The following is a 72,089-nucleotide window of genomic DNA, read 5'->3' on the forward strand; positions in this document are numbered from 1 at the left end:
AAGAGTATTTTTCGAGCTATTGAGTTAAGAGAATGAAATTGCATTTGGCTGATGCACACTTTTATTATTATATGGGTCATACAGTAAAATTAGTAATAAAAGTGTTTTGAGTAATACTGTTACCAAAGAAATTTAACACTGCTTTAAGTATAAAAAATACTTTATATAATGCATCACCAAACATTTAACATGTTTTTATTGACAACACTACTCATAAAAGCGCTTTTATTATTACAACAGCAACGCTAAACAGGCACTTACACAATTCATTACATTAAACGAAGTTCAAACTATTCATGAACTGAAAGAAATATACTAATTAATCGACGAGATCAACACAAACCCTGAAACTTATTTAAGTACACCAAATTTATGCTTAACCAAACTTCGTGCAATTAAACACAAATTGCGCATGCTGATCATATGGGTATGGGATCGACGAACATTGACACAATGTGATCTTTCAGCCCTCTTTCCGGATGTGTGTACCCATCTTCAAACTTGTAAAAGACATCCATTACACGAGCTGTTGGGATTTATATGCCCTGGCATAGCAAATTCCTGTTTGGATTAATTGACATATGTTCTTGACGTTTCTGAAATATTTATGTTTTATACAATTGGTGAATTCAATGTATTATATTTCGATTCATTATAGAATTGATAGTGTCCATTTGATTACAAGAGATATTTATATATATGTATGTGATGGCAATCAATGCATGATATATAAATAGTAATCATAAATTGTTCATAGTCAGTAATTATGGATGGACTCATAATTAATTAAGACTTGAACTGGATCCGCGTTAGGTTGAGATATATTGCGAGAGCCGTCGTATGCAATTGCTCCCTATCACCGTCATAGCATTTGACTCTTAAGCATGAGAAAATTATAGACTCTTTTACTAATTAATAATTACTTTGATTTGTTCGGCGGATTCTTCGGGATCCTTAGACCGACACTTTGGATAGTTATGTGATTAATAGTTAGAGGGTTATATTTTCAATATTTGCATCATTGCTACTTGTATTTATTTTGTATTGATTATGGTTGATCACAAAGTAAATTCGAAGGCCTTCGTATGATTTTAGACAAAATGATTTATTATATATTTATTTATTTAAATTATTATTTTTGTCAAACAAATGTTTTATTGTGATCGAGCCAGAAATAATCAAAGGTACCAAAATAAATATATTAATTAAGTAGTCGGATTGATGACTTTATTTATCCGATAACTAATTATGCATAGAGGGGTCAAAGTGCAATATTGACTTAGAGGTTATTTATTATTTAATTGGAGTTCAATTAATTTCTTTTAGTGGAGTAGAAATTAATTTATGAATTAATTGAATTGGGTCCATGGACCGGGCTAATTATTAATTCATTGTAGCCAATAAAATAATAGGCCCAATGGATTCTCACTCATAGCCCAACTTGATATTGGAATCATATTAGATTTGAGACATATGAATTAGAGATGGAGAAGGATTTGTTGTTTCCTTTTCTTTATTTTTATGTTGCCTATAAATATACATGGTCTATGTATATTTTAGGGGGTGATTTTTGTTTTTTTGAAGAAGGAAAAAGGAATTTATTTTCTCTCTCTAGAAAATTAGGGTTTATGTTCTCATCTAATGGAGGCTCTCACAAGCCTAGTTTTCCAAGGTCATTCATGGAGGCTTATGAGTGATTCCTAAAGGCAAAACAATTACCAAGAAGATGGAGATCTAAGAAAAAGGCATCTTGCTAAGGGATCTACAATAAGTGAGAACATTCACTTTAGAGGAAAGTTTTAAAGGTTTACTCAGACCTTTGATGTAAGTATTCAATCTGTTAATTGAATGATACATCATATTTTTATTTTTGCGTAAAACTTGTCTCTATGTAATGAATCAAGATCTATGAATTTAAATCCCTCGAAAAGTTTTTAAAACTTGCACGTTTCCCAACAGTGGTATCAGAGCATGGTTTGATTCATTACTAGAGATCATGTTTTTATCAAAATTCATCATTCATGGATCCAATTTTGATATGCATATATATTTATTTATTGATGTATGTTGATGTATGATTTAATATGTTGATATATATTGATACATGATGATGTATGAATAATTGTGAATGAATGATGATGTATGGTTGGGCCATGGATGAAGCTTATAGGTTACATTAATGTAATTTTATCTTTGGATGAATGTAATTAAGGCTTTGATTTAGCCGTTTGAAAGTTCAATGATGTAATTTATTTTTCTCATTGTATTTCAAGTTGTAAATATTTTTAAAGCCATGGAATATTCATCAAAGGATGCTATGAAGCTTCAAGAAGGTCCAAAAGGGTTAAATTATGCTTCAGTAATTTTCTGGAATTTTTTCGAATTTTTTGGAATTTTTCTCGAATTTTTCGGCGTTTTTCCAGTGGCCGGAGCATCGCCGGCGGCGAGAAGAGGCGTCGGAGGAGGCTGGAATCAGATATGGTGCATAGAGGGTGAGCCTGGCGCGTGAGGAACACGCGCCAGGAGGTGACATATGCTGGCGCGTGCATTGCACGCGCCAGCCAAGGTTGTATGACCTCCACGCGCGTGCCAGCGCGTGAGGGCGTGTCCCACGCGCTCCAGGCGCGTGCCAGCGCGTGGGGGCGCGTGCCTTCACCTGCAGCATGCCCCAAGCGCGTGTGAGCGCGTGTGGGGCCCTCCAGGTGCGTTCCAAGAGTCGTTTTGCTTCTCCTAGCGCGTCCAGCTCTCTACAGGTGTTTACAAGCTGTTGGTGGACGCCCATACAACAAGAATAGTATTTAAATGTTAAAAGCTGAATCCATTGGTCATTTAAATTGCTTCTGTCTGTTATTTATTTATTTAACTGATGCATGGAATAATTAATTGTTTATTATTATTATTCATGCATTGGATCCATGATATTTAATTAAATGACTTGATTTATATTAATTAAATTATGAAAATTAATTGGATTTGATTACTAATTAATTTGAGAGCACTTATTAGGAAACGAAAATTATTTTTGTAAATTATTTTTAAAGTGTGCTTCAAATTAAATATTAGTGAATCGTTTAAAGTCCAAATATTTTCTAAATTTAATTGGATTAAAATCAAGACGTTTTGCATGCATTATATCATGTAAATGAATAAAATGAAAACCCTAATTATGGATGATTAAAAATTGAGTGGGAGCGGGGATTTTTATACATTGCCCCATGGCCTTCGTTATTAACACCATTGTAATTAGGTCTTCAAAAATAAGGCCCCACGCATGATTTGAAGAGTCTTAATATTACAAGAATGGTTATCTCATAAAAATAATAATATTAAATATTCATTGTAATTAGATCTTTAAAAATAAGGCCCTACGCATGATTTAAAGAGTCTAGATTATAATGACAAGATATTTAATGTTTTATTTTTCATTAGAGTATTAATAACGTTATACACTCAATCTAAAATCAATAGTGTTAGCTCCCCAACGGAGTGGTCTATACTAGGTGATTTTAGAAAGGCTAAACATAATCGGAAATCATTTCATATAGATAGACAAGGCATTGTCTTAAGAGATATGGAAATGATGAGATTTGCCTGCCAATAGCAATAATGAACTTCGCCAACCGAATAAATTATTGGCGTATTGGTTATTCGATTTTTCATGCAGTGGTTAAGGGACCCACATATTATTATTTTAATGGAAGTGCTCGCCTAATAGTAAATGAATCTCAATAATAGTAATAATGAACTCCTCCAACAGGATAAGTTATTGACATATTGATTGGTTGATTTATTATGCTACAGAGTTGAGGGACCCGCATTAATTAAAAGGGATTGTTCACCAATAATGATAATGATCTCTTGTTCGATTGAGATTTATTGTATTATGTGGTTAACAAGCTCATTTTAATTTTAAATATGCATGACATTATTAATAATTCACCTTGCATATTGTATGAATGCATTTATATTCAGATTAATTATGTCTAATCCAGTTTATCTGCTTGCTTACATATTCAATGTAACTGGATCTCATTAATATTGACTGAGAAAGGAACTTAGATATTTTATTCACAATGTAAGGGTACAAATGTATTTACTACTTCTAAACCTAATCCTTTTACTTTAAGATACCTAAGAGAACATTAATGCTTTGAATAAGTGAAATAAGGCAAATGAGATGACTTGGTGCAATATTCTAGAGATTACCTCGAATACGCTCCAAAGCTAACATTTACATTATTTTATTTTCTTCAAGCATCATGTTAAATGTCAATAAGATGTTTTGGTGAGATTAGATAGAGAGTATGCCAAAGTACTATGTCAGACTTGAATAGCATCAAGATAGCTTAAGGAACTCCAGTATGAAATCGAATTTTGGAAAATGATTGTTTATTATTTAAAAATTAGCTGGAGATCAATAGGGCTGACTTGGGTGGTAAGTTTCACGTTGACATAATTATTGCCTTGTTACCAAACTCGTTCGACTCTGTTAGAGTGAACTAAATAAGGAATCAGTTTGAGTTCACACTTGCTGGTATTCTTATAGAATTGGTAATAGATGAAGGGATAATCAAGAGTTTGGACGTTCCTATCAATCTAACTTAGTCTATACCATCTTTTTCTAGGCCCAAGTGGACGGGCAAAGCAAAGAAGAAGGATGATAATAGGACTAGGCTAGCACAAAACATAGGTATCCAAAAGGTTAAAGGGAATAAGGCAGTGTATGTTGAGGGCAAAGAAAACTGTTTCTTTTGTCGCGAACTAAGACACTAAAGGACAAACTGTCTAAGCAATGACGTGGCATAGGAAAATATATATTTAATCATTGAGCCATGTTATGTGGTTGCATCTATTAATTCCTGATGGATAGATTCTGGAGCCACTAAACATGTTTGCAATTCATCGTAAGGATTTCAGGAATCCAGAAGCCTTGATGATATGGATATATATTTATCTTTTGACCTGATGCCAAGGTTGTAGTTAGGTCAGTGGGAGTATTACATCTGAAATTAGAGAGTATGAGTATATTAGTATTAGAGAACTATCTTTATGTACAGAAGTTAGACGCAATCTAATTTTTGTTTCACTTGTGGTTTATAAAAACTGTGTTGTTATTTTAAAGATTTGCAGGATGTAGAAACTAATGTTGCATCTTCTAGATTGAATGTTAAGAGGAAAATTGTTATTCCTGACTCATTGTATTTTTAATGTCTATTTTTGGGTTGTTATCAATCAAAATGAGATTCAAAGATTGGTCAAAGAAGGTTAATTATCTAGTGAGGCAGGGGAGCCTAAACCAAACTTGTGAACCCTGTTTTGAAGGATAGATAACTCTTAGGGCTTAATCAGCTAGATGAAATAGACATAAAGGACAATTGGAGTTGGTACACACTGATACGTGTGGTCTTATGAACATCCAAGCAAGATTACTCACGTTTTGGATAAGTTTATCTGATGCAACACAAGTCTTAAACTCTTGGTATTTTCTGAGAAAGTTAAGACTGATGTGGAACACATATTAGGTAAACTTATCAAGACACTTCGATCTGATCGAGGATATGAGTATTTCTTGGGATAGTGCAAAGACTATATGGTCAATGAGGGGATTATGTACCAGTTTTCCGCAATTGACGCTAAATGTATTTAGGTGTCAAATAGGAATAACAGAATTCCACTTAACATGGTTAGATCTATGATCAGCTATGCTACATTATCTCTTTCATTTAAGAGTTTAGCGTTAATGACATCGATGCGCATTATGAACTGCATTCCATCTTAGTCTGTCTCAAGGATACCGTTGAGTTGTGTTTTTTTTACTAAATATTAGTTTGAATCATATGCACATATGGGGTAGTCTTGCACATGTGCTCTTGATATGGTCAAGTAAGTTGGAAGCAGATCATAGGCATGCTAGATTTGATAGCTACTCTAAATGTCACTAGGATGGATTATTTTATGATCTCAAAGATAAAAGTTGATTGTTTTCACTCACTGTTTATCTATAGGAGAATCATATTATGAATCACATACTTAGTAGCATAATGTTAGAGAATTTGGTATGAGTACCAGATGTACCACATGTGAACACACTTATTATAGAGATTGAGAATAATATATGAATTCCCTATTGATGCGTTAGCATCATCTACAACACAGATTCTTGCATCGGTACATTGATGTAGTGGGAGGATTATCATCCAATTCAATAGAATCATGTTTTTAGGTGAGACCATTATGGACATCCCTGTTAAACATGAGTTAGACCCAGTAAGCTACACGGAAGCGTGAACCGATATGGATACAGATCGTTTTGGCGAGTTACTATGAAATCAGAGTTGGAATCTATGTATTCTAATAAATTCTGGGATCTTGTAGAACTTTCTAGTAGGGTGATACCTATGGAAGGCAAGTTAATCTACAAAAAGATACCAGAAGATTTCTTAGTGAATAAATCATGAGTGTATAAGGGAATGTCATTATTTTTCTAATTCTATATATATTGATGACATCCTACTCATTTAGAATGATGTGGAAGTTTTGTTATCAATAAAGAGGTAGTTGTTCAATTACTTTTAAATGAAGGATTTTCAGGATGTAAGCTAGATTCCTAGGATCAAGCTTTTGCAAGATCAGGTTAAAAGGAAAATAGGCTTATCTTAATAATCCTACATTGATAAAGTTTTGACCAGGTTTGCTATGCATAACTCAAAGAATGAGTTCTTGCTTTATTGATATGGATGGCTCTCTCTAGTAAGTAGTTTTTCAAGACTATCAAAGGAGATTGAGCAAATGAGACTGGAACAATATGTTTCGGCATATGAGAGTCTCATATATGCCATGGTCCATACCAAACACGACATCCGCTACATAGTAGGGATAGTCAGTAGAGATCAGTCCAATACTGGACTTGACAACTGGTCTATTGTGAAAAATATCATTAAGTACCTAAGGAGAACCAATGATATCATATTCATTTATGGATGTGATGATATGGTCCTAGTCAGGTATGCTAGTTCTAATTTTCAATCAGAAGTAGATACTATGAGGTTCATGACTTAGTGTATGTTCACTTAATGGAAGGGAGATCAGTTGGTAGATTGTTAAGTAGATTTCAACTGCTGACTCAAACCTGTAGGTGGAATATATTGCAGCCTTAAAGGCGGCAAAGGAAGCCTATTAGTTTGATCTCACTGATTTAGAGGTTGTGGAGTATACTAGCCTGCCTATTGAGCTATGTTGTGACAATAGTGCAGAAGTAGTCCAAACTAATGACCTAAGGTTCCATAGAGGAACAAGATACACTGAGAGGAAGTATCATGTTCTACATGATATTGTCCGGCAAGAAAATGCACTTGTAGTTAGAACATTGCATTGGAACACAACTTTATTGATCCATTATCAAAGGTGTCATTGATCAATAATTTTGATCATCATCTGGATAACATTGGAGTTAGGTGTAATTTGAATTGGCTATGAGGGCAAGTGGGAGCTGTTGGGATTTATATGCCCTGGCATAGCAAATTCCTGTTTGGATTAATTGACATATGTTCCTGACGTTTCTGAAATATTTATGTTTTATACAATTGGTGAATTCAATGTATTATATTTCGATTCATTATAGAATTGATAGTGTCCATTTGATTACAAGAGATATTTATATATATGTATGTGATGGCAATCAATGCATGATATATAAATAGTAATCATAAATTGTTCATAGTCAATAATTATGGATGGACTCATAATTAATTAAGACTTGAACTGGATCCGCGTTAGGTTGAGATATATTGCGAGAGCCGTCGTATGCAATTGCTCCCTATCACCGTCATAGCATTTGACTCTTAAGCATGAGAAAATTATAGACTCTTTTACTAATTAATAATTACTTTGATTTGTTCGGCGGATTCTTCGGGATCCTTAGACCGACACTTTGGATAGTTATGTGATTAATAGTTAGAGGGTTATATTTTCAATATTTGCATCATTGCTACTTGTATTTATTTTGTATTGATTATGGTTGATCACAAAGTAAATTCGAAGGCCTTCGTATGATTTTAGACAAAATGATTTATTATATATTTATTTATTTAAATTATTATTTTTGTCAAACAAATGTTTTATTGTGATCGAGCCAGAAATAATCAAAGGTACCAAAATAAATATATTAATTAAGTAGTCGGATTGATGACTTTATTTATCCGATAACTAATTATGCATAGAGGGGTCAAAGTGCAATATTGACTTAGAGGTTATTTATTATTTAATTGGAGTTCAATTAATTTCTTTTAGTGGAGTAGAAATTAATTTATGAATTAATTGAATTGGGTCCATGGACCGGGCTAATTATTAATTCATTGTAGCCAATAAAATAATAGGCCCAATGGATTCTCACTCATAGCCCAACTTGATATTGGAATCATATTAGATTTGAGACATATGAATTAGAGATGGAGAAGGATTTGTTGTTTCCTTTTCTTTATTTTTATGTTGCCTATAAATATACATGGTCTATGTATATTTTAGGGGGTGATTTTTGTTTTTTTGAAGAAGGAAAAAGGAATTTATTTTCTCTCTCTAGAAAATTAGGGTTTATGTTCTCATCTAATGGAGGCTCTCACAAGCCTAGTTTTCCAAGGTCATTCATGGAGGCTTATGAGTGATTCCTAAAGGCAAAACAATTACCAAGAAGATGGAGATCTAAGAAAAAGGCATCTTGCTAAGGGATCTACAATAAGTGAGAACATTCACTTTAGAGGAAAGTTTTAAAGGTTTACTCAGACCTTTGATGTAAGTATTCAATCTGTTAATTGAATGATATATCATATTTTTATTTTTGCGTAAAACTTGTCTCTATGTAATGAATCAAGATCTATGAATTTAAATCCCTCGAAAAGTTTTTAAAACTTGCACGTTTCCCAACACGAGCAAGGTTGAGAATTCTGGTGAGGAGATGCATCGAGACGAGGTTTGGCTTTAGGCATTCCTCATTAATGTCCTTCCATGCATTTTCAATCTTCTTATAGAACTCATCAGTTGCCTCTTTCTTTGACATGCCGTGCTGCTTCGTGTAGCATTCAATCCCCGTAGCAGTGTTTCCCTTCTTCTTTTCTTCCTTCAAATCCCTTCTTCTTTTCTTCCTTCAAATGTTAAAAAGATTCATAAATGTACGTTAACTTGTTCAAACTAAATTTTCTTCAATTCTGATTCCAAGGCACAAATTCAATGTTTCCAAATGCAACATTTACGAAAATTTACTTGCATGAATTTGTGCTTCAGAAATATATATTTATGTGGCTTTACCTCATGGTCTACTATGTTATCCATTAGACGAGCAATTGTAGTAATAGCTACAATAATTTTGGGTTTATTTTGTAGCCATTCAAATGCCTCAGTCGTAGCAATTGCTCCCATGCCCATAAAGGATGACGTTGCGAGGAGGTAATAACCACTACTGATTAGGGCGTTGGATATGTACTCATCAAATGATGGCATGTATCTTTCATTGAACCACTTGGCCTCGGTATAGTAACTCCTCGCCAGTTCTTAAAACTGTTATAAGATACAACAAAAGAACATCTCACCTTATCATACCACATAAATATGAAAATGGATATGAATTGAATTGAAATTAACAGTCCCTTTTTAAAACCTAAAAGAGTGTCACTATATATCATGGTATATTTATGATATATAATACCCATTATTTGTTGGTATATCTCACCATATATATCACATGACTTAAATTTATTTAATTATGGATTTGTTTCTGGATAGGTAAGGAATTGTATTGATATCGATCAATTTTGAACTAAAAGAGCTTAGGTAAGTCATACTGCATCTTTTGAATGATGGACACTGTATAATGTTCCTTGCTTTGTCATTTCCTTGTCGAATTCTTTGCAGAGATCTAGGAGAGCTCTCTAGAATATCTTCATGTAATCAGGGAGCTCATCAATGGCGCTTGTTTCCCACCTAAAAGTTAAACACGCCATTTCCAAATTCATCCAATTAATTTTCCAACTTAATTAGTTGAACAACAAAAAGAACATTGACTTGGGATTCATCAACTCTTCTCTCTCTCTCTCTCTCAAAACAAAAATGTTATGAGGGCTAAGAAAGTATATATACCTCTGGACTGCACTTGTAAAAAGATTGAGTTCTTCAAGTATACCATATTCATCATTTGTATCATCCATAGTTGATGCCATTGCCACAATCTTTGTGAGCATGACCCTTGCAAGGGAGTAATGAGGTTCAGAAAATGTTGCCATAGCCCAAAAATAGCACTCAACCACTCTGCTCCTCGCATAAGAAAGTTTTGACTCAAAGTCCAATTGTTTCCACCACCTTCGTACATATGTTGATACAAAAAATAAATTAGAGTTGCACCAATTGCATCCTGTGTGTGCATGCGTGTGTATATATATATAAACATACAAGCAGATACCTTGATATGTGGCATAGTTCTTGCTTGTGCATCAATTGTAACAGATTGAAGTCAAACTTTGCAAATTTCAGTAACAATTCATTCTTTGAAGAGTCTTCTTCATAGATAGAGATGTAATGCCTTGCCACTAATCTTGGGATGCCTTTGTGGAGGGGTTGCTTTAGGGCATGTACAACTTGCTTTGCAAGAAGAGGGCTTGATTCATGAGTTTCCATGGACTCAAGGTGAGTGGTTGTGAAAGCAAGAGCCTCATCGAGAATATCTTCTCCTTGAATCCCCAAATGTGCAGCTTCATACAAACTTAGCATCCCCATTACATCCCTAGTAAGGTTTTCATTGAATTTACCATTGCCGTCTTTAAATTTGTTGAAGACATCTGTTTCAGAACACACAACACCATATCAGGCATCTCTAAGGATCACAAGTTGTGAATTGCATACTTCTATACTACAATAAACATCTACGTAAATGATCCATGAGGGGCTTACCACAAGATACGTTATGACCATGTTGTCTAAATACTCGAAAATGAAAAGCAGTGGTGCTCAAATCATTGTACTCTTCATTATTTTCGAAGTGGGCATGGGAGTGAAAGATTTATTTGATCTGCTCTTCGATCTCTTTCTCAAAGTGATAGAAGATACCAAGGCGTTCAACTGTGTTGATCAATTTCATTTTCTCTGTTGCTTTACTTTCTGCATTTACTAGCATACCTCTCAGTTCTTCTTTCAACACTTCAATCTCTTTAGAATACATTTCATATGCCTGCGTTATATGCAAAGACAACAAATTTAATTATATAGAAATAGAGCCATTCTTCAGAAGTTCTCGGGCAAACAAAAAAAAAAATCTTTTGATGTACTAGTATATTCCCCGAAATAAAAAAAAAAAAAAAAATTTCCCTACTATTGCTTCCCCTCACTCAATTTCCTGCCTTCCTGGTCCCTTCAAAGAAGTATAGAGCTCATTTTCAAGGTCAAGCTTTGTATATGGAACTGTGGCCATTAATGAATAGAAAAAGAAGTACATAGTACAACAACAACAACAACAACAACAATTAAGTCTAACTTCCAAAAAAAAAAACCAATTAAGTCTAGCTTTTTTCAAATTTTTAGAGTCCGCTACATAAATTCTATATTTTCATTTCGCTTTATTTAAGGCCACCTCTATTAACTCACTTGCGCACTTTCATATCTTTCTTTATTAACACTTCCATATATAGTAACGTGAAAAAGAGTTTTTTCTAACATAATACTGAACAGTTGATCGGTTGTGTTGATGTATACTCAAGTGTAATTATGGGAAAGTAGATCCAAATAATTATCTAAGTATTGAATGTGTTGTCAAGATAGATATATATATAGTAAAAAGTGAATTATATATGCATGCTAGGGGTGGCAAATGGGCGGGTTGGGTCGGATTTGGATTGGGTTGAAAATGAGCGGGTTAATATGGGTCAAGATTCATATTTAACCCGTTCAGAACGGGTTAAAAATGGATAGGGTCAACTCGTTATGACCCGTGAACCTATTAATTATTATTTTTTTTTAAAATTTTGCTTTATAGTATTGTTTTCTTGTTTTGTTGTCTTCCATGTATTGCCATGGATGTCTCATATAATGATAGATCACTTACGACTGATGGGGTTTGAGAAAGATGTCACAAACCCAAAGAAAAACCTTCGTTTATTTTTTAATAAAATAATCATACTATTTTGCGGTCTGCAAGTGAAATACGAACACATATTACACACGTACAACTCAAGTGACTCACCCACTGTCTATTTGGACCTGCCCCCAATAGAAGAAAATTGTTTAAGTATGGACAAAGACTGGTCATGCATGTCTCAGTTGTTATCCAAAAAAAGGCACAATGACTTAAAATCCAGGTTACATAGGTTGACGACGCCCCATGACAGCCCATTATCAGCCAAAGTCTCAAAATAATTGTACAGTGCAATCATTATTTTGATTCTATATTACCCAGTGTACAAAATTAAAACAAAAAAAAAAAAAAAACAAAAAAATCTTATGAAATGTGTAAAATTGTAGTATCATATTCAATTTTTAATTTTTAAAGACCATTTATGAATGGAACATAGATGGGAAATCTGATTATCAGATTTATGAGGTTATTCATCAAATGTTGATGTATAGCCAAGTCTGTAAAATAAACCACAACATTGACCCAACCATTGCTAAATTTGTCGTTGCTGGTTTTACAGGAATCCTTAAAGGATGGTGGGATAATGTTCTCACTGATATTCAGAAAGCTGAAATCTTTTCTGCTACCAAGATCGTTAAAGATGAAGCTACTCAACAACCAGGACCTGCTCCAGATGCGGTTTACATTCCCATCACCACTATTATCCAACATTTTGTTGGCCCAGAAGGAGCTAATAGTGAAAGGAGTCGTGAACTTCTACAGAATTTGAGATGCCCATCTTTAACTCATTTTCGGTGGTATAAAGATGTATTCTTGGCAAAGGTTCTCCAGCTTAATGATGCAAATCATGAGCACTGGAAAGCAAAGTTTGTGGATGGTTTACCAACCTTCTTTGCTGAAAGAATCAGGAAAAAGTTTAGAGATATGAATAATGGTATCTCTATCCTTTACAGAAACTATACCTATAGTGGATTAGTCAATATTGTAATCCAGGAAGGTCTAGCTCTCTGTAATGATCTGAAGTTACAATCCCAGTTAAAAGCACAAAGATTAACTGGTAGAAAGGAAGTAGGTGAATTTTGTGATCAATTTGCCTACCAGACTCCCTTATCTTATCCTAAACCTAGGAAAAGAAATAAGGCTGAAAAGCCTTATAAAAGGAAGTATTCCAAAAGAAAGAATTATTCAAAGGAAAAGGATAATTCTCCACAGTATACTAACCCTAAAAGGAAATATATTCCTAAAGCAAAGGGTAAAGGAAAGCCCAAAGCTAAGGCTAAATGTTTCAAATGTGGACGCATAGGCCACTATGCAAACAAGTGCAGAACTAAGGAGAAACTTAGTAGTCTTCACATAGAAGATGAGCTAAGACTTCAATTAAGTAAATTGTTACTTAATACTAGTTCTTCTGAATCAGAGTCATCAGCTGATTATGGGGATGTTGTTATGGAGTTACAATCTTCTTCTTCCTCTGAAGCAGAAGATGGAAATCCGAGATGTTCCTGTAATCCCTCTCATGATGATTATTATAAAGCAATTGTTGAAATGAATAGGTTAAGCTTAAATGTTTTAACCTTGACTCAACAAACTTTATTGGATCTTATAGATCATATCCAGGATCCTCAAATCAAGATGAAAGTCTTTGAAATAGGTTCTGCTCTGGCACAACCTGCTCCTAATGAGGATATGGACAATCCAGATTTTCTGAGAGCAGAAAATCATTACAACATGAAAGAAGTTCTAAGCAGGTTAGAACACCAAGGAAAAAATTCTCGTCCTGCTAATCTCCCTGATCTCAGAATGGAGATTAATCTTTTAAAAGAAGAAATTCGCCAGTTAAAGTCTCGTCAAATTAAGATGAAACTGGAAATTACTCTTTTAAAAGCAACATCTGTAACTGAAACTTCATCATCCCAGATTGAAGTCCCTCAATTCGAAAGCACGAATTATCTTCAACTCTTGAATCAAGTTACTTACCAAAAATGGTATATATCTATCAATTTGGTAATTAATCAAGAGTACACCATCACTAATGCTATTGCCTTAGTTGATACACAGAAATTAATAATATAATCTTACCACCACTAGCACTGGTAAGACCTTGAGTGGTTTTCTCAAAATATTGAGTAGGAACCAATCCTTCCTGTATACAGTTCATATCTGCACCACTATCAACTAAGGCAATAACATTAGTGATGGTGTACTCTTGATTAATTACCAAATTGATAGATATATACCATTTTTGGTAAGTAACTTGATTCAAGAGTTGAAGATAATTCGTGCTTTCGGATTGAGGGACTTCAATCTGGGATGATGAAGTTTCAGTTATAGATGTTGCTTTTAAAAGAATAATTTCCAGTTCCATCTTAGTTTGACGAGACTTTAACTGGCGAATTTCTTTTTTTAAAAGATTAATCTCCATTATAAGATCAGGGAGATTAGCAGGACGAGAATTTTTTCCTTGGTGTTCTAACTTGCTTAGAACTTCTTTCATGCTGTAATGATTTTCTGCTCTCAGAAAATCTGGATTATCCATATCCTCATTAGGAGCAGGTTGTGCCAGAGCAGAACCTATTTCAAAGACTTTCATCTTGATTTGAGGATCCTGGATATGATCTATAAGATCCAATAAAGATTGTTGAGTCGAGGTTAAAACATTTAAGCTTAACCCATTCATTTCAACAATTGCTTTATAATAATCATCATGAGAGGGATTACAGGAACATCTCGGATTTCCATCTTCTGCTTCAGAGGAAGAAGTAGATTGTAACTCCATAACAACATCCCCATAATCAGCTGATGACTCTGATTCAGAAAAACTAGTATTAAGTAACAATTTACTTAATTAAAGTCTTAGTTCATCTTCTATGTGAAGACTACTAAGTTTCTCCTTAGTTCTGCACTTGTTTGCATAGTGGCCTATGCGTCCACATTTGAAACATTTAGCCTTAGCTTTGGGCTTTCCTTTACCCTTTGCTTTAGGAATATATTTCCTTTTAGGGTTAGTATACTGTGGAGAATTATCCTTTTCCTTTGAATAATTCTTTCTTTTGGAATACTTCCTTTTATAAGGCTTTTCAGTCTTATTTCTTTTTCTAGGTTTAGGATAAGATAAGGGAGTCTGGTAGGCAAATTGATCACAAAATTCACCTACTTCCTTTTTACCAGTTAATCTTTGTGCTTTTAACTGGGATTGTAACTTCAGATCATTACAGAGAGCTAGACCTTCCTGGATTACAATATTGACTAATCTACCATAGGTATAGTTTCTGTAAGGGATAGAGATACAATTATTCATATCTCTAAGCTTTTTCCTGATTCTTTCAGTAAAGAAGGTTGGTAAACCATCCACAAACTTTGCTTTCCAGTGCTCATGATTTGCATCATTAAGCTGGAGAACCTTTGCCAAGAATACATCTTTATACCACCGAAAATGAGTTAAAGATGGACATCTCAAATTCTGTAGAAGTTCACGACTCCTTTCTCTTTTGGTATCAGAGCCAAATGATGGCTTAATTCTCTATTGTTAATCCTTATTAGGTACTGGTAGCATGATTATTATCATACTTATGTAATGAAAAATACGACTACTTTTCTGTCTAACTTACGTTTAAACCAGATTCAATTATGGGTCGTCCAAAAGTCGCGTTGGAATGTTTAGCCCGCTTTTTGCATTAAATTGCTGCACAAGGTATTGTTTCCAGTAAATCGTTGACAGACGAGTAATAGAATCTCTCTTAAGCAGAACGATGACAGAATAGTAACTTACTATTCATTATATAATATTATAATATTTATACTATGCAAACCTCAAAGCATTAACAATATTTAACAGACATGTTAAAACCATCTTCCTCCTCTTTAGGAGTATAGGAAAACCAGGATTCAGAATTGATAAAAAATACTGAATTGGTGGAATGGACCAATGTTCAAAATAAATTGAACAGATGGACTATCCCTCCAGTAAGTGCTAAGAGCATTTACAAAATTGGAATGCTTAATTTAACTGATCTATGGACTGTCAAGACCATGGAACAAACCATGCAATTAAGCACTTAAGATACAATAATTAAGTTATTGTCTTCCCGTGACCTTCAGAGGCACATGCACAAATATAAGTACATCCATATAGGTTTAATTCAAATTGCTTTTAAACCTTTAACCTTGCTAGGTATGGATGCTTGTATTCAAGCAACCCTTCGGGATGCTCGATGTCTGAAATTTCACCCTTCTTTGATGGGTGCACTGGAAACCAGTCTATGTCATGGACCGGTTTATTTTAATGTCTATCCTAGTTTGAATTTATCTTTAACAGATAAAAATATACATGAGGCCGTTAGTCTTCGTGTCCAGACCAATGGGTCTGACTATTTACCTGGATAGGAAGTGATAAGTGTTATTTATCGCATCCATTACAAAGTACTTGATACTTTGTGTCCAAATGCCATACGCAAAGACTCTAAAGGAGTAACAGCGTTATGGGATACCAATATGTTCACATCAAATGTTGCTACAAAAAGGATGATTCCTTGGAATGAAATAACATTTCCTGAACATTGGACAATTTCTAATGCAATTCCAGCAAAGCCAATTGCTAATCATAGCTTGGATTGTGTTATTCAGGACCAGGATGGTGATGTTTTTCTGAATTTCAGAAAATCATTAGATCTACCCAGATCTACATCCTCTAAAGGAAGTCATCTTCCTTATCAGGTTTCTTGTCCTCCTTCTCGCTATTCGATCTCGTCGGATTACAGAAAGGAAGATCTCCCTCCTGAAATAGTTGGAGCAAATCAACTCAAGCTGAAAGGAATACAACAATCTTAGAATCAAATTCCAAGAGGAGTCTACGAGAAAGCCCCAATAGGTATGTCTCGTCGCCAATTTGGAATTGAATTCAGCCCAACCCCATCAGAAATGGGAATCGGAAATGAATCTGTCAAGGATCAATTTTAGGATCCTACAGATATAAATGACCCTCATGAATATTAGTTTTAATGGATTTTGTCCCAGATAGAATTGCCATTAATACTGAATTTCAACAGGATCAATATAAAGAATTCAGAAATTGGTATTTTAAAGCTTTTGACCAAAATCAACTACAGCTTTTTAAAACTCAATTTTATGACTCTCTACAAGAACGCAAAATGGTTATACCTTTTGTTTCTTGGTTTTATATGACCAATCATTCTTTTGTTAATATCAACATATTGGATGATTTTCTCAAACCATGGACTACATCTGAAGATAAGGTTTATCACTCTGTCCATCCTCCCACTGAACATCTCATTCTGAAAAGAATTAACCCTGACAGTGGTGCAAAAGTGGAAACCAAGGCTTATAGCCAACCTAAAATAATTGATCAGTCCGGTAATGCTACTAAAAAAGACATTTCTCATGTTTACAGGCAGAACAATTATACTAATGTTTGTATGCAAACGATAGGGTCCCAGCTTGGGAGAATTGAAACAGGAATAGACACGGTATTAAATACAATTAATACTAAGTGTATTACTGTTAAGTCTTCTCCTCCAGAAGCTTCCTTATCCAAAGCATTTCAATCTTACACATCCTAAGAAGAATGAAGAATTTCTTACTCTTCTTACTCAGAAAATTCAAGGACTTAAAATTCAGACTTTATCCCATGATGAATCTGAAATAGGTTCTGATTCTGATGTGTTACCTCATATTGAGGCTTTTCAAACTGATTTTACTCAGATGCCTGAGTTAAACAAAATTGTCCATGATAAGAATATTCACTCCAATACAGCACCTGCTCCGAGTAGATATTATTATCCTAGACCCACACCTCAAGATATCCTGTATGAAGAAAATATTTTCATACACAGAAATCTTTTCATGGAAAGACCATTTATGAATGGAACATAGATGGGAAATCTGATTATCAGATTTACGAGGTTATTCATCAAATGTTGATGTATAGCCAAGTCTGTAAAATAAACCACAACACTGACCCAACCATTGCTAAATTTGTCGTTGCTGCTTTTACAGGAATCCTTAAAGGATGGTGGGATAATGTTCTCACTGATATTCAGAAAGCTGAAATCTTTTCTGCTACCAAGATCGTTAAAGATGAAGCTACTCAACAACCAGGACCTGCTCCAGATGCGGTTTCTTGGTAGTTTGAATTATATTTGAAATCACTACAGAGATCTTGCACAGGATACAACTATTTTGTATACCAGGTTAAGGGAATCTCCTTCCCCATGGACTTTGGAACACACCAAGGCAGTCCAGAAGATTAAACTCAGAGCAAAACAAATTCCTTGCTTAGCTCTAGCCAATTCTTCATGGTTCAAAATTGTGGAAACAGATGCATCCAATATTGGATATGGTGGTATTCTTAAACAGAAGAATCCAAATACAGAAACAGAGGAGCTTGTTCGCTTCACTTCAGGAACTTCGAAAAATGCACAACTGAATTATTCAACCATCAAAAAAGAAATTCTTTCTTTGGTTAAATGCATTTATAAATTCCAAGATGATTTAATCAATCAGAAATTCTTGTTACGCATTGATTGTAGTGCTGTTAAACAAGTACTGGAAAAAGATGTAAAGAATTTAGTTTCCAAACAGATATTTGCTGGTTGGCACGCTGATTTATCTGCTTTTGATTTTTCTATTGAATATATTAAAGGCAGTTCTAATTCTTTACCTGATTTTCTAACTCGTGAATTTTTGCAGGGTTCATGAATCAGCCCCCTCATGGGCAGGGCCGGGGTAATACTCCAGAGGCTCGTGGCAAAAACAAGGCTAAGGCCAAAGTGGTTATACCACTAAATGATGATCAATTTCCATATTTGGATCATGTTGCTGATCTGCTCAGCACACCTTCTAAAGGCAGCAACAGTTCACAACAACAGAAACCACAAAAACCAACCATGAAAGAGGTTCTTGAACAAGAAACTCATTGGATACCTAATCAAAGGTATATTCAGACAGTATTGGTACTGGATTCTCAGGATGAGCAATAGATGCTAGATCATTGGGAAGTGAAATCCAGATATTTCCAAACACAACAATATGCTGCACTGGATGGTCGCCATAGATATATCTATGAACCCATTCTTACTGAAACTTCCTCTGTGGAGATCAACCACACGAAGCAATTTCTTAGTTCCAAAGATAGTCCTCTTACTTATAGTAAAGCTATCTTTAAGAGGCTTATACGGCCTAGTGACTGGGGATTAAATCCTAATTTGCCAAGAAAAATATCCTATGGTCACAGTTACAATTATTGGGATTATATCTCAGCTTGGACCTATTCGTTCTTTTACCAAAATCCGAAGCATAAGCATTCTTGGTTCTTCAAGATATGCCCTCAATCAGTTAAGGCTGATTTCCCAAACTGGGTTATAGCTTGGTGGGCTATATTTGGCCCTGATCTGGATATTTTGCCAGACTCAATTAGGCAGTTATACTTGCCATGGCAACAATTTCATCCTCAATTAAGGGGACAGGATAATATTCCTGTAGGGAAATCCACCCTATTGTTCTTTACTGAATTTGGAATCCCTTGGATTTGGAAATGAGATTTCCAATGTGGTTATACCACTGACAAGTTACCAGTCCTTTAGAGGATCTTTTATTACCGATGGTGGTCAGGTATGACTCAAGACCCTATCCAAGCCCTCCTCTATCTTATCAGAAAGAAAACAATGGAATACATGGATAAGGTTCCAAAGTTAACTATTCCAGAACTAGAAATCTTTAACCCATTTGAACTTGTTAAAGATATGATCAGAAAGCAATAACCATTAATTACCGAAGCAGATTTAATGGTTAAATGCATGGATTGTATGAGGAAAAAATTTGTAACAACTTTTGATTCCTCCACATCAACAGTAAGAGATGATGCCTCCATGATATCAGTCTCTAGCCAGACCAGTCAAGATAGTAATCAGTTTTCCTGTCTAGCTGGTTATGCACAAGATCCCAATGAAGATCTTATTTCTGAAGATGAACCCACAGTAGCTGATTATTGGGACTCTCTCACCAGCCACTTGAAGGAAAAGATGAATCCACCCAAAAAGTAAAGATTCCTCTTATCTTGCTGACAGAAGAAGACAAAGGACTTTTCCTTTGGTTTTACAGTATTGCCTTAATCCGATGTCTACTTTCCATCAGATAAGGAGACAGCACTTAGTGGTGGGCCGACCGACTGCATTATTCAAGCACACGATCCCATGCACTATGCGGACTTCAAAATGTTAATTTTAAGTCCATTTTCTGTATAAATAGAGGGCAAAGTTTCCCTTCAATGTATCTTTCAATTTTCCTTTCTTCCTCTTGTAATATTTCTCTCTGTACTAGTTTGGAAGTTCAAAAAAGAAGAAAGTTTTCTGTAAGTCTGTCTAAGTTTCAGTTTCTTATCTTGTACAATTATTATTATATTCTATTGTTAATATTGTCTATATCTATATTAACTAATCTAGATCCTTTCTCTTTTTGTATCAGAGCCAAATGATGGCTTAATTTTCTATTGTTAATGCTTATTAGGTACTGGTAGCATGATTATTATCATACTTATGTAATGAAAAATACGTCTACTTTTCTGTCTAACTTATATTTAAACCAGATTCAATTATGGGTTGTCCAAAAGTCGCGTTGGAATGTTTAGCCCGTTTTTTGCATTAAATTGCTGTACAGGGTATTGTTTCCAGTAAATCGTTGACAAACGAGTAATAAAATCTCTCTTAAGCAGAACGACGACAGAATAGTAACTTACTATTCATTATATAATATTATAATATTTATACTATGCAGACCTCAAAGCATTAAGAATATTTAACAGACATGTTAAAACCATCTTCCTCCTCTTTAGGAGTACAGGAAAACCAGGATTCAGAATTGATAAAAAATACTGAATTGGTGGAATGGACCAATGTTCAAAATAAATTGAACAGATGGACTATCCCTCCAGTAAGTGCTAAGAGCATTTACAAAATCGGAATGCTTAATTTAACTGATCTATGGACTGTCAAGACCATGGAACAGACCATGCAATTAAGCACTAAAGATACAATAATTAAGTTATTGTCTTCCCGTGACCTTCAGAGGCACATGCACAAATATAAGTACATCCATATAGGTTTAATTCAAATTATTTTTAAACCTTTAACCTTGCTAGGTATGGATGCTTGTATTCAAGCAACCCTTCGGGATGCTCGATGTCTGAAATTTCACCCTTCTTTGATGGGTGCACTGGAAACCAGTCTATGTCATGGACCGGTTTATTTTAATGTCTATCCTAGTCAGAATTTATCTTTAACAGATAAAAATATCTATGAGGCCGTTAGTCTTCGTGTCCAGACCTATGGGTATGACTATTTACCTGGATCGGAAGTGATAAGTGTTATTTATCGCATCCATTACAAAGTACTTGATACTTTGTGTCCAAATGCCATACGCAAAGACTCTAAAGGAGTAACAGCATTATGGGATACCAATATGTTCACATCAAATGTTGCTACAAAAAGGATGATTCCTTGGAATGAAATAACATTTCCCGAACATTGGATAATTTCTAATGCAGTTCCAGCAAAGCCAATTGCTAATCATAGCTTAGACTATGTTATTCACGACCAGGATGGTGATGTTTTTCTGAATTTCAGAAAATCATTAGATCTACCCAGATTTACATCCTCTAAAGGAAGTCATCTTCCTTATCAGGTTTCTTGTCCTCATTCTCGCCATTCGATCTCGTCGGATTACAGAAAGGAAGATCTCCCTCTTGAAATAGTTGGAGCAAATCAACTTAAGCTGAAAGGAATACAGCAATCTCAGAATCAAATTCCAAGAGGAGTCTACGAGAAAGCCCCAATAGGCATGTCTCGTTGCCAATTTGGAATTGAATTCAGCCCAACCCCATCAGAAATGGGAATCGGAAATGAATCTGTTAAGGATCAATTTGATGATCCTACAGATATAAATGACTCTCATGAATATTAGTTTTAATGGATTTTGTCCCAGATAGAATTGCCATTAATACTGAATTTCAACAGGATCAATATAAAGAATTCAGAAATTGGTATTTTAAAGCTTTTGACCAAAATTAACTACAACTTTTTAAAACTCAATTTTATGACTCTCTACAAGAACGCAAAATGGTTATACCTTTTGTTTCTTGGTTTTATATGACCAATCATTCTTTTGTTAATATCAACATATTGGATGATTTTCTCAAACCATGGACTACATCTGAAGATAAGGTTTATCACTCTGTCCATCCTCCCACTGAACATCTCATTCTGAAAAGAATTGACCCTGACAGTGGTGCAAAAGTGGAAACCAAGGCTTATAGCCAACCTAAAATAATTGATCAGTCCGGTAATGCTACTAAAAAAGACATTTCTCATGTTTACAGGCAGAACAATTATACTAATGTTTGTATGCAAACGATAGGGTCCCAGCTTGGGAGAATTGAAACAGAAATAGACACGGTATTAAATACAATTAATACTAAGTGTATTACTGTTAAGTCTTCTCCTCCAGAAGCTTCCTTATCCAAAGCATTGGTCAAACCTGCAATTGAAGTTAAAGGCTTCAATCTTACACATCCTAAGAAGAATGAAGAATTTCTTACTCTTCTTACTCAGAAAATTCAAGGACTTAAAATTCAGACTTTATCCCATGATGAATCTGAAATAGGTTTTGATTCTGATGTGTTACCTCATATTGAGTCTTTTCAAACTGATTTTACTCAGATGCCTGAGTTAAACAGAATTGTCTATGATAAGAATATTCACTCCAATACAACACCTGCTCCGAGTAGATATTATTATCCTAGACCCACACCTCAAGATATCTTTTATGAAGAAGATTATTTTCATACACAGAAATCTTTTCATGGAAAGACCATTTATGAATGGAACATAGATGGGAAATCTGATTATCAGATTTACGAGGTTATTCATCAAATGTTGATGTATAGCTAAGTCTGTAAAATAAACCACAACACTGACCCAACCATTGCTAAATTTGTCGTTGCTGGTTTTACAGGAATCCTTAAAGGATGGTGGGATAGTGTTCTAACTGATATTCAGAAAGCTGAAATCTTTTCTGCTACCAAGATCGTTAAAGATGAAGCTACTCAACAACTAGGACCTGCTCCAGATGCGGTTTACACTCTCATCACCACTATTATCCAACATTCAGTATAAGGATTAAATATGTCATTCAAAATATGTTGAAATTCTGAAGGGGCATTTTTTAATCCAAATGGCATTACTGTCCATTTATATTGTCCAAAAGGTACACAAAAGGCTGTTTTGTACCTGTCCTCTTCTGCAATCTGTACTTGGTAATATCCAGACTTAAGATCAAATTTAGAAAATATTACAGCAGATTGTAACCTGTCTAAAAGATCTTTGATGTTGGGAATTGGATATCGAATCCAGCTTAAAGCAAGATTGAGTGGTCGATAATCAATAATCAATCGAGGAATTCCTCTTTCTTTTTCAGCATTTTTATTGACATAAAAAGCTCTGCAACTCCATGGGGAGTGGCTGTCAGTGACAAGCTTCTTTGCCATTAAAGAGCTGATTTCAGTTTTGCATAATTCCAAGTAGTCAGCTTTCATGTGGCTGGGACTAGCTTTAGAAGGAATCATGAGATCGGTAAATCCCTTTTCATAGGGTAAAGAAACAATATGCTTCTTTCTGGCCCAAAAAGCATTAGGAATCTCACTACAGATTTCCTTTAGAAAGTTTTGTCGTATTGACTCAATTTTCTGTTGCTCAGTGGGTTGTACCAATCTTTGATTAATTGCTAAGGAGGATACCTCCTTTTGCAAATAATTCAGTTGCTTTTCCTTAAAGATAATGTTTTCTTTAAGAACATTGATATGCTTATTTACTGGTGGGGTCAAAAACTGAAAAGTGATTGATTGGCCATGTAAAATAGAGCATATTCCATGAGAATCAATTTTCTCAATTGGCATGATTAAAGCTAAAAAGGGGGTGCCCAAAATAACTTGTTGTGCCAAATTTCTGATGAGTAAGAAAGTAGATGGTAAACAAATACCTTCTTTACAAATGAAAACATGATTAAGTTATACTTAATCTGCATCTTACCACCACTAGCACTGGTAAGACCTTGAGTGGTTTTCTCAAAATATTAAGTAGGAACCAATCCTTCCTGTATACAGTTCATATCTGCACCACTATCAACTAAGGCAATAGCATTAGTGATGGTGTACTCTTGATTAATTACCAAATTGATAGATATATATCATTTTTGGTAAGTAACTTGATTCAAGAGTTGAAGATAATTCGTGCTTTCGAATTGAGGGACTTCAATCTGGGATGATGAAGTTTCAGTTACAGATGTTGCTTTTAAAAGAGTAATTTCCAGTTCCATCTTAGTTTGACGAGACTTTAACTGGCGAATTTCTTCTTTTAAAAGATTAATCTCCATTCTGAGATCAGGGAGATTAGCAGGACGAGAATTTTTTCCTTGGTGTTCTAACCTGCTTAGAACTTCTTTCATGCTGTAATGATTTTCTGCTCTCAGAAAATCTAGATTATCCATATCTTCATTAGGAGCAGGTTGTGCCAGAGCAGAACCTATTTCAAAGACTTTTATCTTGGTTTGAGGATTCAGGATATGATCTATAAGATCCAATAAAGATTGTTGAGTCGAGGTTAAAACATTTAAGCTTAACCCATTCATTTCAACAATTGCTTTATAATAATCATCATGAGAGGGATTACAGGAACATCTCGAATTTCCATCTTCTGCTTCAGAGGAAGAAGAAGATTGTAAATCCATAACAACATCCCCATAATCAGCTGATGACTCTGATTCAGAAGAACTAGTATTAAGTAACAATTTACTTAATTGAAGTCTTAGTTCATCTTCTATGTGAAGACTACTAAGTTTCTACTTAGTTTTGCACTTGTTTGCATAGTGGCCTATGCATCCACATTTGAAACATTTAGCCTCAGCTTTGGGCTTTCCTTTACCCTTTGTTTTAGGATTATATTTCCTTTTAGGCTTAGTATACTGTCGAGAATTATCCTTTTCCTTTGAATAATTCTTTCTTTTAGAATACTTCCTTTTATAAGGCTTTTCAGCCTTATTTCTTTTCCTAGGTTTAGGATAAGATAAGGGAGTCTGGTAGGCAAATTGATCACAAAATTCACCTACTTCCTTTATACCAGTTAATCTTTGTGCTTTTAACTGGGATTGTAACTTCAGATCATTACAGAGAGCTAGACCTTCCTGGATTACAATATTGACTAATCCACCATAGGTATAGTTTCTGTAAGGGATAGAGATACCATTATTCATATCTCTAAGCTTTTTCCTGATTCTTTCAGCAAAGAAGGTTGGTAAACCATCCACAAACTTTGCTTTCCAGTGCTCATGATTTGCATCATTAAGCTGGAGAACCTTTGCCAAGAATACATCTTTATACCACCGAAAATGAGTTAAAGATGGACATCTCAAATTCTGTAGAAGTTCACGACTCCTTTCACTATTAGCTCCTTCTAGGCCAACAAAATGTTGGATAATAGTGGTGATGAGAGTGTAAACCGCATCTGGAGCAGGTCCTGGTTGTTGAGTAGCTTCATCTTTAACGATCTTGGTAGCAGAAAAGATTTCAGCTTTCTGAATATCAGTGAGAACATTATCCCACCATCCTTTAAGGATTCCTGTAAAACCAGCAACGACAAATTTAGCAATGGTTGGGTCAGTGTTGTGGTTTATTTTACAGACTTGGCTATACATCAACATTTGATGAATAACCTCGTAAATCTGATAATCAGATTTCCCATCTATGTTCCATTCATAAATGGACTTTCCATGAAAAGATTTCTGTGTATGAAAATAATCTTCTTCATACAAGATATCTTGAGGTGTGGGTCTAGGATAATAATATCTACTCGGAGCAGGTGCTGTATTGGAGTGAATATTCTTATCATAGACAATTCTGTTTAACTCAGGCATCTGAGTAAAATCAGTTTGAAAAGCCTCAATATGAGGTAACACATCAGAATCAGAACCTATTTCAGATTCATCATGGGATAAAGTCTGAATTTTAAGTCCTTGAATTTTCTGAGTAAGAAGAGTAAGAAATTCTTCATTCTTCTTAGGATGTGTAAGATTGAAGCCTTTAACTTCAATTGCAGGTTTGACCAATGCTTTGGATAAGGAAGCTTCTGGAGGAGAAGACTTAACAGTAATACACTTAGTATTAATTGTATTTAATACCGTGCCTATTCCTGTTTCAATTCTCCCAAGTTGGGACCCTATCGTTTGCGTACAAACATTAGTATAATTGTTCTGCATGTAAACATGAGAAATGTCTTTTTTAGTAGCATTACCGGACTGATCAATTATTTTAGGTTGGCTATAAGCCTTGGTTTCCACTTTTGCACCACTGTCAGGGTCAATTCTTTTCAGAATGAGATGTTCAGTGGGAGGATGGACAGAGTGATAAACCTTATCTTCAGATGTAGTCCATGGTTTGAGAAAATCATCCAATATGTTGATATTAACAAAAGAATGATTGGTCATATAAAACCAAGAAACAAAAGGTATAACCATTTTGCGTTCTTGTAGAGAGTCATAAAATTGAGTTTTAAAAAGCTGTAATTGATTTTGGTCAAAAGCTTTAAAATACTAATTTCTGAATTCTTTATATTGATCCTGTTGAAATTCAGTATTAATGGCAATTCTATCTGGGACAAAATCCATTAAAACTAATATTCATGAGGGTCATTTATATCTGTAGGATCATCAAATTGATCCTTGACAGAATATAATAATAATTGTATAAGATAAGAAACTGAAACTTAGACAGACTTATAGAAAACTTTCTTCTTTATTGAACTTCCAAACTAGTACAGAGAGAAATATTACAAGAGGAAGAAAGGAAAATTGAAAAATACATTAAAGGGAAACTTTGCCTTCTATTTATACAGAAAATGGACTTGAAATTAACATTTTGAAGTCCGCATAGTGCATGGGATCGTGTGCTTGAATAATGCAGTCGGTCGGCCCACCACTAAGTGCTGCTCCTTATCTGATGGAAAGTAGACATCGGATTAACGCAATACTGTAGAACCAAAGGAAAAGTCCTTTGTCTTCTTCTATCGGCAGGATAAGAGGAATCTTTACTTTTTGGGTGGATTCATCTTTTCCTTCAAGTGGCTGGTGAGAAAGTCCCAATAATCAGCTATTGTGGGTTCATCTTCAGAAATAAGATCTTCATTGGGATCTTGTGCATAACCAGCTAGACAGGAAAACTGATTACCATCTTGACTGGTCTGGCTAGAGACTGATATCATGGAGGCATCATCTCTTACTGTCGATGTGGAGCAATCAAAAGTTGTAACAAATTTATTCCTCATAAAATCCATGCATTTAACCATTAAATCTGCTTCGGTAATTAATGGTTGTTGCTTTCTGATCATATCTTTAACACGTTCAAATGGGTTAAAGATTTCTGGTTCTGGAATAGTTAACTTTGGAACCTTATCCATGTATTCCATTGTTTTCTTTCTGATAAGATGGAGGAGGGCTTGGATAGGGTCTTGAGTCATACCTGACCACCATCGGTAATAAAAGATCCTCTGAAGGACTGGTAACTTGTCAGTGGTATAACCACATTGGAAATCCCATTTCCAAATCCAAGGGATTCCAAATTTAGTAAAGAACAATAGGGTGGATTTCCCTACAGGAATATTATCCTGTCCCCTTAATTGAGGATGAAATTGTTGCCATGGCAAGTATAACTGCCTAATTGAGTCTGGCAAAATATCCAGATCAGGGCCAAATATAGCCCACCAGGGTATAACCTAGTTTGGGAAATCAGCCTTAACTGATTGAGGGCATATCTTGAAGAACCAAGAATGCTTATGCTTCGGATTTTGGTAAAAGAACGAATAGGTCCAAGCTGAGATATAATCCCAATAATTGTAACTGTGACCATAGGATATTTTTCTTGGCAAATTAGGATTTAATCCCCAGTCACTAGGCCGTATAAGCCTCTTAAAGATAGCTTTACTATAAATAAGAGGACTATCTTTGGAATTCGGAAATTGTTTCGTGTGGTTGATCTCCACAGAGGAAGTTTCAGTAAGAATGGGTTCATAGATATATCTATGGCGACCATCCAGTGCAGCATATTGTTGTGTTTGGAAATATCTGGATTTCACTTCCCAAGGATCTGGCATCCATTGCTCATCCTGAGAATCCAGTACCAATACTGTCTGAATATACCTTTGATTAGGTATCAAAAGAATTTCTTGTTCAAGAACCTCTTTCATGGTTCGTTTTTGTTGTTTCTGTTTTTGTGAACTGCTGCTGCCTTTAGAAGGTATGCTGAGCAAATCAGCAACATGATCCAAATATGGAAATTGATCATCATTTAGTGGTATAACCACTTTGGCCTTAGCCTTGTTTTTGCCACGAGCCTTTGGAGTATTACCCCGGCCCTGTCCATGAGGGGGCTGATTCATGAACCCTGCAAAAATTCACGAGTTAGAAAATCAGGTAAAGAATTAGAACTGCCTTTAATATATTCAATAGAAAAATCAAAAGCAGATAAATCAGCTTGCCAATCAGCAAATATCTGTTTGGAAACTAAATTCTTTACATCTTTTTCCAGTACTTGTTTAGCAGCACTACAATCAATGCGTAACAAGAATTTCTGATTGATTAAATCATCTTGGAATTTATAAATGCATTTAACCAAAGAAAGAATTTCTTTTTTGATGGTTGAATAATTCAGTTGTGCATTTTTCCAAGTTCCTGAAGTGAAGCGAACAAGCTCCTCTGTTTCTGTATTTGGATTCTTCTGTTTAAGAATACCACCATATCCAATATTGGATGCATCTGTTTCCACAATTTTGAACCATGAAGAATTGGCTAGAGCTAAGCAAGGAATTTGTTTTGCTCTGAGTTTAATCTTCTGGACTGCCTTGGTGTGTTCCAAAGTCCATGGGGAAGGAGATTTCCTTAACCTGGTATACAAAATTGCTGTATCCTGTGCAAGATCTCTGTAGTGATTTCGAATATAATTCAAACTACCAAGAAATCTCTGAAGTTGAGTTTTATCCTTAATTTCATCGGGAAATTTAGAAGCAAACTCAATACTGTGATCAATAGATCAACATTATAAACATTTGAAAATTTTCAAAGATGTTATTTACCGAAGTGGTTTAGTAGTTTCTACGGCCTAGTGACTGGGGATTAAATCCTAATTTGCCAAGAAAAATATCCTATGGTCACAGTTACAATTATTGGGATTATATCTCAGCTTGGACCTATTCGTTCTTTTACCAAAATCCGAAGCATAAGCATTCTTGGTTCTTCAAGATATGCCCTCAATCAGTTAAGGCTGATTTCCCAAACTGGGTTATACCCTGGTGGGCTATATTTGGCTCTGATCTGGATATTTTGCCAGACTCAATTAGGCAGTTATACTTGCCATGGCAACAATTTCATCCTCAATTAAGGGGACAGGATAATATTCCTGAAAGGAAAACAACAATCTCAGAATCAAATTCCAAGAGGAGTCTACGAGAAAGCCCCAATAGGTATGTCTCGTCGCCAATTTGGAATTGAATTCAGCCCAACCCCATCAGAAATGGGAATCGGAAATGAATCTGTCAAGGATCAATCTGATGATCCTACATATATAAATAACCCTCATGAATATTAGTTTTAATGGATTTTGTCCCAGATAGAATTGCCATTAATACTGAATTTCAACAGGATCAATATAAAGAATTCAGAAATTAGTATTTTAAAGCTTTTGAACAAAATCAACTACAGCTTTTTAAAACTCAATTTTATGACTTTCTACAAGAACGCAAAATGGTTATACCTTTTGTTTCTTGGTTTTATATGACCAATCATTCTTTTGTTAATATCAACATATTGGATGATTTTCTCAAACCATGGACTACATCTGAAGATAAGGTTTATCACTCTGTCTATCCTTTTAATTATTATTTTTTTTTAGAAGAAGTTTTTAGAGAGAAAAACTTAAAGAGACGGGATTGATAAGAGACAAATTTAGAGAGAGAGGATTGTGAGAGAGAGAATTTTAGAGAAAGAAATGAGTTGAGTGCAATATAGAATAGATGTGTGTTGTGTGTTTATTATGTGATGGGTGAAATATGGGTAGAATATGGTTAACCATATTTAACCTATCTTGATCCTCAAATTAAGTGGTTAAAAATTACCCAACCCATCTTGACCCTCAAATTAAATATGGTTCACCTATAATCATAAAAAAGCGAGCGAATATGGCCAGGTTGATAGTTCATGACCCATTTTGCCACCCCTAAATTGCTACATAATGAAGTTTACGTGAGCACGCAAGAGCTTCCCATAACCCAGCCAATTGAGAAAAGCGAGTGATAAAAGCTTGAGAAGGAAGTCTTTGATAACCATATATATATAGCTTTCTGTATCCCACTAGAGACCAGATAAAGTGATCAGTGAAAACACCTTGCATATATATATATATGAGGGGGAAAAAAACACATACACACACCCACTGATATGATCTTGGAATTAATGCATTATTATCACATGGAACATATATCAGTGAAAACAATCTATCATATCCATATGATAAATTTATTTTGCCATCATTAGGGGTATCTCTCTCTCTCTGATCATATATATATATATATACACACAACACACAATGCATGGCTGAAACTATATATATATATATAACAAAACTGTCAAATTAATACCTAATTATCTAAATAGAATGAACTGAAACAATCACCCCATAAACTAGGCTCGAAGTTTGCTAGAGGGCGAAAAGTTTGGGTCTGGCAGTTCCTAGGATTATTAGTTGACGCCATTTCAAGATGGGATAAAATTCAAGGGCTATGTAAATTTGTAATACACACTTGTATGTATACGCATGTATATTTATAGAGAGAAGTGGAGTGATGTTCAAATGTGACGTCTTACAGGTTGGTTGTTTGAACGGCAGATCCTCTCCTGTTCAGCAGCATGGATATGTTTGAACGGCAAATCCTCTCCTACTCACAAGCATGGCTATACATTGGACGGAAATTCCATAAGTATTATATACTTTTTCGTAGACTAAGACACTTGGGCTGCTTTTGGATACATATGAGAGAGAGAAAAAAAAATACTATTAGTTGGGGGAGAAAAAAAAAAACAAAGAAATAATAGTAATAATTTCTACCATATGTATTATATATTTTTTCGTACATTAAGACAATTCATTATACAAAGGAAAGTATAAATTAACAAAAATTATTAGATGATTTTGGACCATTAGTATGTTAATGAGTAAAAATTGAATTTTTAAATAAAAATATCTTAATTAAGATAACTTAATTTGAAGTCACTAGAACATTTTAATATATAAAGATTGAATCTTTGAAATAAATGAGAGTTTTAGTTAAACTTATTCGAGTCTCTTATAAGTTAATAAGTAAAAAATACCTAGTAAAAAATTAAAAAAAAAAAAATAAGTTAAATATATTTGGGTCCACTTTAAAATCACAAAAACTATTTTAATTTTTAAAAATTCGGTGCACATAACTAGAATATGATCCACATGATGAAGGGAAGAGTCACACATCGGTAACGGGCTAGGGCCCAAAAAGAAACATGTTAAGTCAACCTTTCTACTCCTTATGTTTTTTAAACATGATATTTGTAAATTGCCTTTTAATTGTTCAATATGTGGACCATTACGTGCTAGGAAGATGCTAAACATCATAAATAATTGTATCACAAAAGTAAATAAAATTAGGTGGTAATGAGGTGGCTACATGACTAATAATTTGACAATTTATGTATTATGAAAGTAATTTTTTGAGGGAATAGAAGATATGATAGAGAGAAAAAATAAAAAGATAATTATCATTGAATAGGAAAAGGTAATTTATCATTTTATTTTTGTTTAGGGATGGCAACGGGGCAGTTTAGGGCAGGGAACGCCACCCTCTAATACCCTTAATTTCGGAAAATTTATTTAATTATTTTAATTGCATTTTATTTAATTATGTGGCTATTTGTTTATTTGCTTTTATATTTAATTGTGTGTTTATTTGATTATTTATTTTATTAAATTAATAATTGGTTTGATTTAAATTAATTAATCTTGGCTAAATGTGTATGTGGTAATTAAATTAAATTAATTGAAGTGCTTAATTGATTAATTAAGTTGTTTGTTTATTTTATTTTAAAATGTTATGGATTTGGGGTATAGTCCGTGGACCAACTATATGGGTCTTGGACTATTTGAGTGAGATCCTAAATGAGTTGGATAGTGACCCATGAAGATTAGTAGTTATATATATAATGAGGTGTATATATATATTTATATTATGTTCATTAAAAATAATTATTTATTATATTAGTTACCTAGTTTGAGATTGTCATATGTATGTTAGGTCTATAATATATGTAGTATATATCTCTATATATATACACACACACACACACACACACATATAAAGTAAGTCTAGAAAGAGAAAAGAGAAAAAGAAAGAGAAAGAAAGAGGAAGAGAGAGAAGGAAAGAAGAAGAAGAAGAAGGATCATCAGAGTGGACGACAGTAACTGAAGGTTGCCAGCGTTAGAGAATAAGAACAAGGAAGGAGTTTAACTTTCGATCCGAAAATTTAAGGCAAGTTCTTTATTCTACACTTCTTCCTTAGATATGTGATCTATATGTCTCTAGTATAACTTTAGGGATGATTAAAGATTATTAAAATCTGAATCCATGTATAAATTGATTTAGAGCATAGGTTTTTATGGGTTTATATTCATATTTATTCTTGATGTATGATTTTGTAAATTCATGACTTATATATGATTTTTAATGGATTTCTACATATTATAATAATGTAAATTCGTGCTTGGATGTTTATTGGACTTAGTAACTGTAGACACTAAAATTTTAGTGGGCTTTGGTTTTGACAAATGGACCCATCAAATATGGGTTTAATATTTAATTAAGTTATTTAATTGGCCCAAGCTTGGTCCACTTAAATTATTTAATTAGCCCAGTTCAGATGATTAAATGAAAAGATAATTATTCCTAATAAAATATATTTGGAATAATTATATTTAAGGATAATTATCATAATATAACTAGCCCGGCCCAGTTATGATTTTATCGTTATCAAGAGAGGACACGTGTCATCATCCTATTAATCCAAGAAGCTTATAAATAGAGGTCTGGAGGAAAAAGGAAGGGACATACAAATTCAGAATTCAGAAGTTCAGAAATTCAGAGACACAAATTCAGAATTCAGAAGTTCAAAAATTCAGAGACAAATTCAGAAGTCCAGAAATTCAAGGACACAAATTCAGAATTCAGAAGTCCAGAAATTCAGAGATGCACAAATTCAGAATTCAGAAGCCCAAAAATTCAGAGACACAATTTCAGAATTCAGAAGTCCAAAAATTCAGAGGCACATAAATTCAAAATTCAAAAGTCCAGAAATTCAGAATTCAGAATTCAGAAGTCAAAAAATTCAGAGGAATACAAATTTAGAATTCAGAAATCCAGAATACAAATTTAGAATTCAGACATCCAAACCCAAAAGCGAAGAACACCAAGCACATCAAATCGTGCCGTTCTTCATCAAATTTCACGGTGATCAACAACAAGCACATCAAATCGTGCCGTTTTTCATCCAAATTCCACGATGATTGAAGATCAAGCTCGTGCAGCCATTGGATCCAACCAACAAAAAAAGGAGATCGAATCAGAGAACCTTATTCTTTGTAAAGAATATTATAGAGGATTGTACTCCAATTTTCCCCATTTAATAAAATATTATTTTTGCTTCATAATTTGTTCTTATTTACAAACTACAAAATTTGTGTGTACAAATTCTGGCATGCCCGGTGGGACATCCTCTGCTTCTCATCTCTTTCTTCTACATCAAATCCTTAACAAATTCATCATTAGAGTATATAACTTCCAACAAGATTCAGACGAAGAGCAAAAATACCCCCAAGGACATCACAGTCGTGACAGACAACATTATTACCACCAAAATAGATGGCCAGAAGGTTGCAACTTCGTGAAGTGGTACCAACATCTATGCAAGCCCAATGATGCGGAACATAGCCAAAGCATCCGTTCCCACCAAAAGGCAACACGATGCGGTAAAAGTACATTCCGTCAAATCCGCCAAATCTGTCCACGTAACAACTCAAGCTCATACCGCCTTTACCTCACTGGGGGCAAGGAAGAAGGTTCCTACAACCTCAAAGGTTGCTCTAGTCACAAGTTCAAGCTTAAGGCTTATCCCAAGGCCACAAATCTCCTCTAACATAGTTATTTTGCCAGTCATGATGACGACTACTACCTCGTATGAAGAGCAATTGGCGAGTATGGCCAGTGCAATTGAAAGATTACAACATTCTCTCAAGGAGCAAGATTTGAAAATTGCCTCGCTGACAGAAAAGTTAAAATTGCGTGACTACAATGCTGAGTCAAGCAAAGGCCGAATTCCTTATTTGAATTCCATGCCAGAGATCACTCCAATTGGCAATCACAATGACATGTCCGCCAATCTAACAATTGAAGCTACCTCCGTCACCTCACTTTCTGTCCAACAACTTTAAGACTTGATAATGAATTGCATAAGAGAACAATACAGTGGCATTCCTCAAAGTGCTCGTATTTACTCAAAGCCTTACACAGAAAGAATTGACATCTTAAAAATGCCGATTGGGTATCAACCTCCAGAGCTTCAACAGTTTGACGGAAAATGAAATCCCAAGCAACATGTCGCATACTTTGTTGAAACTTGCAGCAATACTGGTGCAAACGAAGATCTCCTTGTCAAGCAATTTGTTCGTTCCCTCAAAGGGAATGCATTTGATTGGTATACAGACCTCAAAGCTAGAGGTATTGATAGTTGAGAGCAGATAGAACGAGAATTTCTCAACCGTTTCTACAGCACTCGTCGTATTGTATGTATGTTGGAGCTTACAAATACAAAACAGATGAAGGGTGAACCCGTGGTTAACTACATCAACCGTTGGCGAGCTTTAAGTCTTAACTGCAAGGATTGTTTATCTGAAATTTCTGCAGTTGAAACATGTATACAATGCATGCGCTGGGAGCTTTTTTACATCCTACAAGGGATTAAGCCTCGTACATTTGAAGAGCTTGTTACTCGAGCCCACGATACGGAGCTTAGCATGGAAAATCATGGTGTTAGGAAAGATGTTCCAGATATACCCGACAACTTTCAAGAAGATGAGGGAAGTGAGTCCGAAGAAGAAGACAATATACTTCTTAACTTGGATGACAAAGTAACATCATCTTTCATTATAAGCATCAACTCGAGAGACTTGCATCAAGAAGTGCACCATGTTACAACAATTATTTCAACCAAAATTGCTAAATCATAGGGGGCATTAAGTCAAGGAAACTAAGAAGAAAATTCTCAAAGTGACGACGAGATAGTCTATATCCTTCAGTATAGGTTTGGATTGCCGTCTGATTCTTGCAAAGTTGAAGAATAATAAAAATTGAAGTGCTCCCAGATACGATCCTAAATTGTCGATGATACTCCCTGACACGAGTATAAACTGTCAACTTGAAAAAAAAAAAAATGACACTCCTTGACACGAGTTTAAACTGTCTACTTGAAAAAAAAAATCAAGAATTCCTTGATACAAGTTTAAACTGTCTCCCCAAAAAAAAAATGACATTCCTTGACACGAGTTTAAACTTTCTACTTGAAAAAGAAAAAAAATCAAGTACTCCTTGATACAAGTTTAAACTGTCTCCCAAAAAAAAAAAAAAAAAAAATGACACTCATTGATACGAGTTTAAATTGTCTACCTGAAATAAAAAAATAACACTCCTTGGCACGAGTATAAATTGTCCGCCTGAAGAAAAAAAATAATTAAGAACTCTTTGACATGAGTATAAACTGTTTGCAAAAAAAAAAAGAAAAAAAAAAAAAAAAGAACTACGTGATGACTTGATCCCTGTTCAGGGTACCTAGGCATCTTGGAAGCCTGTTCCAAGTTCAGTTAACCCAAAAAAAAAAAAAAAAAAAAAAAAAAAAAAAAAAAAAAAGAAAATCTCAACAACGCTCCTTGATACGAGCATAAACTATTTTCAAATTTCAAATTAGTCCATACCGAACTTAAGCTTGGACTACATAAGGCTTTGCCAAGATAAGGTGAAGCTCCATCTTCAAAGAGGATTACACTAGTGCAAGCCGTCAACTCCAAATTAAGCTTTGTCTTTGGAAACTAATACATATGTGCATTTGTACACAGTCAAGTTCTTATGGAGATTATGTTCAAGCCCATTTGTGTAAGCTGTTAACTTCAAGTCAAATTTCATATTCGAGAGTGATGTCTAGACGTGTTCCAAAGGAACAATAGGTTCTTACGGACTAAATGCATTCCAACAATGGAACAATGGGTCCTTACGGGCTAGATGCGTTCCAACGGAATAATGGGTCTTGACGGGCTAAATACGTTACAAAGGAACAATGAGTCCTGACGAACTAGATGTGTTCCAAAGGAATAATGGGTCCTGATGGACTAGGTGCGTTCCAAAGGAACAATGGGTCCTTACGGACTAGATGCGTTCTAATGGAATAATGGGTCTTGACGGACTAGTAAAGATGTGTTCCAACGGAATAATGGGTCCAGAAATTCAGACACACAAATTTAGAATTCAGAAATTCAGAATTCAGAGACACACAAATTCAGAATTCAGAAGTCCAGAAAACCAAAAACACATAAATTCAGAATTCAGAAGTCCAGAAATTCAGAGACACACAAATTCAGAATTCAGAAGTCCAGAAATTTAGAAGGACACAAATTTAGAATTCAGAAATCCAGAATTCTAGAAAGAAATATAGAAACTTTACCCCAACATCCAAAGCTAAAAGTGAAGAACACCAAGCACATCAAATCGTGTCGTTCTTCATCAAATTTCACGGTGATCAACAACAAGCACATCAAATCGTGCCGTTCTTTATCCAAATTTCATGGTGATTCAAGATCAAGCTCGTGCAGCCCTTGGATCCAACCAAAAAAAAGAAAAAGATCGAATCAGAGGACCTTATTCTTTGTAAAGAATATTACAGAGTATTGTACTCCAATTTTCCCAATTTAATAAAATATTATTTTTGCTCCATATTTTGTTCTTATTTGCAGACTACAAAATTTGTGTGTACAGTAACATACTTTAGGACCTTTAACAATGGAGAATATGGCTGAAAATTGGACTTCTCGAGTTGTTTCCTGAAATAGTGCTCGAGCACGCTATTATAATGCTCAAGTATAGGTTTTCTACGAAACAGTACTTGAGCATACTAAGGACAGTGCTCGAGCACTATTTGGTGTTTTTGGGTAAAAATGCTTTGTTTGACCCTGAATTGATTATTTAAGGTCTCGAACACTAAATAGGAACTTAGGGAGGGTGATATGTGAATTTAAATAAGTATGAATACAACAATGCATGCAATTATTTGAATTTATTTAATGATGAATTGGTGAATTTAATCTTTTAATTTGTTTTAACAATTGAAACTAAATGTTTAGCATGAGATGTGTTTGGAGAACGCTTAATTGGCTGTAAATATAAAATATTAGTATGTTTAAGGTTCATTTTATGTGAGATAACTGTTATAGGAAGTTTTAAATAAATTATAATTTATTCCTGTAATTTAATGACATAAAATTATATGTTATTTACTATTATGATGTGATATGATTTTAATCAATTTCATATATGTATTTTATGATCTTGAACATGATATATGTATATTTGGATTATTTGAGGACCATTGTCAGGATGTAGTTCTATGTCATGCCATTGTTAGGATATGGCTATTCTATTTGTTTGTTTCTTGCCCATTGTTATGATATGTGAATAGTTGTTGTTTGGATACTATTGTCAGGATATAGTTAATTAGTTATATCTTTAATGATATTATGTGTGCCATGATACAAGCTTGATCTCTTGTGCTCAATGATTAGGAAGGAGGCGTATATTGCCAGTTAAGATGGGTAACTGGATTTAGGGATGTGTGTGCCCTGGTAAAATGAGGACTCATGACCACCTTTGTGTGTGATTTGCATGAGATAGTCACTACACGGTTGAGTCTGCCTTTGTCCAATGAGGATCTTTAGTGTGTATATTTATATACTTATTGACTATGTAGCTATTACATGAGTTAGCTATAGATGTGTAGTTTCTTCAGGTCTCTGTTTGGGTTGTCGTAAAAAGGACTTGTGGGTTTGACCCACCATTATTATATTTTTTAGGTTCTCATCAGTAGCAGGGTTAACAGTTGATCGTGCGGATTAGAGATTTGTCATCATCACTCTTCCGGTGTCATCGATGTAGGATTCTATCTTCTGATTAGTTATTTCAGTTTTTAAACAGTTATTTATTTTCAGTTATATGATTTTATTAGGGGTCCATGTTTGAGGATTCCCGAGTTGTATTTTTTTGGAAAAATAATTCTATGAGGATTTTATTATTTATCTTTGAGGATTAATGAATTTTATTTGGAGGAGATTTAATTTATTAGTTTCCATTCAGTGTTATTATTTCTTTATTTATTTATCTTTTTGTATTCTGTGTTCGATTTAAAGTATTAATTGTTTAATACTTCCCTCGGTCTCGTGCGCGGACCTGATTAACCCGTGTTCCGAAATCGAGGGGTATCACACACCCCATCCCCATCCCTGTTTATAGTATAGCTACCCCATTCTTGTTCAAAACCGTTTATTAAATGGGGCAAGGTGAGGCAGGGCAGGGATGGGAACGGATTTTGTAGAGTACTTTCGTTATCGTATTAGAAATCTAACGAAAATAAATAATGAGACAAATTTCAACTATGGTAATAGTTTTTTTTTTTCTCTTATGTTGATAAAAATAAGATTTAACTCCTTGAGACTTAATATTATTGAAGGAACGTCAAAATCATATATAGAAATTCTCAAATAATAAGAATACAAAAAATATTTAGTAACTGAAATAGAAAAACTATGATTTGCTTAATATATAACTAATATTATTGAAAATAAAATAAGGTATGAGTATTTATGAATAAATAAATAAATATAAGTACAAAATTGTAACTTATTACAATAAACGGGGCGAAGCAGGGCAAGGTGACATGTCCCCATCCCTGCCCCATATGTGTCTCCTTGAAATTTAAGAAAAATTCAACTTGTAACTTTTTAACTATACTTCTAAAAGTTCAAATAATGAGAAACAAAAATTTAAGCTCATTATTATTATAGTCATTTTCGCAACACATTGTTATTTTATTTACATATACACATTTATAATATCTATAAAATTAATTCAAGAGAAAAAAGGATAAAAATCACTAATGTTCCCTCATGTTTAATAAATTAAACTTTTTTGCAAAAATAGTATTTACAAGAAAAATATCTAGAATTATATAACAATCTTTATTGGCATCTTGTTTAATTTAAAATTATTTTGTTCGGTTAAAATTTATTTATTTTTTCTAATATTAGATATATCTTTCCCAATTGGGATCAAAATACTCAAAATTTTTCTTCAAAAAATTAGATTTTTGAAAATTAAAACAATTGATGAAGGAAAATAAATTCTCTTATAATGTTTATTTCATTACCTCTTCCCTTTTTAATTGTAATTTATCGTTCTTTCTCTATATTTTTTCTCATTTTTGAATATTATCAAAATATATATATACGATGACTTGTATTTAAACAAAATTATATTACAATTGATTTATAAAATTTTGTAACTTTAGTTACATAATACAAATCCGCCCCCAACCTAAATTTTTTGGCTCCACCCCTGGGGTGGGGCAGGTATCCAACATGATGGGGTATTTTATTATCTCTGTACATATTGTTTGAATACAATCATATTTATAATATATCAAATACAAATTGTCATTTATTAAATAACACATACAATAATAATTTGTGATATTTAACATTTTTTTATAATAAATTAAACACAAGACATATTTTCAAACGTTACTCGAGCTTTGAAATGAAGAGGCAGTGAAAAGTACAGTGATTAAATTACATTTAGGAAAGTAATATTATACTTGTATATTAGCTTTAGTCCCATTATAAACGCGGGACCCCTACCAATAGGGTGACTTAAATATCCTTACATATACTTGTCACAAAATTATTAGATGTTTCCCATGGTTCAGGCCTGGTTATTTCTTTCAATTAAATGTGTTATTTATATTTAATTTTTAATTACATAATCAAGACAGAAATCACAAAGTCTAAACCTACTTAATAATTTATCAAACTAGCCTGGGTCCTAAATCAGCCATTGAGTGGCTGGAGAGTCTTGGACTCTCCCATTGGTCCCTATATGACTGACTTTAGATGAAAACATTTTTTAAATGCATAATGTATAATTTATCTTGAATTCCATGTGTAAGTATTAAGTCTATGCAATAGTGACACTCTTGATTCCCAAGTTTTAATATCTATTCTATGCAAGTATATACGTGTATATACACACATGTAAATGTACACTGATAGAGAGTAGTGATGTTTGAATGTGAGGTCTATCTATATATTCGACTTTCACCACCATGCAATCAATTCCAGTTGTTGGTTAAATAGCAGTACCACTTGTTTCACATGTAATATATTAGAGGAGTATTGCTATTTGACTTTCACCACCATGCAATTGATTCCAGTTGTTGGTTAAATAGTAGTATTACATGTTTCACATGTAATATATTAGAGGAGTACTGTTATTGAGCGGACAAATAAAAATTTATTACTTTATTGAGTCTAAGTGACTATTTATGTAACTATGTGTGAAATATAATAGGAATTATTTTAAAATAGAATAATTTACACAAACTTCTACTATTGTTTGTCATAATTACTCGGACCTTCCATCTAGTTTAGGAATTCACTCGGATCTCTCCTAATAATGAAAATATCCCACGTAGACCACCCTTCTATTAGAGTCAGTCAAGGATATGTGCTGACGTCATGTATAAATTTTACTAAAATCCCCATAATACCCTATCCCTACCAATTGATATATATATATATATATATGTGTGTGTGTAGATATAGATATACATATACATATACATATACAATGGCGGCAAATACATATATCTGCAAATCAAGTCTTCCCAAACCATATATATGTATATATTGATTGATATTTCTGGGACTTTTAGATACTTGTTGTTGGTGTCGGTGGCTATGCCATTCCAATCCACAATCCCTGTTATTGATATGTTCCAATCGTAGTCGCCGGAAAACCTCCACTCACGATTTGCTTTTTTGGCCAATATTGTGGCGGAAGTGACATCGTTCCCGGCACAGTAACCGGTAATGTCGACGGTGGCAAATTTTTCGTCATCTTCTGAACGTAAAAGTCTCTGTTGAAACCTCCGGCCATTTGATCACCAAATTTTCTTTGATACGTCGCTTGCTCTTGAACTTCAATTTGCAACCTCTGCAAATCCTGGATCTGCCTCTGCATTTCCAAACCAAACAGGAATTCTGAAAGCTCGATTATTCCTCTCAGCTTGTGGATCAAGACTGTTAAGGATTTCCTGGAAGTTTTGATGGAATTACCAAATTCGATGAAGTTTAGATTCACTTGTGCCCTCGGATTTTGAATATATACTTACCAGATCGATCAAGGGAAATTCATTTACTATATATATATACTTCAATTACTATGTATATATATTTACCAGATCGATCATGGGAAATTCATTGCAAATGGAATCCATGGCCAAGACTTTATGTATAAGGCAGCTGTGTATAACTGTACGTATAAGGCAGCTGAGACGTCATGCTTAGTCAATAACATATGGGTACTTTAGTATTTCAGATGGCAATGTGAGGGTATTTCAGTAATTTTGACAGGTCCGTGAGTATATTTGACGGTCCGTCACACATAAGAGAGGTTTGTGTAGGATATTTTCATTGTTAGGGTGGTCCAAGTTAATTCTCAAATGAGAGGGGAAGTCCGTGTAATTATGGTAAACCATATGGGAGGTTTGTGTAAATTACCCTTTAAAATATAAGGTAATTAATTATTTGAAAAGTTGTAATCCATTTTTTAAGTTTCATCTTAATATAGTATCATTGTTGGCTATTAAAATTTCAATCACCATATATATAAAATTGTATAAGTGTTATATATATATATCACATTGTATCTTGATCTCTAACGCATAAATACTTAAGATTGCATCTCCTATATATAATAGACAGGCATTTGTTCATTGATATAATGATCAAAACTAATGATCTATGTGACTTCAGAAACAAAAACAAAGAGAGGAATTTAAAGAAAAATAGCAAAGCATTGAAAAATTGAAAAATATTACAGTTTTTGTACCAATCAAATTCTTCTATTTGAGCACCATGAAAGATATTGTGAAAACGAAAAAAGAAGAGGATACTGTTATGGAAAACTGAAAAGATAAAGAAATGAGTTACGAAAAATTGAGTAGATAAAGAAAGGAAAATTGACATATTTATGGAAACAAACATGAGTAGTAATGATGCTTATTTAAGTTATAATAACACGTCATATTTTTACCTCGGTCGATTTTAAGTCGGAGTATTAAAGTTGTCAAAAATATCAAAAACATGTACTGCTATTTGCCCCGACAAATAAAAACCTATAACTTCACCGAATCTATATAGCTACCAATGTTTCAAATATAATGGGACTCATTTTAAAATATAAGGTAAATTTTTTTTTTTTCCCCCACTAAAATATAAGGTAATTGACTATTTAAAAAGTCGTAATCTTTTTTCCTAAGTTTATCTTAATCTAGTATCTTTGTTAGTAATTAAAGTTTCAACCACGTATATGTGTATTTGTTTTATATTTCAAATTGCATCTCTGTAAGGACCATTGAAATACTTCAGATTGTATTTTTGATGATTAATATTCATCTATTACTTTAATATGTATTTGTTAATTGCTATAATGATCAAAATTAATGCTCTATCTAACTCCCAAAAACAAAGAGAAGAAGAGAATTTAAAAAAAAAAAAAAATTGCAAAAGCATGAAAAAATTATAAAACATTGCAGTTTTTGCTCTTACAAATCAAATTATTAAATTTGAGTACCGTGAAACTTATGTGCAAAAGAAAAAGAAGATGATATGGTTATGAAAAACTAAAAGGATAAAGAAATAGGCTATAGAAAACTAAAAAGATAAGGAAAGGGAAATGGAGTATTTTATAGAAATAAACAAAGAGTAGTAATGAAACCTATTTCAGTTGAAATTTTGAATAACCACATCATATTTTTATATTTATCAGTTTTAAGTCGAAATATTAAAGTCGTCAAAAAATATCATTTTCCAATATACTAATATGTGGAAATTCCAGTTGTCGGTTAAATAATAATACTGCATGTTTCGTATGTAATATACTGACACAGGGAAGGGCGGCCTGGGCAAGGCAACCAAGGGGCCTTAGGGCTTTCGATTTAAAAAGGCCTCAAATTTAAGATTATAGTGCAAATAAAGTAAATATATCTAACATTCAAGTCATAATTAAAAGACAATACATACTTATATTATATAAATTTATATCAATAAATAACTTTAAAAATAAAAATAAAAATTATGGCTATAAACACACTGTACTTATAATATCAATTTATATATGTTATACAATAATTTGTAGGGGAATAACAGACATCACAAAGTGTTTTTCATGATTTTATCATTAATTAGATATGGCATTATTAACTTCCCTTTTGCGAGCGAGAGAGAAATCCTCACTCAAATTTCATTTTGAGGGTGAATTTTCTTTTTCTCGTTCTTTGATTTCCTTTTGGAAGTTACCAGCTAACAGTTCTAGAATTTTGGTTAAACACAGTGTGTGTGGTGTGTGTGTGTGTGTGTGTGTCTATATATTGAAGCTATGGGTAATTAACCATGGAGAGAATCGAAAGATATGTAAATAATTCTTATGTGTTGCTCTGAAACTAATACTCCAAAATTTAGGATTATATTTGAATCTCTTCTGCATTGTTCGGACTTAGGATTATGGATTATTACTCAAAAAAAAAAAAAAAAATTTAAGGCACCTATAAACGAAATTAGTCATGGAGAATTGTTTGATGCACATGTAGAAGATGATTGTTTTGATGGTTTCAAATGTTGATCGTATGTGATGATTATGGTAGAGGAAGGTTATGGATCTTTATAATTTTGGAAAGAGAATATTGAGAGAGATAGATTGGCCTAAAAAGGGAGGAGAAAGTGACTTGGTAAGAGAAATATGACATCGTATTTACCATTTGTGATACATAATCTTGAATATTCTTTTGTGAAGTCTATCACTGCTCTAATTTGTATAGTAACAATAATTTGTTTCTATCCCCTCCCTTCAAAAGAAAAAAAGAATTTTCTATATTTAAACTTAGAAACATTTTTATTTTATTATTATATTATTTTTGGGCTCATGTGTATGCATGGTAGACTCCGTTAAGCCTAGTCCAAACAACCATATTTTTAAATCATTGGTGCAATCAACAATCACATTTTTCAAAATAACCTTGTAAGATTTTCTAAAATATAACATGATTTTTGATATCGATGGGACAAAATTATCTTTAGAGTTGAAAGTCTTAAGAGAAACTTTAGCAAAAGTAACAAAAAAGGCAATTGAAGTATTTGATTTTATAAAAAAGGTTAAGTTATTATTTTCCAAATGTTTGGATTGCATATAGAGTATTATTGACTATCCTAACTACAATTGCATCGGCTGAAAGAAAATTTTCAAGTTGAAGTTAATCAAATCTAACCTACAGTCGACGATATCATAAGAGAGATTGAATGGATTGGCTACAATATCTATTAAAAAAGATATGTTGGAGAAATTTGATTAGAACACTTTAATTGATAATTTTGCAGGCTAAAATGTAAGACGATCACGTTTACTTTTATATGAAATTGAATTTTGATTTTTTTTTACTAAGTTGTGTTGAATATTTCTTTTAATTTTCTGATGTATACTGGATCGTGCTCTTTATAAAGCACCAAAACTGGGTTTTGTTGTATGTAATTTCAATATTAATATATTTTATGTTTTTATCGTCTCATTTTAATGAAAATTCTAGAGTCTTATAAATTTGTTGCGCGTGTAAAACCTTATAAAGAGCCTCGCATTTGAAAGTTCACTTAGGGCCTATCAAAATTTTTGGAATCTTAGGATCGTCCCTATGTTCCACCCTTGGACAATTGTTATCAAATAGCTTGCTCGGTAAGGAGGGACCCATGTTGAGATAAGTGGAGGCTGCCACCCTTGAACAATTGTCAAAAAGAAAATGATTTTGAGAGCGAAATGTGAGGCCTATACAGTAAATAGGACCCATGTTTCAACTTATCACTGTATGGTCCCTTCAATAAGACAAATATCATTATTGTTATGATCCACTCCATTACATAGTATGAGATTATCCGCTTTGATCTGAGCTCGCACGATTTTGTTCTTGGATTTTACCCCAAAAGGCCTCATACCAATTGGAGTAACACAACTACATATATAACATTTTTTTTCACACCTAAACAAAGTGAGATCGTACACCTGTAGCTTGCCTGTGGGATCGTATGCCTTTAGCTCGCCAAATTTGGTAGCTTGTCAGTGCCTTGCATCCACCCATAGCACACCTGCCAACAAGGTCGCCACAATCGCCCCCTTTGTGTAATATCCCTAATTTTAAAAGGATAGTCTCGGCATTTATTTATTTGTTTTAATTATATTTTTAATTATTTAATTGATTATTTGACTAATTGCTTATGAGTTTAATTGAATTAAGTGTTACTTGAGTATTTGATTATGTGTCTATGTGTTATTTGTATTTGTTTATGTGTTAATTGTTTAATTAGATTGTGTGCTTAAATGGTGTTTTGATTAATTGTAAATTAAATGTTTTCTTTTATTTTATTATTTTATTTTATTTTTCTTTTATGATTATAGTTAGTAGTAATGAGTCAACCAATTCGGTCCCATGGACTACTGAGATAGGAGGTTGGATGGGTACGGATTATTACCCGTGGATAGTTGTGTATATATATATATATATATAGATATATATTATATACATATATAAAAGGAAATTAAAGTAATTTATTAATTACTTTTATGGTAGCTTGGGTAGTAATATTTAATCTGATGTATATGTTAGATTTGATACGTGTTATGTTTTAAGTTACTTTACAATATTATGGTAACTTAAGTATTATTGGACAATCCATTAATAAATAATTGGTAATTTATTAATTACTTTTATGGTAACTTGGGTAGTTATATTTAATTTGATGTATATGTTTTATATTTAAATAATAAAAATATACATAGATTTGCTACGTGTTATGTTTTAAGTTACTTTATAATATTATGGTAACTTAAGTATTATTGGATAATGCATTAATAAATAATGGGTAATTTATTAATTACTTTTATGGTAACTTGGGTAGTAATATTTAATCTGATGGATATGTTTTATATTTAAATAATAAAAATATACATAGATTTGATACGTGTTATGTTTTAAGTTACTTTATAATATTATGGTAACTTAGGTATTATTGGATAATCCATTAATAAATAATGAGATGTGTATAATTTATTTATTTAATAGAGATATATATAAATTATATACTTAACTTATTTTACTTATCTTTTTAAAATTTTAATTTTAATTTTAATTTTTTTTTTTTAAGTTGACTTGGATTGGAAAAAGGGTTAGGGTTATTTTATTTAGCCTATAAATATATAGCTATAGGTTGTAAAAGGGGGCTAAAAATATTTATGTGATATATTCTAGAGAGAGAGAGTTAGAGAGGGAAGGAGGAAAAGGAAGGAAGGAGGAGAAAAACTCTGTAGAGAGAAGATCAATCAAGGAAGAAGAAGTTTAACTTTCGATCCAAATATTTAAGGTAAGTTCTTTTTCTATCTCTTTCCCTTTGATTCACGTTTCTGTACATGTCTAGGAAATTCTAGGATTTATTAAACACATAAAATTAAATAATTATACATGTTTAATTGAATTAGAACATATGTTTTATGAAATTGGTTCATATCTGTTCTTGTGTTATGAATTGATAAATGCATGATTTTGATTTGATTTCTGGAGTGAATTTTTACATGTTTAAATTATATATTTTTTCATTTCTGTGGAATGATGGAACATAGAAACATGTCTAGGATTTCTGAACATTAAATAGGGATTAGGTTTGGATTTAAATAAATTTAAATAGACTCAATCATACTGATGCTTGCTATTTGAATGTTTTAAACAAACGAATGAATTTAATCTTTTAAAATGTTTTAGCAATTAAGATTAAATGTGTAGGATGAATTGGATATGGAGAATGCTTATTTGACGGTATAATAAAATATCATGTATAAGATTCAGTTTGTGTAGGACATATGATATAGGAAGCTTAAATAAATAATAAGTCATTCTTATTTTGTGATAACTTGATATCATATTATCATAGTTATTTCTGGATTGTTTGATGTATTTCCTTAATTGTTACATCAATTGTTGGATTGTGTGGTTTAATGCACCGGTATGGGACGGTGACATTCTAGGGACGCATTAACTTATCAGTTAAGTTCTACCTATTTTATATAAGGGAATGGATTAACTAAAATGTTAAGTCCTATAGTCTAGTGAGGTTCCTTTAGTGTGTGTGTATATATATACGGATTACTAGTTACTGTTGGATTGACTAGGATGTATGCGTGTATCGGATCTCTGCTTGGACTGTAGTAGAGTAGAACTTGTTTGTGGGCCTGACCCATCATTATTTTTCAGGTATTCATTAGGAGTAGAAGTTGTTCGTGCTGAGTGGGGATCAGTCTACTTCATTCTTCCGATGCTACATAGGAGTTCCTTTATGATTCAGTTTCCTGATTTAGACATTTATTGCTGTCATTTGTTTAGTTTGGATTTTCTAGGGATCCACACAGTATGGATTCCCGAATTGTATTTTGGAGGATCAATTGTATTAGAAGAGTTTATTAATTAATAGAAATATATTATGAGATTTATTATTAGATTATCATTTTAGTTTCTTGTCAACATTTTATTTATTCTTTTGTACTCTGTGTTCGTTTATTGCCAATTTTGTTTTTGATATCCTCGGGTATTCAGGCGTGGGCCTGGCCAACCCGTATTCGAAAATCCGGGGGTATCACACTTTGGGCCTAAAGTCCTCGTTGACCACACTTGTGGCTGGGTCATGCTCTGATACCATTTATAACGACCCGCTCCACCCCATGGTATGATATTGTCTACTTTAGGCCCTAGCCCACATGGTTTTGCTCTTAGATTTAACCTTAAAAGGTTTCATACCAATTGGAGTGAAAAAACATAATAATTTATTAAAAATTTAAAAAATATTAAAATGTTAATATTTTTGGAGAGCGAAAACACACTATTGGAGTACATGTGATAGCTAAAATTTAAAAATTCTAAAACGCTGACGTAATGCTGACGTGGCACTTAAAAAATGCTGATGTGGTAAATTTGGATACCCAAATTTTAGAGACTCCATTGGAGATACTTTAAGTTTTGTGAAAAAATAAGAGCCGTGAGTGGGGATGGCAAAAATCTCCACCTCATTTGGGGAGGTTTTGAGTAACTGACTATGTAAATAGAGAGGTGGATAAGGTTGCTTTGAAAAACTTGGCAGGCTTTAGAACGGTTATGAGGGTGAAAAAAATTAAATGGGTATGGGATGGGGAGTAAGATCCCAACCCCATTGCCATCCCTATATCGAGCTTTCTTTTATCTCTCTTCGCTATTAGTCCGATTAAGGAAATTTGAATTTTTTCCCCTTTTAAGAAACTATCTATTATAGCCCCTTCACCTCATTTATAATTAATTAATGGACAATACTTGGGTCCTCCCCTCGAAGGATAAAGTTCATCCTCTCAGCTAATATGGTTCAATATAATTTAGAGATATGTTTAAAATTTTAAAATTTCTAAAAATAATCATTACCTATTTTCTTACTGGTTAAATCAAATCATGATTGTTTCTATACTCAACCTCCATTTGAAATTGAGAAATTACTAAATTTATTTAAAGAATGTACCATATGAAGTGTTGAATAGGGAAGCAATAGAAGCTTAAAATATTATATGAAAATTTGATGTTAACCTATATTTGAATAGAGTTTTTCTCGTATATTTGTTTCTGGTCAGCATAAGCTTTTCTTGTAGATCTATTTTTGGTCACAGTTAGATATATCTTTTGGATCTTTTCCCAACACCTTCAATTGATAGGGCTAAAAGAAAGATTAAAAGTTTGTGAATAATACAAATTCTGATTGGTGCAGTTTTATGTCACTTATGAGCTTCTGTTGATTTGTATATTATTTTACGTTTTAAATAAAAGTTGAGTATTTCACTTTCAATATACACAAACCAGCAAGACACACCACATCCACACGTGTCACCCCCTTTTAATTTAATTCCTTTATTTTCTTGTGCTTTACTAATACAATCACACGTCCATGAGTTGATTACTAAAAGAAAAAGTAATTGTCAAAGCTTTCTTAGGCCATCTGCAGTGGGCTCTGGGAAGCCCTTTTTCCAGAGCCAAATGGCCCAAAGTCACTCCATCAGCTTAGCGGTATTGGGCGGGGCCCACATCAGCTAGCGGGCTGGTTCGCGGAATGCCGCGAGCCCAAGCTTGGGGTAAATTTTTTTTTTTGTTTTTTCCTTTACCAAAACGACAACGTTTTGCATGAAGATTTTTTTTTTTAATGTATGGAACGGTGCCGCCTTACTGTTTGGCAGAATGATTTTTTTTTTTGGAAAAACCCAAAAATAGGTTATTTTGAGCTCATTTTTTTAAAAAATAAAATAAAATAAAATTCATTAAATAAAAAATTCATTGTTTAGGCACTATTTGTCCAAAAAAAAAAAAAAATTGATTTGGCCAAAAATAAATTAAAAAACCTTTTTTTTCCACCTTAAAAATTGATTTTTAAAAAGTTTTTTTGCATTAAATTTTAAATTTCTGCCACAAATACTGCTTTTGGCAGTTAAGGCACTGTTTGGCTGACACAAACAGTGCCTTTAACGGCTATAATTTTTAAAAAAATTTAAAAATTCAATTTTTTAAAACTTAAAAAAAAAAAAATAAATAAAATTAAAAATTTTAAAATCACTTTTTTCTATAAATAACACAACTCCTACCACCATTCATGACATCTAGCCCATCTTTATTCTCTACCATTTAAGCTATTTCATCTTTTGTTTTCTCAAACTTAGCTATGATTTTCAAACTCAATCCGATTCCATGGATCCTCGATCAAGTAAGTTCTAAGCAATTATTCGAAATCGAAATTGGTCCAGGGCCGAAAACGAGGCTTTATGTTGGGCGTGGATGTCCATTAGCTCCGATGTGAATATGGAGGCAGATCAAAGTAAGAAAAAGTTACGGGAGCGAATCTTTGAAAGTTATGTACAACATCTTGGTGTTCCATTTTTGCGAAATGCAGTAGGTTTAATGAATCGTTGGTCCATCATCCGAAATTAAATTAGCAAATTTTCTGAGTGCATGACTAACATCAAAATGAATCGCCCAAGTGGCTTCAACACTGCTAAAGAGGTGTTTCGTAATCAAATAGGAGCTGAATTTAAGTTATAAAGTTGTTGGCATATCGTGAAGCATAACATCAATCCTAGCTTTTAATCCATACAATGGATGATGTATCATTTAAATTTGTGTAATATTAATCCTAACATTTTTAATCCATGTAATGGATAATGTGTTGTTTAAAGTTATAATATTAGTAGTATCTTTTTTAATTTTTCATATAATGGATAATGTAATGTTTAAAGTTATAATATTAATTCTATTATTATTATTTTTTTGGAGAGCTAAAATTTAGAGAGCTTGATGGAGTGCCTATTTCTGGAAAGCGAAAGCTACTGACATAACTCTTGGAAAAGCTGAAGTGACATTTTTAAAAAGCCAAAATTCGAAGAGGCTGATTCGGATTCTGTGGAGGGAAAAATCCCCCTCCAATAAAAGCTAGCCACGTAGCCACAACATAAGTTTTATTTTTAAATTTCTTGGTGGGTTACAAAAGCCCAACCCTGTTCAAGCCCGCACAAAATCACCAACAGCCTAAGATCGCCAATATTGAACTTCCAGCTCGTTAATAAAGTCAGTTGGATCAAGTTGCATTTGGCCCAGATTTATTTAAAGACAGAATCAGTCCTACCAAATAAAGGATCCTTCATACAAGGAAGTTCTACAGTAAGAGAAATCTGGCATAGAAAGAAGTATAGAAGGAAACAACATTATAGGAAAGAACATTGTATATGGAATGTATTAGAGGACAAACAATGTGAGTCCTACCATAATTCCACCACTTTTTTGTATAAAAATAGAGGCCCAGACCTCTAATAAAGATCATCGAGCAATATAAGCTTTTTTCTGAATTGTTTTTGTTACTCATTATTTTATTTTGAGTGAGTTGTATTATTTCTTTTTAATTCCTTTATAAAGAGAAATTTTGCACCTATACTTTGACGCCGTCTGTGGGAAACGTATAAAAATATACTCCCGCAATTAATTCAATTTGTTTATACTACTACGATCTCGAATGTTAATCGGAGGATCCGCAGCAGTAGCTGATCAACAGATGGAGTTGATGCAAAAGATGCGAGAAGAATTCTTGCACCAATTCGAAACACTTCATCAGGCGAACGAAACCAGCGCAGCTCAAATGACGTTGCTTCAACAGCAAAACGATGCCCTTCAAATAGCGATGGCTCAGTTAGCACCGTAGCCACCACCAAGAGATGCAGCAGCACCTCCCCCCAACCAAAACGTTCTTCCAGTCAACGAACCTCAGGCCAATGAGGCATGGCCTAATAAGGTTCGGCCTAATGAAGTTCAGCAAGAGTAGAGGACTAGGACCGAGGTGGCCACTTCGGACAATCATCCTCGTCGCACGCAGGATAAACAGGCTGAGTCCAGCTGTAAGCTTACGGTATGGACTAATGGTATTCCAGATGGTGCGGGCATACATGAGGCCTTTGATGAGAAGAGGCTCCTGAGGGTTCAGATGCCCGCTGAGATGGCCAAAGAGTATAAGAACTCTCTGGTGAAGACTCCCTTCACCGATGACATATATCATACTGACAGACCCAAAAAATTCACTATGCCTTCCTTCACTCAGTTTGATGGCACGGGAGATCCTTCCCGTCACCTCGATCACTACTCACAGAAGATGGCACTGGATAATCACAACGATGCGTTCGTGTGTAAGGTTTTCCCGACTAGCTTAACGGGAGCTGTATTGGAATGGTTCAAGAATAAGCCACACAAATCCATCCCAAACTACGAAACCTTGTGCGCTATGTTCCTAGCACAATACTGTGGAAACAAGAAGCAGAAGAAAACCATCTCTGGTCTCTTCACCATACGGTAGAAGAGAGGAGAAATGTTAAAGGATTACCAATCTAGATTCAACATGGAGGCCTCGAAAATAACAGATTGTCATCCTGAGACTGCTATAGAGACATTCAAGATCAGTATGATTTAAGGTACCAAGTTTGATACCTCCCTAGTCAAATATTCCCTCCCGACATGCAGACTCTCGATGCTAGGGCACAGATCTACGTTCGGCTTGAGGAGAATGTAGCCCACCGAGCACAACATGCCACCCTTGTTACAGTAGAAAATAAGCCTCGGGAAAAAAATTTCAAGTTCAAAAAGTCAAAGAAGCCAGCATGCCTCAGCATCGGTCATTCAGGTACCTGAGAAGAGGCAAAGGATAGAAGAGAGGTTCATACCTCTTCGTACCACCTTGGCTCGGCTATTTTAAGAAAATAATTTAAGATTCGCAGCCCCTCAGCCAATGAGGCAACCCTTGGAGCAAAGGGATAAGAGCAAGCACTGCGCCTACCATAAGAATTACGGGCATACAACCGTTGATTGCAGATCCCTCAGGCGGCAAGTGGAAAGCATGATAACCAAAGGTGAGTTAGCAGACTACCTCACACCAAAAGAGTATGTGAAGCCTTGGGAGGTCAATCTTTGGAAAGTAGAGGGAAATTAAGTGAAGGTTATCCATGCAATACACGGGAGGTCAGAAGACGACCAAGAGTAGGAAGAGGTGTACCGATCTAGACTGAGGACAACCCATAAGCTAAGGAAGCTATCCTCGATAAACACTATCACTTCAGGCAGTATTAGTATTGGGTTCGGCAATGGAGATTTATCCCGAGTTCAGCTTTCCCACGAGGATCCGCTGGTCATCAGTCTTCTGGTGGCAAATTGCATGATCAAGAGAGTACTAGCAGACCCAGGTAGTAGTGCCAATGTTATCACAAAGGCAGTCTTTGAATAACTGGAGATCCTTTCATCATTAATACAACCCACCTTTAATCCTTTGATGGGGTTTGATGGCACAAAGGTGGAACCTCTTGGGGTAATTCATTTATCCGTTACTGCAGCAAAAAGACATTGAAGGAAAACTTTATCTAACAGAAATCCATCCTTCTTATAATCTTATTATGGGAAGAGGTTGGATCCACCGAATGAATGGGGTTCCGTCTACCCTTCATCAGGTGATGCGATGCTTGTCTTCGGACGGTAAGGAGGTTATTAATCTTTGGGGAGATCAGGTAGTTGCCAAAGAATGCTACATGCTAACATTGAATAAAGCAAAGAAGATAATTAAGTAGCCCCAGTCAGTTGCGGCCCCTGAAAGTATTTCCAAATAGCAATTACAGAGCCCTCTGCCCAAGTACCTGAAAGCGAAAGATGAAACTGAAGCTACAAAACCTACTGAGGAATCCCTCGAGACCGTCGAAGTTATCCTCGGCAATCCTTAGAAAGTCACTTATATGGGCTCTTCCCCTACAACCGAAGAGAAAGAAACATTAGTTGATGTCATTCGACGAAACGCAGATGCATTTGCTTGGGATCATTCGGACATAGTAGGAATCAGCCCGTCAATCTCATGCCATAGCCTGAAGGTGGATCCAACGTTCAAACCAGTTAAGCAAAGACACAAAAGGTTCACTCCTGAGCGCAATTGAATCATTGCTAAAGAAGTAAGCAAACTGCTTCAAGCAGGTTTCATCCGAGAAGTGCACTATCCACAATGGCTCTTGAACGTGGTGATAGTTCAGAAGACGAATGGAAAATGGAAAGTGTGCATAGATTTTACCAATCTCAATAAGGCTTGCCTTAAGGATAACTATCCATTACCCAAGATAGACCAGATGGTTAACGCTATCACTGGCTATGAGAGACTCACATTCCTCGATGCGTATTCCGGGTATAATCAAATCCCAATGAATCCAGAGGATGAAGAGAAAATTGCTTTCATAACGGAGAAAGGCACCTACTGTTACAAAGTCATGCCCTTCGGACTCAAGAATACTGGGGCAACTTACCAACGTCTCATTAACAAGATCTTAGACGAGATTCTGGAAAAGACGGTTGAAGCCTACATTGATGACATGGTGGTTAAAAGTGTAAAGAAGGAGGATCATCTTAATCACCTCTAGGAGGTCTTTGACACTTTGGGAAGGTATAATATGATGCTGAATCCTTCAAAGTGTTCCTTTGCAATCTCTTCAAGGCAGTTCCTCGGCCATATTGTCAATACGAGAGGAATATAAGTAAGCCCGGCTCAGGCTCAGGCCCTTATACAAAATCAGGAACTAAAAACTCGCCGGGAAGTATAGGTCCTGACTGGCCGAATCACAGCTCTTAGCCGCTTCATATCTCAGTTATCAGATAAATGCAAACCGTTCTTTGATGCAATAAGATCCAAGAACAAGGATATATGGGGACCTCAACAGCAAGTGGCTTGATAAGCGCCAAATATTATATATTCAAGCGCCCTAAATTGCATTAGTTAAGTCCATCTTTTGATTATTTATGTAGATTATCTCCATTTCCATGTTTTTATGCATTTTCAGGTTCATTGGCCAAAAAGAAGCAAGGTTGAAGTTTTGTTGTAATTTTGGATAAGAAAGGCACAATGCTGAAGCTTGGCAGCAGTAGAACCTGACTTTTGTTGCCATTTTCGACCTAGGAAACTCAAGAACTGGACTTCTATCATAACATGAAAGATTTAGAGCTCTGAATCAGCTTTCCAAATCTTTAAGCAGTTCGTCATTTAGAGTTCAGAGCAGAGAGTTATGATCTTCTTATTAGAGGTGCTCAGAATTGCCTGGCAGCAATGAAAGTCTGCCTTGTTCTTCAATTTCTACCAACCATACTTGAGAATTGGATCTCCACCAAAGCATAAAGTTTTTAGAGCTCTGAGTTAGATTTCCAAATCTTCAAACAGTTCATCATTCGGAGTTCGGAGCGCAAAGTTATGGCCGTTTTACCAAAGTAGGTCGGGGCAGAGCAAACCAAGCATAGGGCATTCTGGCCAATTTTTGAGTGCTCGAGGCCTTATTTCGAGTGCTCGAAATTAGGGCAGATTGCTTCACGAGATCAGCCACTTGTGCTCAGAAATTTGCTAACTTTGTATGCTCTTTTTATGAGTTGGTTGGGGATGTTTCTTGGAGGAGAGAGAGGGCTTTTTGGGTGGAGTAACATGTCTACAAAAGAGGGGAGCCACACATTACTTAGGATTATCCTTCATTTTGACAAGAGGGAAGAGAGAGAAAAGAGCAAAAGAAATGTGTATTCTTCAAGCTCCAAAGAGGGTGCACGAAAATGGAGATGAGGATGATGCTTCTTCCTTCTTCTAGCTCACCAATGGGCAACTAAACCTCATCTAGGGAGGTGATGAAACCCCTCCCTTGTAAGCATGTGTTAGTATAGTTTATTTTTGGGGATTACAATGTATTTTTGATAGTCTTTCCATGATCAAGAGTCTCATTTTTGTTGTAATGAATGTTGAATGTTTATAAATGATTATTGTGAGTTATTCATCTTGTCTTGGATGGTTACTTTTCTTAATCATATTGCTTGCACTTCCATGGTGATAATGAAAGTTAGATCATGGAATTGTTTTAATGGCATGGAGTTGGAGAACCTAGATAGTTCATGGCTTAGGGTTTCCCTTTGATGGTCTATACTTAATTCTTAGCTTTATGTGCATTCACCATTTAAATTAGGGCTTAATAATCCTTGACTTAGTAAGCATGTTCTAAGCTACATTTTAGTTTAGGTAGTTGATCATGTGAACCTTTGATGGTTTATTCTTGCCTTTCTATTTAAATGAACTTCTTGAGGATATTATAACAACCTAGTATTGTTATGTATCATGACTATCATATATGTTGTCTTTCCCTTAAATTAATCTTAACCTAGCATGTGTATAGGGATGGAGGTGGATTCATTTCCCTAGCCTTCTTTACTTGTACTTCACTCCCTTGAATTCTTGCAATTTATTGTTTTATGCACTTTTAATTTCCTAGCTTAAGTGACATCCAACAAAACCTCTATAAACCCTTCATCATTCTAAGAATGATTCTAGACATTTAGGTTGTATTAGACTAGCACAGTCCCAGTGGTTCGACTTACCCGACCAATAGCCCTATTTTACAATGATTCGTGTTATTGCGAAGGTTGATGTATAGTTGATCAACCGATCAATTTTTGGCGCCGTTGCCCAGGACTTGCATACGGTTTAGCAACCAAAGTTTTAGGGTTAAACTTAGTGTGATTGTTAATATTGTGTTTTATGCATATTTCTCGTGTGGTTTAACCATTTTTATGTTGTAAGATTCTAGGGACTCAACTCTCGCCGTGGGAACGCTAGCAAAGTGTAAGTCTAGAGGACCCTAGGTAAGCTTCTTGACCTTTTAGTTTCGCATTGTTATATTTTGTGCATGTGTTAAGCTTAAAAGTAGTTAATTTATTTGCAAGCCCTTGTTGAGGCTATATTATTGTTTTAATTTCATGTTCAAGCATCGGTCCTTGTCGTGGCCATTTATTTTCTGTCATGATAATTGAGGAGAAAAGGAACATCGTATGTGGAGTTGTGGTTGATGAATTGCTTTGTTGAGTATATGCTTTGTTGTTGATGTTCGGTCGTAGGTCACTTTCCTTACCCACAATCGATTCTCCCATTGATATTAACTCTCTTGAAAGAATTCTTAGATGGAACCCTAGGGAACCTACTCTTACACGGGATCTTGAAACTGAATTTAATACAATGGGGGATAATATAGGAAATCCGGGGAATGAAAGGGCTGAAATTCCTAATATCGAGCCAATGACTCTTAGAGATCATTTCATCCCTACCACCTATGCTTCTTCATCTTGCATAGTGATGCCAAACATCGATGCAGCTCAATATGAGATCAAATCTAGTACCATCCAAATGCTTCCATCTTTTCATGGTTTTGATAATGAAGATCCATATAAGCATCTCGATGAGTTCCTTGAAATCTGTTCGACCATCCGGTTGTGAGGATTTCCTGAAAATGCACTCCACTTACATCTTTTCCCATTCTCCCTAAAGGATAGGGCAAAATATTGGTTGAACTCCCTCGCTCCCAACTCTATTACTTCTTGGGCTCAATTGCAACAGGAATTTCTTAAGAAGTATTATCCGGTGAGTAAAACCAACCAAATGAGGCGTTCCATTCTAAGCTTTTCTCAAGTTGATGGAGAACAACTCCATGAGACTTGGGAAAGGTTACAAGATCTTCTTCGGAAGTGTCCTCATCATTTGATCCCAAAATGGCAATTAGTGCAAGCTTTCTATGCCGGCTTGACCGACACCCATAGATTCATGGTTGACTCTTCTTGTGGTGGGATGTTCATGTCCAAGAATGCGGATGAGGCTTGGACCTTACTTGAGAATTTGAGTGAAAATTCACTTCAACACAATTCTCGTAGGGTTCCGACCTTAACCACTCCAAAAAACACCAATCCTTATCAACAAAAATCAATAAGGGAGGAATCATCTCAAGTGGATGCCATTGCTCATAAATTCTACCAATTGATGGCACCACATCTTCCCCCTTCATTGTCTCAAAATTCGGCAAGTTCGGTTTGTGCTTCATGTACTAGTCCATTCCATCTCTCGGAAGATTGCCCCACACTGGAGCAATTTCCCAATCCCAACCAAGAGCAAGCTAATGCCATGTTCTCAAGGCCCGGGCATAACCTGTATTCCAATACATATAATCCAGGTTGGAGGGACCATCCGAATTTTTCGTGGAGGCAACAAGCCCCACAAAATTCCCAACTTCAAAATCAAGGGCCTCAAAATCAGCCCTCTTCTCAATATCAAGGTAGGCCTTTCCAAGCCTCTTCAAGCTACCAACCTCCATACAATCCAAATGTCTCCACTCAACCTCCTGTGAATCCAATTGATGAGATAGTGGCTGCAAACAAGCAAATGATGGAATCATTAAATGTGCAAATGATGGAATCATTAAACAAGTAAATCATGGATTCCAACAAGCATCTCTTGACATCCTTGCAATCTACTCTCCAAATGGTTCATTCCCATACTCAATCCATAGCTAGGCTCGAAAATCAAATGGGATAAATAGCTAACCAAGTGAATCAACTTCTTCAAAAAGACAAGGTTAAGCTTCCCGCTCAACCATTTGAAAATCCTAGAGGGATACATGCAATTGATGAAACCCCTCTTCCGAGTGGGCCGAGTCTTGAGCATGTTCAAGCTATCACCACCCTTCGGAGTGGTAAAGTGGTTGACAACAAGGTCGATGGAGACAAAAGTGAACAAAATCCTCCTTTGAAAAATCCAAATTCAAGCTCTTCCAATCCAAATCCAAGTTCTTCTTGTCCAAATACCATTCACGGAAATCCCACGCATGTCACCCCAAATGTGGAAACTACTTATGAGCCAAAAGCTCCGTTCCCTCAACGTCTTCAAGAGTCGACACATTTTGGGAATACGAATTGCAAAATTCAAGACATGTGGGAGGTCTTGTAAAGATCAATCTTCCTCTCCTAGATGCTATCAAGTAAATTCCTCCCTATGCAAAATTCCTTAAGGATTTGTGCACTCAAAAGCGCACTTCCAGAAGTCATTTACCAAAGAAAGTGAGGTTAACCGAAAATGTTAGTGCGATCATTCAGCACAGCACTCCTCCGAAGTATAAGGATCCGGGTGCCCCCACAATCTCTTGTGTCATTGGTGACAACAAAATCGAGAGGGCCCTCATTGACTTAGGAGCTAGTGTGAATTTGATTCCATATTCGGTTTACCTACAACTTGGTTTGGGAGATCTTAAACTAACTCCGATAGCATTGCAACTTGCTGATAGATCTATTAAGCAACTACGGGGAATCATTGAAGATGTTATCATAAAGGTGGATAGGTTCTAATTCCCGGTAGACTTCGTGGTTCTTGATACGGAACCAGTCCACGACCCAAGAAAACACATTCCCATAATTCTCAGACGTCCTTTTCTAGCTACAGCTAATGCTTCTATTAATTGTAGAACCGGATTGATGGATATCTCTTTTAGGAATATGAATGTTAAGCTCAATATTTTCAATGCTGTGCATCTTTCTCTGGATGAGAGTGAGTGTTTTGCAATCACTATTGCTGATGAACTCATTGAAAATCCAATTCCACCTCCTTCAACGGAGGATCCCCTACAAGCTTGCTTGGTCCACTCTGATTTTGAGGATTTTGATGAGGAAAAATCCATTCGGAAAGTCAACTCCTTACTTAATATTCCATCACCATTTTCCTCTCCTTTATGGGTAGCACCAAACCCATCTCTATCTTGGGAATGTCCATCTCCTTCCATTTCTTCACCGGAGTTACCTCAACATTTTGAGGGTGAACCACCGGACAAAGGTAAGGAGAATGTTGACAAGTTGCTGGAAATTCTTCCAATCATTCCGGCCCAATCTAGAATCATTGTCCATGATACTCAACCTGTGAACAAACCATTTGAGTACAATGAGGTATATGACTTGGAGATTGCAAATATGAAAGGTCATGATCCTCCCATTGTTAGTCAAGACAATGACATTCAACGAGCCTCCATAATCTCGAACAAGCAACACCTTTGCTTAAATCTGAAAATAAAAGAAGTGAGATTAAAAGCGATGCTCAAATCCTCTAAGGCCAAACTTGTTTCTCTTTGGAAGGATCAATATCCCTCACCATTCATTGATCCAAGTTTGAGACCATATGAAGGAGGCAAGTTGCATACGGAGCGTTAAGGATCCATCTCTCCAATGGATCCCGATCCTGGTTCGTCTAGCTATCGACATTAAATTTAGCAAAGCAAGGGAAGAAATTCTTTCGATGTTCCAAGCTTCCCTACCTTCTCAAATTGCTCGTGCCTTGAAATTTTCTGGGAAATGGTTTAGAAAAGCCAAAAATTTGATTTTTTTTGCAATGCTCTTCAATTGTGTTCCACAATTTTAGACCGGCTTCTTAGACCTTCTCAGCTCTAATTTTCATTCCCGAAAATTTCTATCGCTTTCTAGCAATTTCATAGGATCTTTAGCATGCAACTCATGTGCACAACCTCTCCTTTTCAATGCATTATTGGATCATGGTTCCCCAAAATTTTCCATGCATTGGAGATGAAATGCAAAGTTTGACAAATTTTCATCCAGGCCTTAGAAATGTTGAGCAATTTGACATTTTTTTCCAAAAATATTCCATCCATGCATTACATTGGAATGAATTTACAAAGTTTTAAAATTTTTCTCCAGAAATTTCATTCATCCATGCTATGTGTGATGTTGTGCAAGTTGGAAATTTTTCCATGCAATTGAAATTCATGCATGCATCATTAAAGAAAAAAATTTCCATGAAAAAAAAAAAAATTTCCATGAAAAATTTCAATTTTTCCATCCATGCAACATTTCAACTTTCAAGCCAATGCATCCAGGCAAATTGCAAATTGCATCATGTATACACAGTCTATCTATGCATAGGAATTTTGCATGCATTCACAATGCATAAGAATAAAAAGATTCAGGCATGCATCCATGATGAAAAATTTTGCATTCAATGCATAAGAATGGATTCATGCATGCATAAGAATGAAAATTTTTTGGATGCATCCATACATCCATGTCGGATGAAGAATTCAACTTCCATGATGCTCAAAACCCCTCACATTTCTGTGCTCATTTCGAGCAATCTAAAGGCCCTTTGGAGTGCTTGCAGCTGCACACCAATGTCAGCACATCATCCTGAGGCTACTGTCTCTATTTCGCGCACTCGAAGTCCATTTTCGAGTGCTCGAACACTTCATGCATCACAACTCGAGACACTGCCTTCAATTCGAGTGCTCGCAGGCTCAGTTCGAGCACTCGAATCTGCAACCCTCTCCTCTTGGCAAGCTCTCCATCCAACCCCTCCCTCACAAACCCAAATCATCCTCAACTATGCACCATGCCGAGTGCATCTCGGCATCTCTCATACCAACCAAACCAACTTCTCACCCCAAACTAACTCACCCCTAAACTCCCTCTCTCTCGGCAACATACACCACCACCCATCAAACCATCCTGCATGCCATCCCTCACATTCTCTCCCTCTCAGCTCCAACACCCCAACCCTCCTTACCACCATCTCTCTTTCTTCAACCGAGCTCATCTCTCACCTCAAAACCAACCATCTCTCATCAACCCACAAACCACACCCAACCTAAACCACCACACCTCATCCTCACCCTTCCCTGCAAACCCACTTCCATGCAACCCAACTCACCAATCCCTTCACCCTCACCTCACCACCACCCCCCCATACTCTCGGCCACCACTCAACTTCAGCATCACCAACCCAACACAAACCCAACGCCGAGCCCTCTGCCAAAGCTTCGCGCACTCGCCGAGCCCATTCGAGTGCTCGAAGCTAACCCATCTCCTCCACCTTCCTCTAGAACCCAAAACCATCTCTGCAACACCCCATGCATGACCAACCTCTCTCTCTCATCAACCCACAACCTTCCAACCATTTCTCCCTCTCGGCACCAGCCAACTACCTTGCATGCCAACCATGCAACCATTCAACTACAACCCAAACCAACCAACCCAACTCTCGGCTTCTCCTTCTCTTTCAACCAAAACCATCTCTGCAACACCCCATGCACGACCAACCTCTCTCTCTCATCAACCCACAACCTTTCAACCATTTCTCCCTCTCGGCACCAGCCAACTACCTTGCATGCCAGCCATGCAACCATTCAACCACAACCCAAACCAACCAACCCAACTCTCGGCTTCTCCTTCTCCTTCAACCAACATCCCACCCCAATCCAACCTCTCATGCATACTATTTACAAAAAAAAAAAAAAAAAAAAAAAAAAAAACATAATACTATATATATATATATATAATAATAATAATAATAATAATAATATTCCTATATATATATAGATATAATACTAATAATAATAATACTACATCAATAAATAAATACATAAATTTTTGGGTTTTGTTTAGATTTTTATCTTGCCATATAATTCCTGTGATTGTTTTTATTTCTGTTTTGATTTTTCTTAAAAGCCTATGCTTTTACTTGTGTATAGTAGTTATGTTTTGACAGGTCTTCCTGTCCAAGTTTGGGGGACACCTTTGCGCATTTACATCGATGGATATTTTTGCATTCGTCACTCCACCTGGTAATATTGTTCTTTTACCTTCTTTACTCTTATTTTGTTTCACTTGTCTTCACACATTGAGGACAATGTGACATTTAAGTTTGGGGGTACAATAGGACATTTTTGGTTTCACATTTTTGCTAAGCAATGATAGTATGATTTGAACTTGTCGGGGATGAAGCATATGTTTAATACCTTGTGTATAGAAGTTATTGATATTTTTGAAAATAAAGAAAATTTGAGTTGAAATGATCATGTAGATTCAAATTAGTCTGTATAAATGTCTCAATTAAATTCTCGCTAGATTGGACACTCTTTTAAGCTTCACAATGCACAGATGCACATTGGAAACTTAACTGTGAGGCATGCAACTTGATTGACCTTGACCTTGGCCTAGTTAATCTGATTTAATGAACCTAATGGATGAATATTTTTGGCATGAATTAAAAAAAAAAAAAAAAAAAAAAAAAAAAACCTGAGAAAGAAAGAAAATAATGGTCAGTTGACGTTCGTAACCTTTCCAACTCGAGTTATTAAGCCCTAGGAGTGTCTCTACACTTAGCACCCTAAAACCGTCTGGTTTGGGAGTTGTTGGCCTAACACTTGCTACAGGGGTTGATTAGAAAGCTTAAGGGACTTAAACATTGCACAGTCATTCAAAAAATAAACTGGTGATAAACATGGTTTGTTGGAGTTCGCAGCCTTTCCAACTTGAGCTATTAAGCCCTATGGAGTGTCTCTACACTTAACACCCTAAAGCCATCTGGTTTGGGAGTTGTTGGCCTAACACTTGCTACATAGGTTGGTTAGAAAGCTTAAGGGACTTCAGCATTGCACAACCATTCTATGTTTCGCTTATGAGTTACAATAAATTGTCAACAAGCAACAAAAGTTGTCTTGTAAATAAAATCATGCCTTAGGGACCTCATTTAAAGGGGAATTCAATGATTCGAAAACTTGTGCTTGGAAATTGGAAAAGAAAGTAAAAGCCGCATGTTGAGAATCCAATTCACTTTCACTGAAGCTAGAGTTGATTTTCATTCAAGAGATGATAATTGAGTTATTTATATAGTCTATGATGTTGATACATGCATGTTGAAATGTGTTTTGTATCAATGCTTCATATATGCAAGGTAGTCTTCCCAATGACCCCATCTTCAGCTCTTTTTCTGTTTTAAGTTATTTTTGAGCTATGTATATATCTCATTTTACCATGGATGATATTGTTGTAGTAGCATGCCCATGGTTGTCTTTTCATTAAGTTTTTCATTGTAGTTTTGCTAAGGGACTAGCAAAATGTAAGTTTGGGGGTGTGATAAGCGCCGAATATTATATATTCAAGCGCCTTAAATTGCATTAGTTAAGTCCATCTTTTGATTATTTATGTAGATTATCTCCATTTCCATGTTTTTATGCATTTTCAGGTTCATTGGCCAAAAAGAAGCAAGGTTGAAGTTTTGTTGTAATTTTGGATAAGAAAGGCACAATGCTGAAGCTTGGCAGCAGTGGAACCTGAATTTTGTTTTCATTTTCGACCTAGAAAAATCAAGAACTGGACTTCCATTATAACATGAAAGATTTATAACTCTGAATCAGCTTTCCAAATCTTCAAGCGGTTCGTCATTTGGAGTTTGGAGCAGAGAGTTATGATCTTCTTATTAGAGGTGCTCAGAACTGCCTGGCAGCAATGAAAATCTGCCTTTTTCTTCAATTTCGACCAACCAGACTTGAGAATTGGATCTCCACCAAAACTTAAATTTTTTAGAGCTCTGAATTATCTTTCCAAATCTTCAAACGGTTCATCATTCAGAGTTTGGAGCGCAAAGTTATGGCCGTTTTACCAAAGTAGGTCTGGGCGGAGCAAACCAAGCATAGGGCATTCTGGCCAATTTTCGAGTGCTCAAGGCCTTATTTCGAGTGCTTGAAATTAGGGAAGATTGCTTCACAAGATCAGCCACTTGTGCTCAGAAATTTACTAACTTTGTATGCTCTCTTTATGAGTTGGTTGGTGATGTTTCTTAGAGGAGAGAGAGGGCTTTTTGGGTGGAGTAACATGTCTACAAAAGAGGGGAGCCACACATTACTTAGGATTATCCTTCATTTTGACAAGAGGGAAGAGAGAGAAAAGAGCAAAAGAAAGGTGTGTTCTTCAAGCTCTAAAGAGGGTGCATGAAAATAGAGATGAGGATGATGCTTCTTCCTTCTTCTAGCTCGCCAAAAATAGTTTATTTTTGGGGATTACAATGTATTTTTGATAGTTTTTCCATGATCAAGAGCCTCATTTTTGTTGTAATGAATGTTGAATGTTTATAAATGATTATTGTGAGTTATTCATCTTGTCTTGGATGGTTACTTTTCTTAATCATATTGCTTGCACTTCCATGGTGATAATGGAAGTTAGATCATGGAATGGTTTTAATGGCATGGAGTTGGAGAACCTAGATAGTTCATGGCTTAGGGTTTCCCTTTGATGGTCTATACTTGATTCTTAGCTTTATGTGCATTCACCATTTAAATTAGGGCTTGATAATCCTTGACTTAGTAAGCATGTTTTAAGCTACATTTTAGTTTAGGTAGTTGATCATGTGAACCTTTGATGGTTTATTCTTGCCTTTCTATTTAAATGAACTTCTTGAGGATATTATAGCAACCTAGTATTGTTATGTATCATGACTATCATATATGTTGTCTTTCCCTTAAATTAATCTTAACCTAGCATGTGTATAGGGATGGAGTTGGATTCATTTCCCTAGCCTTCTTTACTTGTACTTCACTCCCTTGAATTCTTGCAATTTATTGTTTTATGCACTTTTAATTTCCTAGCTTAAGTGACATCCAACAAAACCTCTATAAACCCTTCATCATTCTAAGAATGATTCTAGACATTTAGGTTGTATTAGACTAGCGCAGTCCCAGTGGTTTGACTTACCCAACCAATAGCCCATTTTACAATGATTCGTGCTATTGCGAAGGTTGATGTATAGTTGATTAACCGATCATGGCTCTCAATCAGTTGAAGTGCTACATGGTTGAACCTCCAATTCTATCTACTCCAAAGTCTGGTGAGACTCTCATCATGTATTTAACAATCTCCAGCATAGCCATAAGTGTCGTACTGATCAAAGAAAAATGGAAGAATTAGTACCCAGTCTTTTATATAAGTAAGACGATGACAAATGCTGAGATGCGGTACAGTAAAGTAGAGAAGATCATATTAGCATTGGTGTATGCAAAGAGGAAGCTTTGGTACTATTTTGAGTCTCATAGCATTGTAGTCTTAACCAATTATCCCATGCGAGTTATTCTTTCCAAGCCAGACTTGTTTGGAAGAATAACTAAGTGGGTAATCAAATTCAGTTCCTTTGATATATCTTATGAGCCAAATGTATCACACAAAGGCCAGGCATTGGCCAACTTCCTCCTTGAGTATGAAGATAAGCCCGAAGAGCCAGACCCTTCCGAACCACAATGGGAGCTTCGGGTAGACGATTCCTCGAACCTAACTAGCGCTGGGGCCGGAGTTGTTATCACAACCCCTGAAAGCACCAAGCTGCAGTAGTCAATCTGTCTGACTTTTCTTGCTACTAACAACGAAGCCGAGTATGAGGCCTTGCTCTTTGGGCTCCGGTTGGCAGACCAGCTCCAGGTAAGGTGTCTAAAGGTTTTTAGTGACTCCCAACTTATTGTGAATCAGGTGATAGGCAAATATCAACCCAAAAAAGAAAGAATGAAAGTATACAAGGAGACTGTAGAGAGTACTGCACGTGGATTCGATCAAATCGAGTTCCACCAAGTACCTCGTGATGAGAATTCTGAGGCAGATCAATTGGCCACAGCGGCATCTTCCTCAGACGAAGATTTGGTCCGGATAGTGCCAGTAGATATCCTAAACGAACCTAGTATAAGTTCTCGGCAGGAGATAATGGTGATCCTGGATATTCCATGAGAACTATGCTGGATAGATCTGCTGGAAGCTTACCTCAAGTATAGAACTCTTCCGAACCAGAAAGCCGAGGCAAGGAAACGCAGGTTCATTGCAACCAAGTATTCTATTATCAATAATCAATTGTATCAGAAGTTATTCTCAGGTCCTTACCTGAAGTGCTTAAGCCCCACTAAGGCCCTTGTGATATTGAAGCAAATCCATGACGGGGATTATGGCAACCACTCCGGTGGCAGATCCCTGGCATATGAGGTCTTAACTCAAGGTTATTTCTGGCTATACTTGGCTCGGAATGCAGACGAATATGCCAGGAGATGTGACCAATGCCAGCGACATGGTCTAATGAAACATCAGCCTGCTGAGGAGTTGTACGCAATGGCGAATGCATGGCCATTCGCACAATGGGGAATTGATATGGTCGGACCTTTACCCAAAGATGTGGAGCAAAAGGAGTATGTGTTACTAGCCATGGATTACTTCACAAAATGGGTAGAGGCAGAGGCTTACTCAAGTGTGACCCATAAGCAAGTAAAGAGTTTTATATGGAACAACATCATCTGTCGATTCAGAGTCCCGAAGGTTATCATGATGGACAACGGTAAGAACTTGGACAACAAAAGCACAAGAAAGTTCTTCGCCGAACATAGGATCCGGTAAAAGTTGGCCGCAGTTAGTCTCCACAAGGGAATGGGCAGGCTGAAATAACCAACCGAACCATCTTCAATTGTCTGAAGAAAAAGTTGGAAAAACTCAAAACAAAGTGGTATGAGAATCTACCTCAAGTATTTTGGGCGTACCGAACCACCCCACAATGGCCAACGGGGGAAAACCCCTTTGCAATGGCCTATGTCCGAGGCTGTCATCCCCACATAATCAGTAGTACATACTCTTCGGACGCATTTGTTACTCAAAGGGAACAATGATCAACAGCTTGAACGTAGCTCAACCTCTTGGAGGAGAAGAGGGATGCTGCAGTAATTAGGCTCGTTTTATACCAACAATAGTTGTGCAACAGTTATAACAAGTGTGTCAGGTTTAGAAGCTTTGTGGTAGGTGATTGGGTGCTAAAGCAGGAGACAGCTCATGTAAAGAAGTTACAACCCAATTGGATCGAACCCTACAGAGTCACAGAAGTGGTAGGGAAAGGAGCTTATCGCTTAGCTGAAGCCAATGGGTGTCCAATTGCACGTCCATGGAATGCAATACATCTCAAAAGGTACTATCATTAGACAATATATTCCATTTGTTTTTCTTTTACAAATAAACAATATATTTGTTTTTTTACAAATACGGCTGCTTATGGCCCATCTAATAAACTTTTATATTGTGGAGTATGTCCTCTTTTTTTAGTATGTATTGCTTTCTGTAGTCGGTGACGTTGGGTACACGTGTGATCAACAGTCCCATGAATTCAATAATCTTCTTTGCATTTACAAGTAATCGATCCCCATGAGTGGTCATTTTTTACACACATGTTAATATTCGGTGGTGGATATTGTTGCACTTCATGTTTATATAGTTTTTATTTCTTTTTATAAAACAGGGCAAGACTAGTACCCCACTAGTATTGATGTTACCCCACTAGTATTGATGTTACGTAAAAAAAAAAAAAAAAAAAAAAGACACAAAGTCAACGATTGTTTGCTCGTGGACACTATCTTCAATTGGGCACAAAAGTGGTTCATTATTTAAACTACTTTGAGTTTTTATGCAGTAACTTACTTTTACTGTTGTCCCACACCGGTAAAAAATACCTTTATACATTCCTTTATATAGAGAAATATTAAAGTATTTGAGTGCATTGCAAAGAGGGCCCGCTGGTAACAGAAACGACCCAGCCCAAATGGTGTTCAAAGCCTTGATACCAGTGGGCATTCTTTACAATAATTCTTATTAAGCCCAAATTCTTGGCCCAAAATGCAAACTCTATTCTTATTCTTTGCAATTGCCTCGGACCCCAAGGGTCTTGTACAATATAATTCCTCTCAGACTCATAGCCGAGGAATATAGCGCTTTGGACCCCAAGAGTCCTATACAAAACAATTCCTCTCAAGCTCATAGCTGAGGAATATATCGCTTCGAGAGTCCTGCACAATACAATTCCTCTCAGGCTCCCAAGAGTTCTGTACAAAACAATTCCTCTCAGGCTCATAGCTGAGGAATATATCGTTTCAGACCCGAAAAGTCCTATACAAAATAATTCCTCCCAGGTTCATAGCCAAGGAATATATCACTTCGGACCCCAAGAGTCCTGTACGAAACAATTCCTTTCACGCTTAGGACCCCAAGAGTCATGCACAATACAATTCCTCTCAGGCTTATAGCCGAGGAATATATCGCTTCGGACCCCAAGAGTCCTGTACGAAACAATTCCTCTCAGGCTCATAAGCGAGGAATATATCGCTTCGGACCCCAAGAGTCCTGGACAATACAATTTCTCTCAGGCTCATAGCCGAGGAATATATCACTTCGGACCCCAAGAGTCCTATACAAAACAATTCCTCTCAGGCTTATAACCGAGGATTATATCACTTCGGACCCCAAGAGTCCTGCACAATACAATGCTTCTCAGGCTCATAGCCGAGGAATCACTCGCCTCGGACCACAAGAGTCCGGCACAATACAATTCCTCTCAGGCTCACAACCGAGGAATATAACGCCTCGGACCACAAGAGTCCGACACAGTACAATTCCTTTCTGGTTCATAGCCGAGGAACTGCTTGCCTCGGACCGTAAGAGTCCAAAGATAGACCAGCACATCTAAACCCAAACAGGGGCAAGCACTCTATATAGGCCCTGGTACCTAGCCCAATAGTTTCAAGCCCATAAAAAGTTGTCCCACATTGAAAACAAACAAGAAAAGGAAATACCATGTAGGTGTTACCGTATGACTATTGATCGCCACGAAAGGTGTCCCCTGATAAATGGGTCTTAAAGTAAAATCGCTCAATCAGAGACCTAAATATCAGGGGAATCGTTATCATGAGCCCATCTTTTGGAGAATCTTCAGATCATGAAGATATCCATCTCGAACTTATTCCAATTTGCCTAAAGTTTCTTAGGCAAAGTGTCCCACATCGAAAGGATACAGGAAGTATAGATGGCTCATATAAGTGGATATTACTAAAAGACAACACCAAGGACGGAGTGACTGTGGAATATACGGTCCCTGAGCAAACGTTTGGGAATTTGGCTAGGACACTGTTCCTATTTTCCTCGGCCTTGTCTCACTTTTGAATCTTCGGACCCACGATTTTGAAGAACTACGTGCTTCGGACCTTAAGTGTCCGATATAATACAAATCCCCTCAGCTCATGATCGAGGAATTACATACCACGGACCCTAAGTGTCCGATGCAACTCAATGTCTCACATCACCGAGGAACACCATGCTTCGGATCCTAAGAGTCCGAAGATGACAACCAAACTTCTAAGGCTTACACAACTACTAGAAACGATAGCATCTCGGACCACCTGTGTCTGAAGATACTCCAATAGGTCTAAACCCGAATGGGGCAAACTTTTTGATCGATATCACGCATTCAGTCCTCAATGTTGGGCCCAATAATGTTAAACCTATCAATCATTTGTCCCACATTGAAATAATATAATAAAAATCGGTATTGATATACCTACTCCATGAAGTTTAAGAGAAAGAAGGGTTCCTTTGATGGTTTGATCACTGAAGGGTGGAAAACTCCTCAGGTAGCGACCAAACTGTCATAGGAACTCCCTTCTTACCATTTTCCTATTTTTGCTTCGGATCGTAAAGAGTCCAAACTCCCTAAAGAAAGTGAATCTTTCCCATGGACATGCAAATTGCTCAGCAGGCATATGCAGTTCAGAAACATTCATGGATATGCAAATTTTCAAACATATAAAAAATTATAATAGCTACTGTCCACAAGCAAGAGAGAAAAAAAAAACTAAAAAACAAAAAATAAATTGTTTCATAGTGAATGTTACACAAATTCATTTCCTTTTTGGATCAAAAGGAATGGATTCAAAAGCGTCCACCATATTCAGACTTGAGATTGGAGGAGCTAATAGGTCAGAAGATGGATGAGCTGACGAACTTGGAGTTGAATGGTCCTCTTGGTGAGACTTCACCATCTCAGCAAACAGCACCTCAGCTTCTTGGGCCTGGGGACCCTCAGCATAAGGGAAAGAAACTTTCATGTCAACATCAAAGGCTTTCGGGTCCTTTATTTTATCACCTGAGCCCTGGTTGAAGTCGAACCTGAAGCCTTTTACGCTGGATAAGCAAACCAAGGTGGGGTAGTGTCCTTGCATCTGTTTCCTAACAGTCATGTAGGTGTTAATTGCATCCTTTAAGCGCTGGACCTCAGCCTCCAATGTCTCCACCTTAGCTTCAGATGCTGTCAAGCGATTCTTGTAAATATCCCTCGCCTCTGAGGCAATCTTTACATTCAGAGCTGCATTCGAAGCCTTTTTTTCAGCATTGCCAAGGTCTCTTTCTAATTTCTTGATAGAAAGAGACTGAGCCTCAGCAGTAGCACACAACGCTATAGTATGGTACATGTTCTGCACAATCAATAATGTATTAAGTAATATGAAAAAAGATTTAAGTAAACATCAAAGTAGCAGCAAAGTGCAAACCTCCACAGCACGAACAGGGGTAGAGGGAAGTAGTTGGTCCAGCCCCATATTACCAATAATCTCCTCATCCTTGGGTAGCCACACTCCCCTAGCTATAGCTAAAGTAGCAGGAGGGGTCAGTGACTATAGAATCTTTAGAGTGAAGAATTGACTTGTCAGCTCTAGAAAAGATGGGCCTCCAAGGTTCTCCAGCTTCAGCTAGGATGTAATCCCTGACCTCAGCCTCAGGGTCAGATTCATTAGCCTTCTTCTCTTTACTTTTGGAGATACTTTTACCCTTGCTGGTAGAGGGAGGGTTCTGCCTCGTCTTTTTAAGAGGAGGTTCATCAATCTCATTTTTATGCTCAGTAAAGCGGATGACAACAAAGAGTTGATCTTCCACTGATTTCTTCTTAAGAGCTTTAGCTCTTTTCTTCTCCTCATCAGTAAGAGAGAAATTGTCAAAAGAAGGAAGGGCCAAATCCATGAGGTTGGCTGCTGCAGTGCTGGAAGCGATTTCTTTTAAATTGGACGAAGAGAGTAGCTCCTCAACGGATGAGGGATCACTCCAAACCTGTTCTTCGAGAAATGAGAGCCTATTCTTAGTTGTTGAGGAAGGGAAGGTCGCTGAAAAAACACCAAGAAATTTATAAGTATGACGAAAGAGTAATACTCGGCATGGGAAGCAACCAGAGCACTTGTCATGAAGGGAGGGAAAACATTCTATACCTAACTTCCCAAATTTGCGTGGGACTGGGAGTTTGCTCAATTGAGACATAGCCCAGTTCTCTTTAACAATTATCATCCTTTCTTTCCATTTCTTCTCGGAATTAGGAAGATCC

At 35.6% G+C, this 72,089-nt stretch overlaps 1 pseudogene; it reads right to left on the bottom strand.

The window, feature by feature from the left end:
• Positions 1-314: 314 nt before the first annotated feature.
• On the bottom strand, positions 315-31,004 carry LOC132284976 (valerianol synthase TPS1B-like; annotated as a pseudogene).
• Between the last annotated feature and the right edge of the window lie 41,085 nt (positions 31,005-72,089).

The sequence above is a fragment of the Cornus florida genome, unplaced genomic scaffold, assembly GCF_030987335.1.
Source record: "Cornus florida cultivar Cherokee Brave unplaced genomic scaffold, ASM3098733v1 CherokeeBrave_3.0.0_Hap2_Chr11, whole genome shotgun sequence".
NCBI classification, from domain to species: Eukaryota; Viridiplantae; Streptophyta; class Magnoliopsida; order Cornales; family Cornaceae; genus Cornus; species Cornus florida.